Here is a 72,089-nt window from a genome sequence, read left to right as displayed (position 1 = left end):
AGGAGACTTCAGGCAGGCTGAAGCAAAAGAACCTGACACAAAAGAAAAAGAAAAAAGAGCAGAATAATGATCGTGGGCGTCATCCGGTCGCGGGGGGGGGGGGGCAGGGGGGCCCAGGAGCCAAAGAAAAGAGACTCTCTCTCAACGGGCGTCCATAGCCACCTCCCGGAGATACGCCTCAGTGTAAGTGAAATGTTGCCATGGTCTCCAGGTCTCACGGAAGGCCTCCTCCCCATTATGAAGCATCGCTGTGAGGTCTGCCATATCTCTTAATTCGTTCACTTTTGAGAACCATAGAGACTTAGCCGGTGGGTTCTCCGATCTCCAGCACAAAGGGATGCAGGCCTTCGCCGCATTCAGTAATTGAATAGTCGAAGAGTTCCTATACTTTTTAATGGATCGCTCCGACAGGTGCAGCAGACAGGCCACAGGGTTCCCCTCCAGGGAAACACCCATCAGACGACCGATCGTGTTGGTCACCTCGAGCCAGAAGGGGACCAGCTTGGGACAGGCCCAAAAGACATGCAACATGGTTCCCTCCGCCTCCCCACAACGCCAGCAACAATCAGGCACCTGAGGGAATATGCGGTGAAGAACGGATGGGACCCTATACCACCTGGTTGTGATTTTGTAGCACGTCTCCTGGACTCGTGTGGCCATAGAGGATTTCTGCGCAAAATGGAGAGCACTGAGGGTTTTGAGTATAGGGAATGTAATGTTCCTAAAAAGCGGCTACCAAAGCCCCACCGTTCCAGAAGGGCGAATAGATATGGCCATTCGACAGTGTCGAAGGCCTTGTGGATATCCAAGGAGAGTAAGGCGGCGTACACACGGGCAGACTGTTCGCCCAACTTTGTCCGCTGAACAGTGTTTCAGCGGACAGTCCGCTCGTGTGTGGGCTTCAGCGGACAGTTTCAGCGGACTGTCTGACGAACAAAGTCTTACGGAATTTCCGTAAAACTGTCCGCTGAAACTTAGTTTGAGCGGACAGTCCGCCCGTGTGTGTGCCAGTCCGCTGCACTTTCGAAATGAGCGAACTGTTCCCGCCCGGAGGAAAGTCCGCTCATTTCGAGCGTGTCTCCAGGTAGGTGGGGCCCGCGAAGGAGACGTCGTGGGCCCCGCCGCCTGGTATGGACTTAAAGGGGAACCCCAACGCCGAAAAAAATCGGCGTGGGGGTCCCCCCAAAGTCCACAACAGACCCTTGTCCGAGCACGCTACCCGGCCGGCCAGGAAAGGGGGGCGAGCGAGCGCGCCCCACCTCCTGAGCCGTACCAGGCCGCGTGCCCTCAACATGGGGGGTGCCTTGGGGAAGGGGGGCCGCGCGGCCCCCCCACCCCAAGCACCTTGTCCCCATGTTGATGAGGACAAGGGCCTCTTCCCGACAACCCTGGCCTGGCCTGGTCTTATCGGAATCCGGGAGCCCCCTTTAATAAGGGGGCCCCCGGATACCGGCCCCCCACCCTATGTGAATGAGTATGGGGTACAATGTACCCCTACCCATTCACCTGTGAAAAAAAGTACAAAAAAAAACACAACACAGGGTTAAAATATTTTATTGCACAGCTCCGGGGGTCTTCCGTCTTCGGGGTCTTCTCGCCAGACTCCTCCGCTATCTTCTTGTAGCTCTTTTGCTAGCGGAGGAGTCCGGCTTTCTTCCTCCCCGCCGCCGGCCTCTTCTCCCGACTTCGGGGGTCTTGTCCCCCTCTTCGGTTCTTCTGCCGGGCCACCGCGCCTTCTTATAGCTCTTTTAGAGGCGGTGGCCCGGTCTTCTGTCGCCGCCTTCCGTTCTTCTGCCGGGCCACCGCGCCTTCTTATAGCTCTTTTGGCTCTTCCGTTCTTCTTCTTCTTCTCCAGGAGATGTTGACACGACGCTCTCTCCGGCCGGAATGCCAGAGCCGCGCTGCGCTGCCACTTATAAAGTGACAATGGGGCGGTGTCACATGGTATATGTCACATGGGTTGGTCACATGGTGACCCCGCCCCCTTACGATGTCATAGTCCCCATGTGACATCAACCCATGTGACCAACCCATGTGACATATACCATGTGACACCGCCCCATTGTTACTATATAAGTGGCCGCGCAGCGCGGCTCTGGCATTCCGGCCGGAGAGAGCGTCGTGTCAACATCTCCTGGAGAAGAAAAAGAAGAAGAAGAAGAAGAAGAACGGAAGGCGGCGACAGCGACAGCGGCGACAGAAAACCGGGCCACCGCCTCTAAAAGAGCTATAAGAAGGCGCGGTGGCCCGGCAGAAGAACCGAAGAGGGGGACAAGACCCCCGAAGTCGGGAGAAGAGGCCGGCGGCGGGGAGGAAGAAAGCCGGACTCCTCCGCTAGCAAAAGAGCTACAAGAAGATAGCGGAGGAGTCCGGCGAGAAGACCCCCGAAGACGGAAGACCCCCGGAGCTGTGCAATAAAATATTTTAACCCTGTGTTGTGTTTTTTTTTGTACTTTTTTTCACAGGTGAATGGGTAGGGGTACATTGTACCCCATACTCATTCACATAGGGTGGGGGGCCGGTATCAGGGGGCCCCCTTATTAAAGGGGGCTCCCGGATTCCGATAAGCCCCCCGCCCGCACACCCCGACAACCAACGGCTAGGGTTGTCGGGAAGAGGCCCTTGTCGTCATCAACATGGGGACAAGGTGCTTTGGGGTGGGGGGGCCGCGCGGCCCCCCCTTCCCCAAGGCACCCCCCATGTTGAGGGCACGCGGCCTGGTACGGCTCAGGAGGGGGGGGGGCGCTCGCTCGCCCCCCTTTCCTGGCCGGCCGGGTAGCGTGCTCGGACAAGGGTCTGTTGTGGACTTTGGGGGGACCCCCACGCCGATTTTTTTCGGCGTTGGGGTTCCCCTTTAAGTCCATTCCAGGCGGCGGGGCCCGCGACGTCTCCGTCGCGGGCCCCGCCTACCTTGACACGCGCTCGAAATGAGCGGACTTTCCTCCGCGTGTGTGGGCGAGTCCGTTCATTTCAAAAGTTGCGCGGACTTAGTACGACGAACTTAGTCTGCCGTATTAGTCCGCTCAAAAAGTGCCGTGTGTGGGCAAGTTCGTTCATTCAAAAGTTTGAGCGGACTGTCTGACGAACTTAGTTTGGGCAGACAGTCCGCCCGTGTGTACGCCGCCTAACATTCCTTCTTGTCTGGGGCCCCCACCCCAACCAGACTGTAGGAGGGAGACCAGATCAATGGCTCCACTAACCTGGTCCGGTCCCTGCCTGCCTGGGATAAATCCCACTTGGTCCTTGTGAATGTAGCGGTTGATGAAAGAGGACAGTCGGTTGGCCATGATCTTCGTCAGGATCTTAAGATCGTTATTTATGAGGGAGATCGGTCTATAATTTACGATCTCTTCTGGGTTTTTATTCGGTTTGGGGATCACTGTTATATATGCGGTATTCAGATGGTGGTCCAAGGGGGATCCCTGCATCTTTCTGTTAAAAAATGGAGCCATATGGGGTGCTAGCGTATCTGTGAAGGCCTTATAGTAAGGTACGGAACAGACCGCCAGGTCCAGGGGCCGAACCAGGTTTAAGATTTTTAATCACCTCACCTATCTCCCCAATAGATATGCTCGACTCCATGACCTCCTTGTGTTCTTCCACTAAGGTAGAGATCGGAAGATCCTGAATGAATTTATATATTGAAGGGGTTCTAATGTCTGGTGTCTTACTATAGAGTTTGGCATAGAAGCTCCTAAATGCTACCAAAACCTTATTGGGGTCCATCGTGGGGGGGTGGCCTGCTACTCTAATCTTTGGAAAACAATAGTTACGTGGTCGAGGGGAAAGTTTTAGAGGCCAACATCGTCCCGATTTTATCCTTTTGGTGATAGAATTTAGTTCCACTACAGCAGAGACGTTTCTCCGCTTTTACCATGAGGGCTAGATTCAATTCTAGTCTAGTGGTGTCTAGTTGGTATAATAGTGCTTTGGAGGGGTTCCTCTTGTGTTGATGTTTAAGGGAGGCAAACTTCTTTTCAAGATTAAGAATGTCTAATGCCCTTTCTTTCTTTTGTCGTGTGGCTAAGCTGATGATTTTGCCCCTGATGATGGCTTTGTGGGCATCCCAAAGGGACTCTGAAGGAATATTTTCTTTTAAACAACGTAGATTATATTTCCCCAGAGACTTATCTAAATCCATAATATTTGCGGGATCGCACAGAATGGATTCATTTAGACGCCAGTGAGTACTCATTGGTCTGCTGAGGGGGTTTTCCATGTTAAGGAGGACTATAGAATGATCTGACCATGCTGTGTCGAGAATGGACGATTTGCATGTCGATGAGATAAGGGAGGGGGGGACTAAAATGTGGTCTATTCTGGTGTATGACTTATGAGGGGCCGAAAAGTGGGTGTAGTCCCTTTTCGATGGGTTAAGTTCTCTCCAAATGTCGACGAGCCTGTGAGAGTGTAGGAGTTTGGGCATTTCTTTTTCATGAGCTTATAGCATAATTGTTCAGCAGACGCTGCTGAACAAACTGATAGCTATGATCAGTGGCTAATAAGCCACTGATCAGAGCAATTTGACTAAAATATGACCACCCCCCTCCTGCCACCGCTGCTCTGACGCTATGTCTCCCGCCCCTCCACTTGCCTATTCTGACATCTAATGTGCCCCCCACCCTCACTCTAACTCTCCCTTAGGCTGCCTTACCCTTCCTGCTCTAATCCCCTCCCTCTCCCGCACCGATCCCCCCTTGCAAACTCCGATCCCTCTGTGGCTTTCCTGCAGCTGTTAGATTCGCTCCTCTGCCCTCTCGCCAGCTGTTTGTGTTGCAGGGAAGCAACAGAGGGATTGAACTGCAAAAAATACACCCCTTAGTGCGGCTCTGACCGCCCTCCCCTGCCCCCTACTTGTCGACTTGTTGGGTGCCACCAGCCCTGCAGCTGCTAGCTGGCTCTCCCACGTCCCTCTCCAGCCGGCTTTTTGTGCTGCAGGACAGGCTGCCCCCCTCCCCCTCCCAGATGTCCAGGCACCCCCTCCATGCTGCTATCCGGCTCTCCCCTCCTTCCTTCTTGCTGTTTGCAGCCGCTGACAGATTGCGGCCGGCATAGAGTGGGGAGAGGAGGGGGGGGTGTTGTGGGGTGGGGGGTTGGTAAATGTGTTTTATATATAATATATAAAAAAAAGTGAAAAAAAAGTGAGTGCAATCAATAAGAATGTGTGTTAGATAAAATTATCCCAAGAAAAAAAAAATCTAACCATATAGTGGACAATCTATAATCTAGCCAAAACAGCAACCATGTGCAATGTGCTAATTAAAAGGTGCTAAACAACAGGTGGAAAAAAGGGGGGTAAAATCCCTTGATTAGAAACGAATTATTAAAATATTATAAATAAATAAAATAAACAATATAATCTATAAGAAATAAGATATAAATAAAAAAATATAAAACAATTATTTTTGGGGGTCAATCCACATCCAAACCCCAGCATAAATACATATCTAAAAAATTGATAAATACGTGTTTAATTAAATAATTACTGATGTCCCTAATTATAACGGACAATAAGTGAATATATTACACTATAATATGAATCCACTGTGTCATAAAGGAAGAAAATATTAAATATAAAAATGAATAAATAATCCAGAGAATATGTGCAGAGCCACACACCAGTGTCACTACTAAATGATGTAAGGCATATAGTGGTAATTGTTCATTCAGAAAAAACGCAATTCAAATTAGTACAGTTATCAGAGTGAATATATATAGAAATGTACTTATCCACACAGGATCATATAAAGGAGGGGAAGGTTGGCTCGTCCTAGGACTATAGGCAGCTTCAGCCCTGTGAAGATGTCCCAGGAAGGATCACTACACTTATCCCCTTTTGATAGAAGAAGGCTCTAAGGAACAGATTGATCTTTTTTCCTCCAATCCGGTATTCCGTTTTTTTTTTAAAAGAAAAAGAAAAAGAAAAAGGGCAACATCCCTGTATGAGCCTGCAGCCGCTGCACTGCTAGAGACACTCATACACTGTTGGGTCTCCTCTCCCTTCCGCGTATCATAACTGCCACATGACTTTCTCAAAGGGTTGCTAGGGGACCTTAGACTCTTTCTCCTTATAAACGAGAGTGTGTAATTATACACTCCCTGCTGTGCAGCTGTAGTCAAGTATTTTGGGGTTAAAAAAATCAGTAGCACCTTCTTTTTATACTAAAGGTCATGTGCTTTCAGAAAATGGATGGTCTGGGGGGTCTTTTTCAAAATCTGAAAGCTATAAGCGATAAATTAAAACATCCCAAGTTTTAGGGACATTTTTCTGTACTCTTTATTTTCGCCATTTCGCAAAAAGGTCCAATTTAAAATTTACAAATACTTGTTATTTATTAACTCAACACAGGATATGCTTTTATATTTAGCAGGAATTTAGCAGGAATTTTGTAAAATTGTGTGTTTTTATCTTCTAATAATGGTTTAATGTATTTTTTGCAAATATATTGGTTTGACATAAATTTGCGCAAATACCACATGGTCTAAAAAATCATTAGAACCTTATTTTTATTCTAGAGGTCATATCCTTTCAGAAAATATATGGTTTTTTTTTTTTTTTTCACAAGTTATGAAAGCTGTAAGGGAAAAATTAAAACCTTCCGAATTTTAGAGAAATTGGAATATTTACATTTTTGCGTACATTCCATTTTCACCATTTTGCCCAAAAAGCGCACTGTAGAAACTTTTTTTTTTGTTATTTATTAACTCCATACAGGTTAACATTTTAGATTTGGTAGGGATTTAGCAGACATTTTGTAAAATTAGCTGTGTTTTTATCTGCTAATAATGGTTTTAGTGTATTTTTAGCTTATATATTGGTTTGATAAACATTTGTGCGAATACCGCAGGGTCTAAAAAGTCAGAAGTACCTTGTTTTTATTGTAGAGATCAAATGCTTTCAGAAAATGTATGGTTTTGATGGTCTTTCACAAATTCTGAAAGCTGTAAGGGAAAAATGTCAGATGTTTAGAGAAATTTGAATATTTACACCTGTTTAATTTTCACCATTTTGCAAAAAGATGCAATTTAAAAGTTACAAATATTTGTTGTTTATAAACTCAATACAGGTTAAGCTTTTATATTTAGTATGCCATTTTGTTAAATTTTCTGTGTATTTATCTGATAATCATGATTTTAATGGATTTTTAGCAAACATATTGTTTTGATAAACATTTGTGAAATATCGGTGGACATTAGAAATCAGTAGCACCTTATATTTTCTGAAAGCACATGACCAGTAGAATAAAAATATGGTTTGGGGGGTCTTTTACAAACTCTGAAAGCTATAAGTGAAAAAAAATAAAACAAAGGAAAAATTGCAAAAATGGTCTGGCCACCTTAGTGTAAAAAATGGAGCACAGAACCTGGAAGCGAAAGAATTAAACCCAATGACTTTTAGGTTTGCATCTCCTTTGCTTAAGTGAGCTGACTAACCTGGTAGGGTTATAATCACCACCACATATATTATGCAGCCCAGTTTGAATAGAGCAAATGCAATATTGATATTACAACCATATAGCCAAGAGGTATTTTTTGTGGTGTCTCATTTATGGTACTGAGAAGAGATATTTAATCTACTCTAGTATAATTACACCATTTATTGGTAATGTTTTTCAGAATCATATTGTTCCACATATTAGGCTTTAGTTTGAGTATCAAAATAAGATCCTCCATAAATGTGTATAATATTTCCTTATTATACAAATATATGATAAGTTTAAAAACTTAATCCAAGGGTAGGCAGTCTGTGTATATTTTACATTCTCTCTAACCATGCAGGATATTTAAATTCAGAGATTTTTGGCACTGTTGTATTAATTCCTCCATGAGCAATGTATTCTAATATTTGACTGAAGATATAATAGGCAGAATTCAAAATGACTTTCAATGTACAGACACATTTTCCTTTGTGCAATTTAGTAAATGAGGGATTAAGCTACTATGATATTCTTTGCATGGATATTAGACCCCTGGGTTTGTATATTTCAAGGTTCTAAGGATAAAACCCTGCCAGAGATCTTCACTATAACCTTCTTGACTTTTGATCAATGCATTTAAGAAGTGGACTGGATCACCACATACTGTATATGAAAAGTTAATTTCTATAAAAAACAAAAAACTAATTCTAAATCAAATCATCTCTAGCACTTTGTTGGATATTGATGACATATGTGATATGGTTAGCATGCATCCACTTTAAAATTCAACTCTTTCAATTTTGCACTTATTGAAGATGTGTGACACAGTCTTAACATTTTTCCATTAGACAGAAAGGCAGAAAGGTGAGTCCAGGACTATTCAATTAGTACATTTTTGAGTTATATTACTCACTTGTACAGTACCATCTGGGAACGATTTTGTATCCTAACTCTAAGTACTTGTTACTAATGGTGGGCTTGTGGACTGTGTAAGTTTTTTTGAAAGTTCTCCTGGTGTCATTCTACTTTGGAGATCTGTTTACCACCAAACTAGAAAGGGAAGTGTTGTCTGTGCAGTTAGGATACCAACATAGGTAGCAATAGCAGGGGTAACCAAATTAGTATGTTGCATTTAAGGAAGCTGGGACCAGACTGAGTATGATTGAAGTAAGATTTTTTAATAATAAACAAAAACTAATTTGACACCAGCCAACAGTATACAAGCAAAGGTGAAAAATATGTAACAGTGAAGCAAGTGACAGAATACCTAACAATCAACCCACCATCAATTGATACATCCATAAAAGTGTAGGTCATTGCAGATCAGAGCCTTGGCACTCATGCTGAATTGTTTTATACTTTAGCAACACAAAAATGTACACAAAAGAGATTGCTGGCAAAATGACAGCCTCAATACCACCCCTATATCATTTAGTAAGGGGTACATAGTATATCAATCTCATTGTCCAGTGATGTAGATCCATGTCAATCATGATGCTGGCCCAGCCAATAGAAAAAAACACCAAATGACAGATTCAGTAGCAGACAGTTGGGATCTCCTGGGTGGCATCATTGACCATATATGAACACCATAAATGATGTCACTGGGATCCCATGAAAAATCCCACCCAGGCCTTCAGTCATACCACTGTGACAATGCTTTCCTGCGCAGTATATCTGCATAGATTTGTGCACAATATGCATTTAATTAGAAAAAAAAACTTTTTTTACTGCAACAGGTACAAGAAATGGGTTTGGGGAAAATTTGCTTGCAACAATTGATTTGGATCTTACCTAAGTTTTATATGCAACTCAGCTAAAGCGAGCATAAACACCCATAATATATATATGATTCTTACTTATAGGTAAGCAAAAAAATCCTATCACTTAGTGTGATAATAATAGGGTAAAGACAAAAAGAAAATTAAGACACATTAAGACACATTCAGCAGCAATAAAGTAAAGTGAAAAAAATCGTGTAAAATACAGTGAAAATCAGTAAGACAATCACACATAGAAAATTACATTGCTATAGAGTGTACAGAATGCCTTCTGTACCTTCTACCTTCTAAATGACCATCAGGACTGAAATGTGCTTTTTATCATGTATGCAAAAAAATTTTTTATAAAAAAGGTGTTGACAGTGAAAGGGTTAACCAATTGACCTCTGGAAGATTTACCCCTCTTCATGATTAGGCAATTTTTTGCGATATGGCACTGCGTTACTTTAACTGACAATTGTGCGATCATGCGACACTGTACCCAAAAGAAAACATGTATGTCCTTTTTTTCCCACAAATAGAGCTTTCTTTTGGTGGCATTGATCACTAGTGATGGACGAACTTCCGACGGGACGTTTCGCGAACGCGAAACGCGAACGGACACAAACGTTCGCGAAAACGACCGTTCGCCGCGGGCTCCATTGACTTCAATGGGAGGCGAATTTCGCAAACCTTTAGGTCGAATTTGCGGCCACGGGGTAATTATTAGGGGGTAGCACGTAGTCCCACCACCTGGACAATAGCATAATACATGTATGAGGTGAATTTGGGATCGATAACTACAAGCATTTTTTTTTTATTTGGGAAATTGTTCTGACAATTCAGGACTATGGAGCTAATGAAGGCAATGGAGGAGAGGGAAGGTCAGGGACCAGGGTAGGCAAACAAGAGGGTGCAGGAGATACAGAGCACTGACAGCAGCACCGTAATACAGAGCACTGACATCAGCACCGTGACATACAGCGCTGACAGCAGCTCCGTGACATACAGCGCTGACAGCAGCTCCGTGACATACAGCGCTGACAGCAGCTCCGTGACATACAGCGCTGACAGCAGCTCCGTGACATACAGCGCTGACAGCAGCTCCGTGACATACAGCGCTGACAGCAGCACCGTGACATACAGCGCTGACAGCAGCTCCGTGACATACAGCGCTGACAGCAGCTCCGTGACATACAGCGCTGACAGCAGCTCCGTGACATACAGCGCTGACAGCAGCTCCGTGACATACAGCGCTGACAGCAGCTCCGTGACATACAGCGCTGACAGCAGCACCGTGACATACAGCGCTGACAGCAGCTCCGTGACATACAGCGCTGACAGCAGCTCCGTGACATACAGCGCTGACAGCAGCTCCGTGACATACAGCGCTGACAGCAGCTCCGTGACATACAGCGCTGACAGCAGCTCCGTGACATACAGCGCTGACAGCAGCTCCGTGACATACAGCGCTGACAGCAGCTCCGTGACATACAGCGCTGACAGCAGCTCCGTGACATACAGCGCTGACAGCAGCACCGTAAGCAGCCCCAGGAGGAAGTCAGCACAGCACAGGGATGGTGTGATCCCCTCATAATAAGAACCCCCAGGAGGAAGTCAGCACAGCACAGGGATGGTGGGAGCCCCTCATAATAAGAACACCCAGGAGGAAGTCAGCACAGCACAGGGATGGTGGGAACCCCTCATAATAAGCAGCCCCAGTAGAAATATGACACCGCTCAACCTCTTCAAAGAGGAGGGTAGGGGCATATAGTACGGTGTGCTTTTTTGGGTCAGGGAAGTGAGCCAAATGAATTAAGAAGGTCTGTGTGCTTGATTCCAAAAATTGTTTATAGACATATACATGGTCTACTGATCACATGTGTTGAATTCCTCCGAGATCCATGCCTCATTCATTTTTAGAAATGTGAGGTAGTTAACACTGTCGTGAGCTAGGCGAGTACGCTTATCGGTCACAATCCCCCCTGCTGCGCTGAACGTCCTTTCGGACAGGACACTGGATGAGGGGCAAGCCAACAGTTCGATTGCAAATTGGGCAAGCTCTGGCCAGAGGTCAAGCCTGCCCACCCAGTAGTCTAGGGGTTCATCACTCCTCAGAGCGTCCACATCGGCCGTTAACCCAATGTAGTCGGACACCTGACGGTCTAGGCGTTCCCTGATGCTGGATCCGGATGACACCTGTCGATGGGTCGGCTGAAAGAATGACCTCATATCCGAAGTCACCAACACATCTTCAAACCGGCCTCTTCTTGCAGGCGCTGTTGGATTGGTACCCGCAAATCCTTCTCTGGGAGTGGGAATTGCTCCTCTGCCAGCGCACGCAAAAGCAGAATGCAGCATTTCTCGAAGCAAGGCCTGGAAGTGCTGCATTCTGACAGCCCTCTGCGACGGCGGTAACATTTCCGCCATTTTGTGTTTGTACCGGGGATCTAAGTACGTTGCCACCCAGTACTGGTCCTTGACCCTCATGCTTTTTATACGGGGGTCCCTATTAAAACACTGGAGCATGAAGGCCCCCATTTGCACTCAAGCGGAAGGTATGTGGTGGTGGTGGTGTTGTTGGTGGTAGTGTCTTTGGGGGTGCACATAGCAGAGAGTGAAGAAGAGGGTGCAGATCGAGAGGATGAGGAGGGTGCAGAAGAATAAGGCTGAGTGAGCCACTCAACCAAGTCTGGTGCGTCCTTTAAAGTAATTGAACGCACCTTCTGCAACTTCCCACTTTGGCTCAAGGCTGTTGCTCCTGCCCTACCCCTACCACCCCTGCGGAAGGGCCTGCCTCTTCCTCTGCCTGTCATTTTTTAAATCACCCTGTGACAAAACTCTTAGTCCCTATACCGCTGAAGGACTGCTGCAGTATAGGGCAGCGGTCAGCAGTAGTGCACGTCAACCCTATGTATTGTGGACCGATAGCGGTCCTTACAGAACAGCAGACTGTACTGCACTCAGGCCTATGTACCGTAGCACCCTATACCAAGTTACCAGTCCTTATAAAAACTTTTGTGGACCAAGCAGGTTGTGTGTTAGTGTTTAGCAGACTGTGCGTCAGTCCCTATACCGCTGAAGGACTGCTGCAGTATAGGGCAGCGGTCAGCAGTAGTGCACGGCAACCCTATGTATTGTGGACCGATAGCGGTCCTTACAGAACAGCAGACTGTAACGCACTCAGGCCTATGTACCGTAGCACCCTATACCAAGTTACCAGTCCTTATAAGAACTTTTGTGGACCAAGCAGGTTGTGTGTTAGTGATTAGCAGACTGTACGTCAGTCCCTATACCAATGAAGGACTGCTGCAGTATAGGGCAGCGGTCAGCAGTAGTGCACGGCAACCCTATGTATTGTGGACCGATAGCGGTCCTTACAGAACAGCAGACTGTACTGCACTCAGGCCTATGTACCGTAGCACCCTATACCAAGTTACCAGTCCTTATAAAAACTTTTGTGGACCAAGCAGGTTGTGTGTTAGTGTTTAGCAGACTGTGCGTCAGTCCCTATACCGCTGAAGGACTGCTGCAGTATAGGGCAGCGGTCAGCAGTAGTGCACGGCAACCCTATGTATTGTGGACCGATAGCGGTCCTTACAGAACAGCAGACTGTAACGCACTCAGGCCTATGTACCGTAGCACCCTATACCAAGTTACCAGTCCTTATAAGAACTTTTGTGGACCAAGCAGGTTGTGTGTTAGTGATTAGCAGACTGTACGTCAGTCCCTATACCAATGAAGGACTGCTGCAGTATAGGGCAGCGGTCAGCAGTAGTGCACGGCAACCCTATGTATTGTGGACCGATAGCGGTCCTTACAGAACAGCAGACTGTACTGCACTCAGGCCTATGTACCGTAGCACCCTATACCAAGTTACCAGTCCTTATAAAAACTTTTGTGGACCAAGCAGGTTGTGTGTTAGTGTTTAGCAGACTGTGCGTCAGTCCCTATACCGCTGAAGGACTGCTGCAGTATAGGGCAGCGGTCAGCAGTAGTGCACGGCAACCCTATGTATTGTGGACCGATAGCGGTCCTTACAGAACAGCAGACTGTAACGCACTCAGGCCTATGTACCGTAGCACCCTATACCAAGTTACCAGTCCTTATAAGAACTTTTGTGGACCAAGCAGGTTGTGTGTTAGTGATTAGCAGACTGTACGTCAGTCCCTATACCAATGAAGGACTGCTGCAGTATAGGGCAGCGGTCAGCAGTAGTGCACGGCAACCCTATGTATTGTGGACCGATAGCGGTCCTTACAGAACAGCAGACTGTAACGCACTCAGGCCTATGTACCGTAGCACCCTATACCAAGTTACCAGTCCTTATAAGAACTTTTGTGGACCAAGCAGGTTGTGTATTAGTGTTTAGCAGACTGTGCGTCAGTCCCTATACCGCTGAAGGACTGCTGCAGTATAGGGCAGCGGTCAGCAGTAGTGCACGGCAACCCTATGTATTGTGGACCGATAGCGGTCCTTACAGAACAGCAGACTGTACCGCACCCAAGCCTATGTACCGTAGCACCCTAGACAGACCAAGTTACCAGTCCTGATAAAGAGCTTTGTGGAACAAGTGAGTTGTGAATGATTAGCAGACTGCAGCAGAAGGGCAGCAGTCAAGTATAATATTCTTTCTATATTTGGAAGAAAGAATATTATACGTGTACAAGCCTATTACCGTACCACTGATACCAGTCCTGAAAAGAACCTTTGTGGAACTAATAGTAACAGCAAGTCTTTAAAATTATCCTCACTGCCTGACACACTGCTTCCTGCCTGTCCCTATACAAATTGGCAAAAAAGAGTAGGCTGGAACGATTAGCTGGAACAGCTCTTTTGTGGACCTGATAGTAACAGCTAATGATGATGATGATGATGATGATGAAGAAAGACTAATCTGGCTGAGCTGTCCCTAAAATAGCAGCATACAGCGCTCTGTCCCTTTATCTAAACTGACAAAAGAAACTCAGGCTGCTGACCTAACACCTATACCAGTCCTGAAAAGAACTTTTGTGTACCAAATAGCTAGCGTTTTCTCTGTCCCTACTCCACACAGGATCCTTTCCCTACAGTGACAGAAGAAAGAATGTAAAATGGCCACCGGATCGGGTGTATTTATAGGTTAGGGGGAATGTCCAAGTGTCCATGAGCTGTCATGTCTCAATTGGTTGTCCTGTAACACATGATAAACGTGTCACGAAAGGTTAAAGTTCTTGTATACATTAAACACGTAAGTCCGCCGGGGCGAACGACGGAAAAAGGCGTTCGAACCCGCGGACGGCGAAAGTCGGAAATTCGCCGCGAAACGACCGCCGGGCGAAACGTTCGTCCATCACTATTGATCACCTCTGCATTTTTTATTTTTTTTGCACTATAAACAAAAAAAGAACAATTTTGAAAAAAAATATATATTTTTTTTCTTTCTGCTATAAAACATATCCAATAAAAACATAAAAAAAATCAAATTACTTCAGCAGTAATAATTAATTGGGAAAAGGGGAATGAGGAATTTTGGGACATTAAATGAGGCCATGACCTGGTGTAAAAGGGTGGGGGGGACTTTGAGTGAAGCACGGGGTTGAATAGAATACAATGGTGGTTATTAAGAAATTTGATGATCTGTAAAAACATGATTACATACATTTATTCCATATATATATATATATATATATATATATATATATATATATATATATATATATATATAGAAAACACAAAGTATATTTCAAAGACGGCCTATAATATACCACTCAGCGCCAAACTGGGACCCACACACAGATTCCAAAATTATATATATATATATATATATATATATATATATATATATAGTACATATACATATATATAAATCTATATATATGCCTGCACATGTGATAACAATAAAACCAAAAACAAACTAGATAATAACTGCCAGGTATATTAGGACCTAGCAGCGCGAACGGTAATAGCAGCCGTTTAAAAATATAGTAATTATATAAACCAGTAATACAAGCAATTCGTCAATATATATCTGAGAATATCTGTATTAAAACAGCGCTTCATATAAAGTCCATGCTTATTGCACGAATAATAATGTATGAGATATAAAAATAAAGTTCTTAGTGTGCAGATAGGGTGATTGTAGTGCTCTAATCAGCGTTGCAAGGTGATCAAAGTGCTGTCAATATTTCTTCCACCATACACTGGGAATGCTTCACCACATGCGATGCATACCCCATAGGGGGTTAAACTCACCAGACACCGCTGAGAAAACCAGCCTTAAGGAGTAGTCACTTTCTTAGGTATACCACAATTCATACGTGTCCCCTTAGGGGTCCTGTTTCCAGCAATCCTCCAAGTTTGTCATAAAAATAAAACAAAGTGTGCAAATAGCATAATACTGTTTTATTTTTTTTAAAAAGGTTTTGCACAAATCAATGAAATACCCCATTTAAATATCTGCGTACATTATTTAAAAAATCATCAGCATTTCAAATATGTGTACTTCACCGGATTTTCAGATTTCAGAGCCATCCACAAGTGTTCCGCTGTATACACTGTGCATAACTTCCTTGTCTGTGGTCAGCGGTGGAGCGCACACCTCACTTCCGGGAGCGTCGTGTAGGCCACGCCTGACGCGTTTCGTCACTTCCGACTTCAACAGAGGGCGTGGCTACACAACGCCAGCGGCCAACTTATATTTCCCAGTCTCACCCCGTGTCAGCCAATCACGCAACCGCGCGATGTCCAGCCCACATGACGCTGCACATCGTCATGGTAACCGGACACGATCAGCCTTATCCATAATAAAGGGGAGAGATACACATATGAGCATAATCGATCGCCGGACAAATAATCACATCATAGTGATACAAGCACAGCGAGCATTGCGCTAGGAGCACCACATGAAACCAGGCAGAACATACTGCAAAATTAAAATTGCAATTAAAACTAATTAAAAAAAATTATATAAATATGTGTATATTGCAAAGGAAGATGGCCAAACCAGACAATAGATCCTCACATAATCCATGTATGCATATAAAATCTGTGAGTAAGGCCCTATATTAAAGCAAAGCTAGTGTATATTTTATGTGCATATACACAAACAGTGCTCCATGGTATGCATTTTTATACTGTGCATTTTAGTGATGCATGTTTGTGTACCGTATATGCACATAAAATATACACTAGCTTTGCTTTAATATAGGGCCTTACTCGCAGATTTTATATGCATACATGGATTATGATATTAAGTCGGAAGTGACGAAACGCGCCAGGGCGTGGCCTACACGACGCTCCCGGAAGTGAGGTGTGCGCTCCACCGCTGACCACAGACGAGGAAGTTATGCACAGTGTATACAGCGGAGCACTTGTGGATGGCTCTGAAATCTGAAAATCCGGTGAAGTACACATATTTGAAATGCTGATGATTTTTTAAATAATGTACGCAGATATTTAAATGGGGTATTTCATTGATTTGTGCAAAACCTTTTTAAAAAAAATAAAACAGTATTATGCTATGTGCACACTTTGTTTTATTTTTATGACAAACTTGGAGGATTGCTGGAAACAGGACCCCTAAGGGGACACGTATGAATTGTGGTATACCTAAGAAAGTGACTACTCCTTAAGGCTGGTTTTCTCAGCGGTGTCTGGTGAGTTTAACCCCCCTATGGGGTATGCATCGCATGTGGTGAAGCATTCCCAGTGTATGGTGGAAGAAATATTGACAGCACTTTGATCACCTTGCAACACTGATTAGAGCACTACAATCACCCTATCTGTACACTAAGAACTTTCTTTTTATATCTCATACATTATTATTCGTGCAATAAGCATGGACTTTATATGAAGCGCTGCTTTAATACAGATATTCTCAGATATATATTGACGAATTGCTTGTATTACTGGTTTATATATCGAGTCGAGCAATGGTCATTATGGTGTACATATACAGTATAATACAAGGGAACAACTGCATGGCCTATAACCTTCCTCATCCTATCACAAGGTATATTGGTGTAAGTGAATGGCATATAGTGTTGAAACTGAAATGCTGGGATACACGGCATCTGGTATCTCGATTGGTGCGGCTCATCAGGAGCAAGGACGTGGTTTATCTGAAAGTAGAGAATAATATCTAATAAAAAAAAAAACTTGTATCAATAGAGGGGGGGGGGGAGATTTAGGGAAGCCTACCTATAAGATCTCCCCCTCTATTCACTTGCACCTGTTTCACCATTCAGCAATGTCCTCATTGTCATTACAGCCCCCTTCACTTTGTTTTTTTATATAGTCACATACTTATTTGGTCAATCACTAAATTTGCTGTCACATAATCATTTAGGAGTTCTCTGTGTGCCTGAGTCCACCCAGGTTGCTCCCTGTGAGGTGTGTCTCTGCTGGATGTGCCTTCTCAGCTCCCGACCCTGGTGTGTTTTGGGTGGCCAGTGATCTTTGACACCACGCCTATGACTGCATACTCACTTGCAAGTGATTTATAGGTGGGTTTGCCTAAATCCCCCTCCTCTATTGATACAAGGCTTTTAATTAGATATTATTCCCTACTTTCAGGTAAACCATGTGCTTTCTCCTGATGAGCGGCACCAAGCCGCAAAACGCATTGAGCTACCAGATGCTGTGTATCCCTGCATTTCAGTTTCAACAGTATATGCCATTTACTTACACCAATATACCTTGTGACAGGATCAGGAAAGTCTGCAGTACTTGCTGATCAGCTCCTGCTTTGTATAGATGGTATGAATTAGTATAATTACTAGGTACGGGATCCGGTACAGTAGTGCCACCTTGCCGCAGTAAGTTATACAGGCGGAAAGAGGGAGATGTGCCCATATTACCCCGGCTGTTGCTAAAGGTCAAAAACTTCATGGGTCACAGGTGATCCTAAAGATTTTACGTACAAATTGTACGCATTTCTCTTATAGTTGAAAAATGGCATGAACAGTAGTGATACAAATCACTAATTACCTTTTTTATATATGCGTTTACTGTGTATTGTAACAGAAATCTATTTATGCAAGCTAGCTGTAGGAAAAGTAAACATCATAAGAGCCAGTACTCATATATTTAACCTACACAGACCTGAAAATTCATTATTAGATTTAATTATAAAATGTTTGTGATCAGTGTATTCACTGAACTTAATTTATACTGTAAATGAAATTTGCCAGATTTATTGGAATCAAAATGTAATTAAAAAGTATTTTGAAATGGAGCAATAAAATATGTAGATTAGTGTAATGTTTTGTCATTTGGTATTTGTATTTAATTTATAATTTCCTGTAAAGTCAATTTATGGAGTTTACATCTTTTTTGGCCTCTATATATAATGTGTTGCAATAAATAGTTCTAAAACTGCTTGACTTATAATCACAAGCAAACACTTAAATGATTTTACCTACCCTATCAAGGGAAAAATAGTCCACTTCCTTTCTAATTTGGAATGAGGTCTAAAGGCTTCATAATTCTTTACACTATCAAATCTGAAAGTCATTTCTGTTTAATTAGGTAGGCCAGTGCATTTGCAAAACAATTAAGAATGTAATTTAATTTTGGTTTGGTAAATATCTAGGGATTTCTTCATTGTGAACTTCTGACCTACACGTCGAGTTTACTTTGCTGAGTATGATTAAGCCAATCGGTTGGAACTTAATTCAGGCTGGTTGACACATCCAATTTTTTATATTTCATTGCGTTTTGCACAGTGCTATTTTAATTCAACCAAAAGCATCTTCACATACTGTATGTACAATCGATCAGCAATGTGACCACAAATAGGTATATTGTTTTGTTGAATATGCCCACTGTGTAGTTAATGTTTTAATTGGTATTATTACCATCTTACCAAATGTTTTATTTATTTTAAATTATAAACAATAGTTTTAAATAATAACTGTAAACATACAAGAATGTTTTTTGATACTTCGCAATTGCAAAAACAAAAATTGTAAATGAAAATATGTATGTTTGTTGTATGTAAATATACATAATAATTACAATAAATTCAGATAAAATGCCAGTATAGATCCACACTAACAGATTCATTTGCACCAGAGGCAATAACCCGTGTGAATGTAGCCTAATGCCGCGTACACACGGGCGGACTGTATGGCTTACTTAGTCTGTCATACAATCCGACGGACAGTCCGTCATACTTTCGAATTAACGGACTTGACCACACACGGATGCACAAACAGTCCGTCGAAAGCTTGCGCGATGACGTGTACAGCACGTACGACGGGACTAGAAATAGGAAGTCCAATACACAGCAATGCACCCTTCCACCGTGTAAATCCTTTCTGAGCATGCGCCATTCTTAGTCCGTCGAACTAGCCTACTGACGAGCGGATTGTCCGCTGGAACCAAAGTATGACGGACAGAATTTCGAAAAATCCGAAATACTTAGTACGCCAGACTGCACGCTGAAAAAGTCCGCTGAAGCCCACACACGAGCGGACTGTCCGCTGAAATGTGTTTCGACGGACTAAGTAGGCCATACAGTCCGCCCGTGTGTAAGCGGCATTAGGCTGGCCAAAAATTATACAATTTTGTCATATAATTTTCTTTTAGATTTACCAAAACTATATAATATGAGGTGAAACCTAAACACTTTCAATTTGTATGCAATCAGATAAAATAGGGTAATAGAGTAGGCCTTTACACTACATAGTTTAACCACTTGCCGACCATCTGCTGCAGTTGTACTGCGACAGAATGGCACAGCTGGGCGAAACAACGTTATGTAATGTCACTTCGCCCTGTGGCCACTAGGGGATGCATGTGCATGCCCCCTGCTCGCCCATGGAGCCGATGCGAGTGCTCGGTGGTCACGATCACCACGATCACTCGGGGCACTCCGGGAACCGGGATCTGTGTGCAAACACAGTTTTCAGTTATCTGAGGGGAGAACAGACAGATTTTCTGTTCATACAGAGTATGAACAGCAATCTGTCATCTCCCCTGCACAGTCTCCTTCCCCCTTAAGTTAAAACACACAATAGAGAACACATTAACCCCTTGATTGCCCCCTAGTGGTTAACCTCTTCACTGCCAGTGCCATTTTTACAGTAATCAATGCATTTTTATAGCACCGGTTGCTGTAAAAATGTCAATTGTCCCAAAAATGTGTTAAAATTGTCCAACGTGTCCGCCATAATATTGCAGTCCTGATAAAAAATGCAGATCCTCGCCATTACTAATTCAAAAAATAATTATAAAAATGCCATAAAACTATGCCCTTTTTTGTAGATGCTATAACTTTTGTGTAAACCGATGCTTAATGTGATTTTTTTAACAAAAATATGTAGAAGAATACATATCAGCCTAAACTGAGGAAAATATTTTTTTTTAATATATTTATATATGGGTTTGTCCCGGGTAGAGAGGGAAGAGATAACAGCCTTAAAACAATCCTGATGTTAGGGAAACGAAGGATGAGTGGAACTCCATCTCTACTCCTGTCATTAGATGTGGAAAAGGCATTCGACAGGGTAAACTGGGGATTCCTGATGGAAACATTAAGATACCTGCGAATAGGACCAAGGTATATGCAATGGATTAAGAACGTATACAATGGTCCAACTGCTATGGTAAGGGTTAATGGGAGATTGTCTCCTGGGTTTGAGATGGGCAATGGTACACGTCAGGGCTGCCCGCTCTCACCTCTCCTATATGTTCTATCAATGGAACCCTTTTTGGCAACCCTAAGAAACAACCGGGATGTAGGAGGGGTGAGAGTGGGAGAAAAGTTATATAAAATAGTGGCATATGCAGATGATGTGTTGATGTATGTGACAAACCCAAAGGTGACTTTGCCAAATATATTGAAAGAAGTTAAAAAATACGGTGAACTTTCAAATTTTTAAATAAATCAAAACAGAAATATTAAATATAGGAGTGGAGGAAAAGGAGGCCCAGATTCTTCAAAATACACTTCCCTTTACCTGGGTCAAGGAAGAGCTAAAATACCTGGGAATTAAAATAACTCCCACTGTTGAAAAATTTTATGTCGCAAACTATATCCCATTAATCGATGAGGTAAAGTCAGACCTGACGAGAACAAGCCCACGGACACTGTCGTGGATAGGCAGAATAAACTTGTTCAAAATGGTTACTCTTCAAATTAATGTATGTATTTCAGATGCTACCAATAGGGATACCACAGAGCTTTTTCAAGATAAAAAAACTGCTGATTAAATTCATATGGCAGAATCGGAAGCCTAGAATAAACTATGCACTTATCACTAGGAAACGGGAAAGTGGTGAACTGGCAACCCCAGACATACATAGATATTATAAAGCAGTTATACTGACACGGTTGATAGAATGGACGAAAGAAAATAGTGAAAAAACATGGGTCGAGATAGAAGACACATTAAGTAGGAGTACGCTACACAAAAATATCTGGGTATCACAAAAATATAGGACACTGGATCAAGATACACACACTTTGACAAAAAACGTGTTTAAAATTTGGGAAACAATATGTTGGAAAGAGAATTGAGAATACCATTCCCCGTTAATGGCACTCACGGGAACACATTTTTTTGCACCGGGGATCGAGATATTCACTGTACAGAAAACAAAAAACCCACAATTGAAAGAAGTGATCACGATGGGAAAAATCAAAGCACGACAAGAAATAGAAAAAGATACCGGATGGAAATTAAACGAATGGAATTATCTCCAATTAGCACATTTTGTAAAAACACTCCCACAGCCAATAAGAGATGAAGGAGCAAAGAGAAATGCTCTGCTGCACACAACAACCGTTCAGGAAAGAAATATCCAAAATATACAAAATACTTTTAGAGTTAGAAGGACAAGGAAGACCGGCCTACATAGATCAATGGGAAAAGGAATTGGACTTCAAATTTGATGAGGAACAAGTTAAAAGGATCAAAACAAGAAAAAAAATATAAAAAATCTGCGCTTAGTAAAAAATAAATAAATAAATAAATAAATAAATAAATAAAAAATAGCAGCTGAACACTATAACCAAGATACTAGGCACAACAAAACATAAAAGACAAAAGTGCAGCGCTTAACATATGAAAATGAAAATGTGACTTAATACAAGAATTTATAAACTTTGGTAAAAAACCTAAATAATGAAAATCAAAATATTAGTGAATCCAAATAAAGTGAAAATCAATAGTGAAAATCAATAGTGAAAAGTATTTTCAAAAATTTATTATCAAATAAAAAACATTCATCAGTAACTCAAAAGTCCAATACATTTGAAAAAAATTGTGAAAAAATTCAAAAAGTGTATAGTAGGGCTACACAGTATAAATAATGTCCTATGTGAGTGAACAACAAAAAGTGTGGTTGATCATTGTTTGTTCAAACAAAAAATAGTGCTTGACCACGTGGACCCTTCACTGCTATAGGTCAGTAATGAGTGGAGGCTTACCAGATCAACGGTCGATATACGCAAATACGGACATCCAGGCGGTTCGATGCGGAAAGCTGGAAAACAACCCAGTCCCTCAGATGTTCCACAATCACAGAATCAGCTCGAATCCTCTCGTGAGCCGGTCTGCGCGGCTGCGAATGCATAGGAGTTTCGATACCCTTTGTGCTTCAGCATTCGTATATTTAACTTTTTTTGCTAGCAAATTGTTTCTTTTTTAACGATACGTTCATTTTTGTATGGCTCGGTGGAGTCATTTTTTAGCGCTTAAAATTATTCGGTGGAATAAAGATTTACGTGTTTAAACTTTATCACACGATTTGGCGCACTTTTATTTTTGTCTTTATGATGATATGATACTCCGAGACTTTTGAGAGGACCAGAACGGACTTGGTGACTACGAGACATTCGAAGGTGTGGGTTGTCTTCTGGCTTCCTGTATCGAAACTCCTACGCATTCGCAGCCGCGCAGACCGGCATACTGTTTATATTTCTGCAAAACAAGGAATTTGTCATTTAACAATAGGAATATGTCAGGTGTAGGTCAATGAAGTCATCAATAACTTTTTATTGGATACTGTATGTTTTTCTTTATTTCAGAAAAAAAATCACAAACACAGACATTTTTACACAGTTCTCTATTTTAGAGTAATACAAGGTACTTATGTGCCCTGTGCTCATTGCTCTTTGGGGAGAGTCCAGAAATATGGGAACACTCAGCGGTGTTTTCTGAATTTAGTGGACCTGTGTGTAAAATAAATGTCTCCTTTCATTCTCATTTCAATCAATATTTCAGCAGTACATATTACAATATGTAAATATTAACAATATCCAAAAGGGTAATCTTTCTAGATGTGCAAAAAGTTTAAACAGTATGATAAAATGTAAGCATGACTAGGATCATGAAAGTCCTGGGCACCCTGGGATATGGTGAAAACAAGTTTAGCAAATGCTGGGCCTAATGGAGTGCTTAGTGGGAATAAATAAACAGAACTTGTCCCTATTCATTGTATGCATGCACACATATGTCACAGTACTTCTAATTACTGTATCACCAGTGACAGTCTCACAGACATACAGTACATCAATCTCAGGACAAATGATAATTTTATAGAAAATAAACTTTCACTTTATGCTTTTATACATGCAAAAATTATCACTTTTTTCTGAACTTACCCTAAAGAAGTTTAAAACCAGCAACTGTTGAAACAATGAATACTTTGGAGTGCATAAAGTGCAAAGGTCTTATGCAAAGGTATTATTTTACTGAAAGGGTAGCTGATGATTAGAATAAACTACCAACAGAGGTAGTGAGACAGTCAACAGTAAATGGCTTCAAACATGCTTGTGATAAACATAGATTTATAGTCAGACAACAAGGTTAATACAAAAAAACCCACAAAAAATAAAATAAAATGGGCAAACTCGAACAGTCTTTTTCTGTCGTCACTTTTCTATGTTTCTATGTACAGGATCTCACAAAAGTCATTAACGTCTAAACAGCTGGCAACAAAAGTGAGTACACACCTAAGTGAAATGGGAATACTATATAAGGTCCATTCAAGCACCCGGGCTGAGCTTAGTAGAGACTAGTGATGGCCGAACGGTTCGCCCGGCGGTCGTTTCGCGGCGAATTTCCGACTTTCGCCGTCCGCGGGTTCGAACGCCTTTTTCCGTCGTTCGCCCCGGCGGACTTACGTGTTTAATGTATACAAGAACTTTAACCTTTCGTGACACGTTTATCATGTGTTACAGGACAACCAATTGAGACATGACAGCTCATGGACACTTGGACATTCCCCCTAACCTATAAATACACCCGATCCGGTGGCCATTTTACATTCTTTCTTCTGTCACTGTAGGGAAAGGATCCTGTGTGGAGTAGGGACAGAGAAAACGCTAGCTATTTGGTACACAAAAGTTCTTTTCAGGACTGGTATAGGTGTTAGGTCAGCAGCCTGAGTTTCTTTTGTCAGTTTAGATAAAGGGACAGAGCGCTGTATGCTGCTATTTTAGGGACAGCTCAGCCAGATTAGTCTTTCTTCATCATCATCATCATCATCATCATTAGCTGTTACTATCAGGTCCACAAAAGAGCTGTTCCAGCTAATCGTTCCAGCCTACTCTTTTTTGCCAATTTGTATAGGGACAGGCAGGAAGCAGTGTGTCAGGCAGTGAGGATAATTTTAAAGACTTGCTGTTACTATTAGTTCCACAAAGGTTCTTTTCAGGACTGGTATCAGTGGTACGGTAATAGGCTTGTACACGTATAATATTCTTTCTTCCAAATATAGAAAGAATATTATACTTGACTGCTGCCCTTCTGCTGCAGTCTGCTAATCATTCACAACTCACTTGTTCCACAAAGCTCTTTATCAGGACTGGTAACTTGGTCTGTCTAGGGTGCTACGGTACATAGGCTTGGGTGCGGTACAGTCTGCTGTTCTGTAAGGACCGCTATCGGTCCACAATACATAGGGTTGCCGTGCACTACTGCTGACCGCTGCCCTATACTGCAGCAGTCCTTCATTGGTATAGGGACTGACGTACAGTCTGCTAATCACTAACACACAACCTGCTTGGTCCACAAAAGTTCTTATAAGGACTGGTAACTTGGTATAGGGTGCTACGGTACATAGGCCTGAGTGCGTTACAGTCTGCTGTTCTGTAAGGACCGCTATCGGTCCACAATACATAGGGTTGCCGTGCACTACTGCTGACCGCTGCCCTATACTGCAGCAGTCCTTCAGCGGTATAGGGACTGACGCACAGTCTGCTAAACACTAACACACAACCTGCTTGGTCCACAAAAGTTTTTATAAGGACTGGTAACTTGGTATAGGGTGCTACGGTACATAGGCCTGAGTGCAGTACAGTCTGCTGTTCTGTAAGGACCGCTATCGGTCCACAATACATAGGGTTGCCGTGCACTACTGCTGACCGCTGCCCTATACTGCAGCAGTCCTTCATTGGTATAGGGACTGACGTACAGTCTGCTAATCACTAACACACAACCTGCTTGGTCCACAAAAGTTCTTATAAGGACTGGTAACTTGGTATAGGGTGCTACGGTACATAGGCCTGAGTGCGTTACAGTCTGCTGTTCTGTAAGGACCGCTATCGGTCCACAATACATAGGGTTGCCGTGCACTACTGCTGACCGCTGCCCTATACTGCAGCAGTCCTTCATTGGTATAGGGACTGACGTACAGTCTGCTAATCACTAACACACAACCTGCTTGTTCCACAAAAGTTCTTATAAGGACTGGTAACTTGGTATAGGGTGCTACGGTACATAGGCCTGAGTGCGTTACAGTCTGCTGTTCTGTAAGGACCGCTATCGGTCCACAATACATAGGGTTGCCGTGCACTACTGCTGACCGCTGCCCTATACTGCAGCAGTCCTTCATTGGTATAGGGACTGACGTACAGTCTGCTAATCACTAACACACAACCTGCTTGGTCCACAAAAGTTCTTATAAGGACTGGTAACTTGGTATAGGGTGCTACGGTACATAGGCCTGAGTGCGTTACAGTCTGCTGTTCTGTAAGGACCGCTATCGGTCCACAATACATAGGGTTGCCGTGCACTACTGCTGACCGCTGCCCTATACTGCAGCAGTCCTTCAGCGGTATAGGGACTGACGCACAGTCTGCTAAACACTAACACACAACCTGCTTGGTCCACAAAAGTTTTTATAAGGACTGGTAACTTGGTATAGGGTGCTACGGTACATAGGCCTGAGTGCGTTACAGTCTGCTGTTCTGTAAGGACCGCTATCGGTCCACAATACATAGGGTTGCCGTGCACTACTGCTGACCGCTGCCCTATACTGCAGCAGTCCTTCATTGGTATAGGGACTGACGTACAGTCTGCTAATCACTAACACACAACCTGCTTGGTCCACAAAAGTTCTTATAAGGACTGGTAACTTGGTATAGGGTGCTACGGTACATAGGCCTGAGTGCGTTACAGTCTGCTGTTCTGTAAGGACCGCTATCGGTCCACAATACATAGGGTTGCCGTGCACTACTGCTGACCGCTGCCCTATACTGCAGCAGTCCTTCAGCGGTATAGGGACTGACGCACAGTCTGCTAAACACTAACACACAACCTGCTTGGTCCACAAAAGTTCTTATAAGGACTGGTAACTTGGTATAGGGTGCTACGGTACATAGGCCTGAGTGCAGTACAGTCTGCTGTTCTGTAAGGACCGCTATCGGTCCACAATACATAGGGTTGCCGTGCACTACTGCTGACCGCTGCCCTATACTGCAGCAGTCCTTCATTGGTATAGGGACTGACGTACAGTCTGCTAATCACTAACACACAACCTGCTTGGTCCACAAAAGTTCTTATAAGGACTGGTAACTTGGTATAGGGTGCTACGGTACATAGGCCTGAGTGCGTTACAGTCTGCTGTTCTGTAAGGACCGCTATCGGTCCACAATACATAGGGTTGCCGTGCACTACTGCTGACCGCTGCCCTATACTGCAGCAGTCCTTCATTGGTATAGGGACTGACGTACAGTCTGCTAATCACTAACACACAACCTGCTTGGTCCACAAAAGTTCTTATAAGGACTGGTAACTTGGTATAGGGTGCTACGGTACATAGGCCTGAGTGCGTTACAGTCTGCTGTTCTGTAAGGACCGCTATCGGTCCACAATACATAGGGTTGCCGTGCACTACTGCTGACCGCTGCCCTATACTGCAGCAGTCCTTCAGCGGTATAGGGACTGACGCACAGTCTGCTAAACACTAACACACAACCTGCTTGGTCCACAAAAGTTCTTATAAGGACTGGTAACTTGGTATAGGGTGCTACGGTACATAGGCTTGAGTGCGGTACAGTCTGCTGTTCTGTAAGGACCGCTATCGGTCCACAATAGATAGGGTTGACGTGCACCACTGCTGACCGCTGCCCTATACTGCAGCAGTCCTTCAGCGGTATAGGGACTGACGTACAGTCTGCTAAACACTAATACACAACCTGCTTGGTCCACAAAAGTTCTTATAAGGACTGGTAACTTGGTATAGGGTGCTACGGTACATAGGCTTGAGTGCGGTACAGTCTGCTGTTCTGTAAGGACCGCTATAGGTCCACAATAGATAGGGTTGACGTGCACCACTGCTGACCGCTCACCTATACTGCAGCAGTCCTTCAGCGGTATAGGGACTAAGAGTTTTGTCACAGGGTCATTTAAAAAATGACATGCAGAGGAAGAGGCAGGCCCTTCCGCAGGGGTGGTAGGGGTAGGGCAGGAGCAACAGGCTTGAGCCAAAGTGGGAAGTTGCAGAAGGTGCGTTCAATTACTTTAAAGGATGCACCAGACTTGGTTGAGTGGCTCGCTCAGCCTTACTCTTCTGCACCCTCCTCATCCTCTCGATCTGCACCCTCTTCTTCACTCTCTGCTATGTGCACCCCCAAAGACACTACCACCAACAACACGACCACCACCACCACCACCACATACCTTCCGCTTGAGTCACTGGAATTATTTTCCGATCCATATCAAGAGGACATTTCTGATGCGCAGCCACTCTTGGTATTGGATCAGGAAGAGGAGGTAGCAACAAGCGCTACTCAGCAGTCTGACGCCAGTACCCAGATCAGCCCAAGGAGGAGGTTGGTCCCCGGTGTTGCTGCCTACTCTACTTATAGCGGTGGGGAAGGTGACGTTGATGATGACGTGTCTAGTGATGTCACGTGGGTGCCCACAAGAGAGGAAGAGGAGGGGAGTTCAGAGGGAGATATGGACCAGCAGATAGGGAGGAGAAGCAGCAATGACTTACATTGCACAGCAGGGACAAAGCAGACTGCAAATGTATCAGGAGCGAGTCATCGACCATGTACGGTCACATCTGGCGCTCCCAGGACACCGGCACATGGCTCCGCAGTGTGGGCTTTTTTTAACGTGTCCGCTGCTGACAATAGCGTTGCCATCTGCAATCTTTGCAGTCAACGCGTTAGTCGCGGTAAGCCCAATACTCACCTAGGGACGACCGCCTTAAGAAGGCACATGAGCAGCCATCACCGAGCCCAGTGGGAGCAACGGAACACACAAAGCCACACTGCAGGCTCTCACCGTCCAGCCTCGTCTTCTACTTCTCCTTCTCCTCTCTCCTCACAATTGTCCTCCACTCCACCTTCCATCACGCCAAGCTCACATTTTTCTGCAAAAAGGCAGGCTTCCGTGGGCCTAATGTTTGAGCGTAAAAAAATGATGACGCCGGATAACCCTCTTGCCCAACGGTTGGCGGCTGGCTTGTCAGAACTCATAGCCCGCCAACTACTGCCATATAAACTGGTGGACTCGGAGGCCTTTCGCAAATTTGTGGCCATTGGAACACCACAATGGAAGGTCCCAGGAAGGAAGTATTTCTCAGAGAAGGGCATCCCAGAGCTATATGGCCATGTTCAGCGGCAAGTGAATGTATCTCTGGCACACAGTGTCGGTGCCAAGATACATCTGACCACAGACACGTGGTCTAGCAAACACGGGCAGGGAAGGTATATCAGTTTTACTGCCCACTGGGTGAACCTTCTGACGGCCGTCAAGCATGTAACCCGTGGCACCCGTGTAGATTTGGTTTTACCGCCACGGATTGCATGCAGGCCTGACTCTTCTTCTCCTCCTCCTACTCCATCCTCCTCCCTCTCCTCCTCAGCTGCCTCCTCCTTTTCCGCTGCTAGCGTCTCTTCCACTGCACCGCCCAAGCTCCCCAGAACCTATTCCACATGCCAGGTGAGACGTTGCCATGCCGTGCTGCGTCTGTTGTGCCTGGAAGCAAAGAGCCACACTGGCCCGGCACTCCTTTCAGCTTTGCGTTCACAGGCAGATGAGTGGCTAACACCGCTCAATTTGACAGTTGGTAAAGTGGTGTGTGACAACGGTGCCAATCTGCTTAGCGCATTGAAACAGGGCAAAATCACGCACGTGCCGTGCATGGCACACGTCTTAAACTTGGTCGTGCAGCGATTCCTTGTCAAATACCCTGGGGTCCAGGACATCTTGCGGCAGGCAAGGAAAATCTCGGCCCATTTCAGAAGATCTTACACGGCCATGGCTCGCCTTGCTGACATTCAGCGGCGACACCATCTGCCGGTCAGACGTCTTATTTGCGATTGCCCGACGCGATGGAACTCAACCTTCTATATGCTTGATAGGCTGCTCCAGCAGAAACGTGCAGTTAACGTCTACCTGTATGAACTCTGCGAAAGAAACGGTTCTGGGGAGCTGGGTTTTTTTTCACCGCGCCAGTGGCTGCTCATGCGCGACACATGCAGACTTCTGCGGCCATTTGAGGAGATCACCAAACTGGTCAGTCGCAGCCATGGCGCCATCAGTGACATGGTACCTTATGCCTTCTTTCTGGAGCGTGCATTGCGTCGTGTCATTGATCAGGCTGTGGAGGAGCAGGAGCGGGAAGATGAGGAAGTCGCAATGCTGGATGAATTCCCAGGGGGGGCTACTCTATCTGAGACAAGTCAACAACAGGAGTCTGATGAGGAGTCAGAGGAGGATGGTGCCGGGGCGGATGAGCAGGAGCAAGAAGAGCATGCTTTAAACCTTTCTGGGATCCCTGTTGTGCGAGGATGGGGAGAGGAGAATGAAGAGGACGACATTATCCTGGATGATGAGCAGGAGCCAGGCCACCACACCGCTTCCACTTTAGTGCAAATGGGGGCCTTCATGCTCCAGTGTTTTAATAGGGACCCCCGTATAAAAAGCATGAGGGTCAAGGACCAGTACTGGGTGGCAACGTACTTAGACCCCCGGTACAAACACAAAATGGCGGAAATGTTACCGCCGTCGCAGAGGGCTGTCAGAATGCAGCACTTCCAGGCCTTGCTTCGAGAAATGCTGCATTCTGCTTTTGCGTGCGCTGGCAGAGGAGCAATTCCCACTCCCAGAGAAGGATTTGCGGGTACCAATCCAACAGCGCCTGCAAGAAGAGGCCGGTTTGAAGATGTGTTGGTGACTTCGGATATGAGGTCATTCTTTCAGCCGACCCATCGACAGGTGTCATCCGGATCCAGCATCAGGGAACGCCTAGACCGTCAGGTGTCCGACTACATTGGGTTAACGGCCGATGTGGACGCTCTGAGGAGTGATGAACCCCTAGACTACTGGGTGGGCAGGCTTGACCTCTGGCCAGAGCTTGCCCAATTTGCAATCGAACTGTTGGCTTGCCCCTCATCCAGTGTCCTGTCCGAAAGGACGTTCAGCGCAGCAGGGGGGATTGTGACCGATAAGCGTACTCGCCTAGCTCACCACAGTGTTAACTACCTCACATTTCTAAAAATGAATGAGGCATGGATCTCGGAGGAATTCAACACATGTGATCAGTAGACCATGTATATGTCTATAAACAATTTTTGGAATCAAGCACACAGACCTTCTTAATTCATTTGGCTCACTTCCCTGACCCAAAAAAGCACACCGTACTATATGCCCCTACCCTCCTCTTTGAAGAGGTTGAGCGGTGTCATATTTCTACTGGGGCTGCTTATTATGAGGGGTTCCCACCATCCCTGTGCTGTGCTGACTTCCTCCTGGGTGTTCTTATTATGAGGGGCTCCCACCATCCCTGTGCTGTGCTGACTTCCTCCTGGGGGTTCTTATTATGAGGGGATCACACCATCCCTGTGCTGTGCTGACTTCCTCCTGGGGCTGCTTACGGTGCTGCTGTCAGCGCTGTATGTCACGGAGCTGCTGTCAGCGCTGTATGTCACGGAGCTGCTGTCAGCGCTGTATGTCACGGAGCTGCTGTCAGCGCTGTATGTCACGGAGCTGCTGTCAGCGCTGTATGTCACGGAGCTGCTGTCAGCGCTGTATGTCACGGAGCTGCTGTCAGCGCTGTATGTCACGGAGCTGCTGTCAGCGCTGTATGTCACGGAGCTGCTGTCAGCGCTGTATGTCACGGAGCTGCTGTCAGCGCTGTATGTCACGGTGCTGCTGTCAGCGCTGTATGTCACGGAGCTGCTGTCAGCGCTGTATGTCACGGAGCTGCTGTCAGTGCTGTATGTCACGGAGCTGCTGTCAGCGCTGTATGTCACGGAGCTGCTGTCAGCGCTGTATGTCACGGAGCTGCTGTCAGCGCTGTATGTCACGGTGCTGCTGTCAGCGCTGTATGTCACGGAGCTGCTGTCAGCGCTGTATGTCACGGAGCTGCTGTCAGCGCTGTATGTCACGGAGCTGCTGTCAGCGCTGTATGTCACGGAGCTGCTGTCAGCGCTGTATGTCACGGAGCTGCTGTCAGCGCTGTATGTCACGGTGCTGATGTCAGTGCTCTGTATTACGGTGCTGCTGTCAGTGCTCTGTATCTCCTGCACCCTCTTGTTTGCCTACCCTGGTCCCTGACCTTCCCTCTCCTCCATTGCCTTCATTAGCTCCATAGTCCTGAATTGTCAGAACAATTTCCCAAATAAAAAAAAAATGCTTGTAGTTATCGATCCCAAATTCACCTCATACATGTATTATGCTATTGTCCAGGTGGTGGGACTACGTGCTACCCCCTAATAATTACCCCGTGGCCGCAAATTCGACCTAAAGGTTTGCGAAATTCGCCTCCCATTGAAGTCAATGGAGCCCGCGGCGAACGGTCGTTTTCGCGAACGTTTGTGTCCGTTCGCGTTTCGCGTTCGCGAAACGTCCCGTCGGAAGTTCGTCCATCACTAGTAGAGACAGAAGCAGACTCTAGAAGGACATAAAGGAAAATAACAGGTGTCCCTAATGCCTCATATACACGATCAAACAATCTGGTGGAAAAGTCGCACAATCTGCCCGTGTGTGGGCTCCGGCGGACTTTTTTTTGCCCAAAAGTCTAGGACTAAGAAAGTAGTTTTGCACTGCAATCTGTCCGCCGGTCTCGCATTTCGGCGGACAATCCAGCCGTGTGTGTGCCAATCCGCCGTACTTTTGAAATGAACAGACTTTTCCCGCCTGGAGAAAAGTCCGCTCATTTTGAGTGCATCTCCAGGTAGCCGGGGCCAGCGAAGGAGGCATCGCTGGCCCCGTCAGCTGGTATGGACTTAAAGGGAAATCCCTACGCCAAAAAATTGGCGTGGGGGTCCCCCCAGGTCCATATCAGATCCTTATTGGAGACGCTACCCGGCCGGCCAGGAAAAGGGGTGGGGATGAGCGAGCGCCCCCCCCCCCCACCCCAAAGCACCTTGTCCTCATGTTGATGAGGACAAGGGCCTCTTCCCGACAACCCTGGCCGTTGGTTGTCGGGGTCTGCGGGCGGGGGGCTTATCGGAATCCGAGAGCCCCCTTTAATAAGGGGGCCCCCGGATCCCGGCCCCCACCCTATGTGAATGAATATGGGGTACAATGTACCCCTACTCATTCACCTGTGAAAAAAAGTAAAAAAAAACACCACACACAAGGGTTAAAATAGTTTATTGCACAGCTTCGGGGGTCTTCTCACCGGACTCCTCCGCTATCTTCTGCTCTTTTGCTAGCTCTTTCTGTAGCGGAGGAGCCCGGCTTTCTTCTTCTCCGCCGCCCTCTTCTTCCGACTTCGGGGGTCTTGTCCCCCTCTTCGGGGGTCTTGTCCCCCTCTTCGGTTCTTCTTTCCGGGCCACCGCGCCTTCTTCTAGCTCTTTTACAAGCGGTGGCCCGGTCTTCTGACGCTGCTGTTGCTGTCGCCGTCTTCTGTTCTTCTGTCCTTCTCTTCTGGAGATGTTGCCTCGTCGCTGTCTCTGGACACAATGACAGGCACGAGGCAACATCTCCTGAAGAGAAGAGGAGAAGAACAGAAGGCAGCGGCAGCGGCAACAGAAGACCGGACCCCGGACAAGACCCCCGAAGTCTTAAGAAGAGGGCAGCAGCGAAGAAGAAAGCCGGGCTCCTGAAAGAGCTAGCAAAAGAGAAGAAGATAGCTTAGGAGTCCGGCGAGAAGACCCCCGAAGACGGAAGAAGACCCCAGAGCTGTGCAATAAACGATTTTAACCCTTGTGTGTGGTGTTTTTTTTAACTTTTTTTCACAGGTGAATAGGTAGGGGTACATTATACCCCATACTCATTCACATAGGGTGGGGGGCCGGGATCCGGGGGCCCCCTTATTAAAGGGGGCTCCCGGATTCCAATAAGCCCCCGCCCGCAGACCCCCACAACCAACAGTCAGGGTTGTCGGGAAGAGGCCCTTGTCCTCATCAACATGGGGACAAGGTGCTTTGGGGTGGGGGGCCATGCGGCCCCCCCTTCCCCAAGGCACCCCCCATGTTGAGGGCACGCGGCCTGGTACGGCTCAGGAGGGGGGGCTCGCTTGTCCCCACCCCCTTTCCTGGCTGGCCGGGTAGCGTGCTCGGATAAGGGTCTGATATGGACCTCGGGGGGACCCCCACGCCGTTTTTTTGGCGTAGGGATTCCCCTTTAAGTCCATACCAGGTGACGGGCCAGCGACGCCTCTTTCGCTGGCCCCGGCTACCTGGAGACGCGCTCAAAATGAGCGGACTTTCCTCTGCGTGTGTGGGCGAGTCCGTTCATTTCAAAAGTACGGCGGATAGTCCGGCAAACTTAGTACGCCATATTAGTCCGCCGCAAAAGTGCCGTGTGTGGGCAGGTCCGCCAGACTAAGTCCGCCGGATAGTCTGCTACGTGTGTACGAGGCATAAGTGCAGCAGGACTAGTTTAATAATAAGACTAAGGATAAAAATAGTAAAAAGAAAACTGCGCTATTACAATAATTAATTGATAATCTTGAAGTGATTTGACTATATATTGATAGTGATTTAATGTTTGTTTTTAAAAAAAAAGTTTTTTTTTTTTTTTTTTTATCTATCTTGCCCCTCCCTCTTCTCTCTCCCCCTTCCCCCTCTCCGCCATTAATTATGACGGGCTTTTGTGGAGAAGCATGGGAAGGATTAATGAGTAAAATCCATGAATCTCAAAAAACTAGTGAGATAACGGATAAAGAATTGGAACATGCCTTCCACCTTCTACAATGTTTATTAGAATGTAAAGTACGAATTTTTTGGAATAAATTTTTTTTTTTTAAATATATAGAAAATCAAATAGCACCCTAGGGACTTAGGGTCCAAATTTTCCCAAATTTAAATAAAATTGATGATTTGATAAAAAATAAATGGGAAGAAAACCTACAAAACTGTTCATTTCAAATGATGACACTGCTTAACATGCAATTTGAACATGACCTCACACAACTGGACAGAGCTATTGATCAGTGGTGCGAGGATTACACGGCTGTTACCTCTATGTCTAGATTTAAGAAAAAGGAGCAGGAGATTCAAAAACATATTGAATCTTATACGTTGGACATTATTCGATCTAAGGAAAATAAATATTTAAGGGATTATAATGCATATAGTAATGGATATGCTTATAAATGGCCTACAAATGAACGGAATAGAAATTATAGAAATCAACAACCTTATAGAACTAGAAATGATAGAACGGAGAATAATATGTCTAACCTATCTCCTTCTTCCTCATCTCCCTCTGCTTCGTCTAGCCAATCTACTATCTACAGAGACCTAACTAGAGATCGTTTACCTAAAAGGAGAAAGGGGAACATAGATACAGCACCTGCGGAACCTTCTCACCCTCACCTAAGTACTCCCCTACCATCTTCAGCACATTTAATTCCTTCTAAACAGGCACCAACACGCTCACTTACTATGTTTCAACCATCACAGGCACCATCTCTTCGTAGAGCATCTATCTCTACTATTTCCACCGCTACTTCTACTCTAATTAATAACACTTCCACTATTAATTCTTGCACGGTAAGTAATCCTAGTCAGAATATTATTATTTCTCCCTCGGGCACCTCTCTTCCGCTGATCTTCGTGTAGCACCGATTTTTTTGGGGAAGGAATCACCCCCAAGTGTAATGAAATAAATGGTACCCTGGATAGATTAGAGACAACTGCCTGCCCAGAACTTTCCATTATTAATTTGTCCTCCTATGTACTAACTGAATACGAAAAAGAGGTCTTGAAATTTGGCCTTACGTTCTGCCCAAATAATAATGTCGATATATTTGAATTAATAAAGGATGTGCATTTATTTTCTCGCAAACTACTTTACAAAACTATGTTTGACAAAAGTGAGACTGTATTTACTCAGAGTACATATGAGGATAAATTGGAGGATAACATAATTGAATATCAGGCGATTCAAGATTTGATGGATCTCTGGGAGGAGGGACAGACCATCTCTGACGACCCGGGAACATTAGAGCCTGTTGGTCTGACGATTGAGGGTCTGTCGTTAAATCTAATAATTTCCCTCAATTAAACACTAATCCAAATATTTGGGCATTTACCCAACAAGTTTGCCAAAAAATAGAAAATAGTTCGTTTAGGACTACTGAGAATTCCAATCTTAATGAACATCAGTTGCAGGCATTATATTCTTTGCAATCTAACCCCAATTTGATAATTAAACCAGCAGATAAAGGGGGTAACTTAGTTGTTATGGACAAAGAGCAATATATCCATATGTGTCACAAAATATTAAAAAAAAAAGATTGGTATCGTCCTATTTCAACTACGATAATTGCTAATTACGAGATACAATTTCGTAATATTATATTCAAAGCATACAGATCAGGAACTATGGATAAAAATACCTGGGAATTTTTGAATACAAAAGATCCAAAGATACCTACCTTTTATGCGCTCCCAAAGGTTCATAAATCTATATTTGAACCTCCAGGAAGACCAATAATATCTAGTTGCCAATGTTTAACGGAGAATAGTAGCTCATTAATTGATAACTATTTACGTCCACACGTTACATCATTATTTTCTTATATTAAGGATACGATAGACTTACTTAAGACGATTGAGGGAATGTCCCTACCTCCAGACTGTTGGCTTGTTACTATCGATGTGGAATGTCTCTACAACGCCATTCCCCATGATAGGGGGGTGGAGGTTGTACAGACATTCCTGAATGAAAGAGGTCCTCGAAGTGCTAGATATACGGATTTTGTAATTGAATTGTTGAATTTTGTGCTTAGACACAATATTTTCCAGTTTGATCAGACCCACTACCTTCAGGTGCAGGGGGTTGCGATGGGGACTAAATGTGCCCCATCGTATGCCAACCTGTACCTGGGGGGGTGGGAAAAAGAATTGTTTTCGCGAGATGATGTGACACCTATGATTGAGAAAGTCCTTGCCTGGTACAGGTATTTGGACGATATCCTTATTTTCTGGTCTGGAACTGAAATTGAATTAAACCAATTTTTCCAACTAATCTTGATTAATAATTATAATCTTTATTTTACCCTTAAATATGATAGAAGGGAGGTTGAATTTTTGGACCTAAAGATTCATGTTGACTCTGATGGCTTATTGACTTCCTCTATTTTTAGGAAGCCGACGGCTGGAAATACTATTCTACATGCTAATAGCTCACACCCACCGTCCCTGATAAGATCTATACCATATAGTCAATATCTCAGACTCAAACGAAATTGTAGCCAGGAATCAGACTATAAACAAGCAGCTAGAGCCCTTTATGATAGATTAAAAGTACGTGGATATAGCCACAAGTGCCTGAAAAAAGCATATAATCTAGTTCAGCAAAAAGATAGAAACACCCTTATTTTCTCTAAAAAGCCCGTTAAAAAAGCTAATACAGTAAGATTAGTTACTAGACATTCTAATCAAAATAAGAAATTCAGAGATATAATACAGACATTTTGGCCTCTACTATTGGCCGATCCTGTGGTGAAAAAATACGTCAATGAATACCCTAAGATTACTTATAAACGTGCCCCTTCTTTGAAGGACCGTTTGGTACATAGCCATTTTATTGATTGTGATAATGAACCCAAAATAGGGAAATATGGTTCCTACCCATGCGGACATTGTGACATGTGCAGATATATGGCTAGCTGCAGTAGATTTAAATTACCAAATGGAAATTGGCATCAATTGAAATCCTATGTGACTTGCTCCACACTTGGCATAGTGTATTTAGCACAGTGCCGGTGTGGAGGGTTTTACATAGGTAAAACAAAAAGAGCTTTCTCGACACGTATGCGAGATCACATAAAACCAATTTTAAATAAAAAAATGACCACAGCAATTGGTAGACACATAGGCCTACATCATGACTTCAATCCAGACTATATTAAATTCCAGGCATTAGATCATGTTCCACTCTCTTCGAGAGGAGGAAGTGTTGATAAAAAACTCCTACAGATAGAAGCAAGATGGATATACAATTTAAAAGCAATAGCATTTCCTGGGTTTAATGAAAATTTTAGTTATCGATCATTTCTTTAAAATGCTATTGCTGCCTTAACTACTAGTGTGGGGGGGGGGGGGGGATTATAGTTTTGTTTTGTTTTGTTTATATTATTTTATTTTTATTTAGTTTTGTTTTGTTCCTTATTAATTATATTTTTTTTTTATATAACCATTAATTATATTGGTACATTGGATGTATTTGTATTTCGCTGTGATACTGTATTATATTGATATATACAATTACTGATTTGTATGTGTACTTTGTTTTTTTAAGGCATGAGATGGGCTTTGAATAGTTATACGGAGTTTGCGACTAATTTGGTCCATTATCGCGATCGGACCGACTGACATATGGGGGTATATCTTCTTTTTTCCCCCTTTATCTCTCTCCTCCCCCCCTGTTTTTGCTTATACCCCCTTTTCGTTTCCCATATTTATTTTACCATGCGACTTATATTTTCTGAGTATCGCATGTTACTTATATGCATGGCTCCCAATCGGCGACCTATAGCATTTTGGCATTGAGGAGGAGCATATGGACGCCCAAGGGCATCTTAGCTGGATTGGATTTTATCCGACCTAGCAGGCTGCCCGTTGGTTAGCGATGGTGCCTGCGTGCGAGACAGGGGAATCTTACATCTTGGGGCAATGCGAGTGTGCTGGCTGGAGCATTGCTTTAGCCGTGCTCTCGCTGTCCCCCTTCAACGTTTCCCTGGATGCCGGTATCCATACCGATGCATTATGGGAAACGTAGTCTCCTGATTCCCCTAAGGTTCTCTTGCGCATGCGCACTACCGCTCTATACGTCCCCATCGAGCGGTGACGTCAGACGCCGGCTCGATGGACGGAGGCGTTATATATTGGGACATTATGATACCCGGCTCAGTCGTGGGGGAGCCGTGCTAGGAGGAAGTTCACGTCCAAAGACTGGTCAGTAATCGTAATAATGGATTGCTAAAAATGATTCTCCTTCTCCTTTCCATATTTAAATCAATGCCAAATATATTTTTTCTTCTCAGACACCCTGTAAACAGGCTGTAAAGCCTGCCTGGGTGAGCTATCCCTCTGGGCTTGTCCTAATCCGAAGGGAGTTTTTACATATTCTGGTGGCTGTAACATTAAACCTTGGACTAAGAAAAACCTAAGGAACTTCTACCCTATCGTCAGTGAATGTAAGTGGATGATCTTAAAGTAATAATAACTTTGCTCTACTAAATAAAATATATTTATCTAAAGCAAAATGCATAATTTAAAATGATTGTTATACATGACAAAACAAATTAAAATGGCTATAGGATCTACCTATATTTAGATTACAGTATAATTGAAATAATAAAATAGCTCTTGTTTATAAATAGTATGCTGAAATATTGTATAATCTTTCTGTCCCGATTAGCCGCCGTCTATGCCCTCCCCAGCTATATTGCCTGGCTGCTGTATTTGTTGCCCTGCATTCTTCAATCCATCTGGCAGTTATATATTTCTTTTTGGGTGACGAATGGGTCGGTAAAGTGGGAGTGAGCATATTTCCATCTTTTGAGCCTTACTCGTGTCTTTTAAACACTAGATATGTTGATTATATATATTGATGGTGTAAAAAGAAATGTATTTTGTGAAATTAATTTATGTTTTCTCTTTTATCTTTGAACCTGTTATGTTGGTAGTTGGCTTATCCTCTGATGAAGCATTAAGCGAAACATGTCGGGATAAATCAATCGCAACTACCTCAACTTTACCTTTCGTTGGACCACAAAGCTGTATACAACTTTAGTATGACTATACAGATTACTGCTTTGTTTTTATGAAACTTGTATAAATAAATTTTGTATGGAAAAATCTTTTTTAGAATTCTGATTTTCTGCACCGTTAATGTCCCATTTCCTAGGTTTGGTTTACCTAAAAAAACCTTGTTTGATGCGCTATTATCTCAAAATGACCAAGCTGCAACTCAAGGCGTTATACGATGCCAAACAGAAATGTAAAAAAGAAGAAGCTGAGCTAAAGATTAACATGTGAGACGCAAACCATTGTAAATATATAGGTGCTTCACACTGGCAAACGGTAATGTGAAAAAAAATATATATATGAGTGCAAAAGGCACAAATGAAATAGATACAAAAAAATGTATATAAATGCAAGAATCACTGAGTGTCTATATAAATAAGTTAATGAAACCCAATTGTGTGATAATAAAAAGTAAAAGCAGATAATAATCATAAACATATGTGACAATACTAAAGAAGATAATCAAAAAATGATTAATGAGTATATATAAAAGCAAACAGTGAGACCATATAACATGTGATAACTGATGAAAAGATCAAATAAAGTCCATTCACAATATGTGGGTAACTTGTTCAAGGTGACATAAATCTAAACACTCCAGAAAATTGTGAAGAGAATAAAGAAGTGCCTCCACCTAGAGACACACTGCCACTTACTGGAACAATAATCAACATCCCAATGCCCAACGTCCCCATCAACATGGAGACAGGGTGCTTTGGGGTGGGGACAGGCAGAGCCCCACCCTGCCCCAAAGTACCCACCCCCCATGTGGAGGGCATGTTGCTTGGTATGGTAACATCAAAAGATCAGCACAAGCAGGAATGGCACAAAAAAAAGAAGGGTGCATGGAAGTGACTCTGGGAGTGGCAGGAAAAATGGACAAAGTGAGGGAAAAAGACTAAAGCATAAGGAGCACAAGAATTTGTTTGACTCCCCAGAAATGTGGACTTAGCAAAACATGGATAAAAAGACTGGTTTATCATAATCAGAAATAACATCTGTTTGAAAAATTAGAAAACAAAAGATGCATGTAAAGCGTATATTGGATGTGTGTCGGTCGAAAAAGAAAGGAGGAGGGGGGAACAGAAATAACAAATGATATGCAAACGGCCGACTTACTAAAAGGGAGAGTTATTTTGATGGTAAATAAAACTGCCTGTAAAAGAAGCCTGCATCAAAAACCAGTAGAACGCAGCAGAGTGATAAACGGTGAGCATAGTCAGGGCCTTAGATGGGAGACCATTGATCAGCAAATGTAGGTCATTAACTGTATCATCTGTATATAAAAGAAAAAAGGCAGAAAAGGCCAATATCAAACAAAAAATTGTAAAAAGAGCCTGAAACAACCAAATACCAAAGATGACCTAACCAATAAGATATATATAGTCAGCAAGATATACAAACTCCCCTATATGTATGGCCAGAGCAAAAACCCCAGAAATCTGTAGGGACAATTCGAACAGTAGCAATGGCGACACCTAACAAACAAAGCCAGGGTGGGGGCTGTTTATGTATGCAGGCAGATGACTCCGCTCTGCCTATTGTCCCCTACGTATGGTGCATAGTGATAGATGAACTTCTGACGGGACGTTTCGCGAACACGAACCGCGAACGTGGCCAAAAGTTTGCAAACCGCAAAGTTCGCAGCGGACCCCATTGACTTTAATGGCAGGTGAACCTTAAAAACTCCAGGTCATATTTTCAGCCACAAAATACTTACTAGCTGTGCACACATAGTCCCACAACATGGACACTGACATAACAAAAGTATTAATGCTTGTCGTTGTCGATCCCAGATTCACTTATTTTTTTATCTGTGAAATTTTGACAATTCAGGAGCGCATGAAGGCCACAGAGGAGAGGCAAGGTCAGGGCAGGCTATGAAGGGGGTGCAGGAGATGACCAGTGCCACAGTCAGGGCAGCGCAGTCCTGTGCCAGTGTCCCAGTGTGCCAACCTGTGCTTGAGCCCCTCCCTCTGCCCGGCCCTTACCCCAACCTATGCAGGGCTCCACTGCGGTGGTCCGGAGGTGCCAGTCCAGTGCTGATCCTCAGCCATGGTGCCGGCACTGTCTGCTGATTGGCTTCTCTGCTGCTATCTCCCTCACTGTCTAGAGAGCACTGACACCAGCACCGTGATAGAGAGCGCTGACACCAGCACCGTGATAGAGAGCACTGACACCAGCACCGAGATAGAGAGCAATGACACTAGCACCGAGATAGAGAGCACTGACACCAGTGCTCTCTATCTTGGTGCTGGTGTCAGTGCTCTCTATCACGGTGCTGGTGTCAGTGCTCTCTATCTCGGTGCTGGTGTCAGTGCTCTCTATCACGGTGCTGGTGTCAGTGCGCTCTGACACCAGCACCGAGATGTAGAGCACTGACACCGCACCTGCACCGAGATAGAGAGAGAGCACTGACATCATATAGTACGGTGTGCTTTTTTTATACAAGGAAGTGAGCCAAAAGGTAGAAAAAAGGTCCGTGTGCTCGATTAAATAAATAGTTTTTACAGTTATGCATATACATGGTCTACTGGTCACATGTGTTGAATTCCTCTGAGACCCATGCCTCATTCATTTTTATAAATGTGAGATAGTCAACACTGTCATGAGCTAGGCGAGCGCGCTTATCAGTCACAATCCCCCCTGCTGCGCTGAACGTCCTTTCGGACAGGACACTGGATGAGGGGCAAGCCAACAGTTCCATTGCAAATTGGGCAAGCTCTGGCCAGAGGTCAAGCCTGCCCACCCAGTAGTCCAGGGGTTCATCACTCCTCAGAGCGTCCACATCGGCCGTTAGACCGACAGGTGCCCGACTACATCGGGTTAAGCGTTCCCTGATGCTGGAACCCGGATGAGACCTGTCGATGGGTCAACTGAAAGAATGACCTCATATCAGAAGTCACCAACACATCTTCAAACCGCCCTCTTCTTGGAGGCGCTGTTGGATTGGTACCCGCAACTCTTTCTCTGGGAGTGGAAATTCCTCCTCTGCCAGCGCACGCAAAAGCAAAATGGAGCATTTCTCGAAGCAAGGCCTGGAAGTGCTCCATTCTGACAGACCCCCGGTACAAACACAAAATGGCGGAAATGTTACCACCGTCACAGAGGGCTAAGTACATTGCCACCCAGTACTGGTCCTTGACCTTTATGCTTTTTATACGGGGGTCCCTGTTAAAACACTGAAGCATGAAGGCCCCCATTTGCACTAAACTGGAAGCGGTGTGGTGGCCTGGCTCCTGCTCATCATCCAGGATAATGTCATCCTCCTCGTTCTCCTCTCCCCATCCACGCACAACAACAGGGATCCCAGAAAGGTTTAAAGCATGCTCTTCTTGCTCCTCCTCATCCACCTAGCACATCCTCCTCTGACTCCTCTTCAGATTCCTGTTGTTGACTTGTTTCAGATAGAGTAGCCCCCCCGGGAATTCATCCAGCATTGCGACTTCCTCATCTTCCTGCTCCTGCTCCTCCACGGCTTGATCAATGACACGACACAATGCACGCTCCATAAAGAAGGCATAAGGTACCATGTCACTGATGGCGCCATGGCTGCGACTGACCAGTTTGGTGATCTCATCAAATGGCCACAGAAGTGTGCATGTGTCACACATGAGCAGCCACTGGAGCGGTGAAAAAAAAACAAGCTCCCCAGAACCTGTTATGCTGCAGAGTTCGTATAGGTAGTCATTAACTTCACGTTTCTGCTGGAGCAGCCTATCAAGCATATAGAAGGTTGAGATGTCTGACCGGCAGATTGTGTCACCGCTGAATGTCAGCAAGGCGAGCCATGGCCATGTAAGATCTTCTGAAATGGGCCAAGATTTTCCTTGCCTGCCGCAAGATGTCCTGGACCCCAGGGTATTTGACACGAATCGCTGCATGACCAAGTTTAAGACGTGTGCCATGCATGGCATGTGTGTAATTTTGCCCTGTTTTAATGCGCTAAGCATATTGGCACCGTTGTCACACACCACTTTACCAACTGTCAAATTGAGCAATGTTAGCCACTGATCTGCCTGTGAACGCAAAGCTGAAAGGAGTGCAGGGCCAGTGTGGCTCTTGGCTTTCTTGCACAACAGACCTCGTGTCTGTGGTCAGATGTATCTTGGCACCGACACTGTGTGCCAGAGATACATTCACTTGCTGCTGAACATAGCCATATAGCTCTGGGATGCCTTTCTGTGAGCAATACTTCCTTCCTGGGACCTTCCAATGTGGTGTTCCAATGGCCACAAATTTTCGAAAGGCCTCCGAGTCCACCAGTTTATATGGCAGTAGTTGGCGGGCTATCAGTTCTGACAAGCCAGCCGTCAACCGTTGGGCAAGAGGGTTATCCGGTGTCATCATTTTTTTATGCTCGAACATTTGGCCCACGGAAGCCTGCCTTTTTGCAGAAAAACGTGAGGACGGCATGATGGAAGGTGGAATGGAGGACAATTATGAGGAGAGAGGAGAAAGAGAAATAGAAGACGAGGCTGGACAGTGGGAGCCTGGAGTGTGGCTTTGTGGGTTCCGTTGCTCCCACTGGGCTTGGTGATGGCAGCTCATGTGCCTTCTTAAGGCGGCCGTCCCTAGGTGAGTGTTGGGCTTACCGCGACTTTAGTGTTGCCATCTGCAATCTTTGCAGTCAACATATTTCTCAGCAGCGGACACGTTAAAAAAGCCCACACTGCGGAGCCATGTGCCAGCATCCTGGGAGCGCCAGATGTGACCGTACATGGTTGATGCCTGCTTTGTCCCTCCTGTGCAGTGTAAGTTCCGCCTGCTTCTCCTCCCTATCTGCTGGTCCATATCTCCCTCTGAACTCCCCTCCTCTTCCTCTCTTGTGGGCACCCACGTGACATTACTAGACACGTCATCATCGACGTCACCTTCCCCACCGTTATAATTAGAGATCTCGGAGTAGGCAGCAACACCAGGGACCAACCTCCTCCTTGGGCTGATCTGGGTACTGTCGTCAGACTGCTGAGTGGCGGTTGTTGCTACCTCCTCTTCCTGATCCAATGCCAAGAATGGCTGCACATCGGAAATGTCTTGTGATGGATCAGAAAATAATTCCTGTGACTCAAGCGGAAGGTATATGGTGGTAATGGTGTTGGTGGTAGTGTCTTTGGGGGTGCACACAGCAGAGAGTGAAGAGGGTGCAGATCGAGAGCATGAGGAGGGTGCAGACGAGTAAGGCTGAGTGAGCCACTCAACCAAGTCTGGTGCGTCCTTTTCAGAAGGTGCATTCGATTACGTCAATTTGCCACTTTGGCTCAAGCCTGTTGCTCCTGCCCTACCCCTACCACCCCTGCGGAAGGGCCTGCCTCTTCCTCTGCCTGTCATTTTTAACCATTTAACGACCAGCGCATGCCGATGCACGTCCTATTTTTGAAGAGGGATATCTCGGTAACGGCAGCAGCTGTTGCCACAACCGAGATATCCATCTTTTCAGGCGCCGGTCGTCTGTAAGATAACGGTGGCCACCCCCCCTCCCGCACCTTCTGCCGCTTACCGGAGCTGTCGGTAGCGGCGGAGGCGATCGGGTCCTTTTGCTAGCTGGGTATGGAGACGAGTGAGGCTAAGATGGCCCCCACTCCTCTCTATACCATAGGAGGGCGGAAGCGACATCAAAACGTCACTTCCGCCCATACCTCTTAAAGGTATATTTTTTTTAAATGTCATTTTTTTCTTTTTTGCATTTTAGTCCAAATATGAGATCTGAGGACTTTTTGACTCCAGATCTCATATTTAAAAGGACCTGTCATGCTTTTTTCTATTACAAGGGATGTTTACATTCCTTGTAATAGGAATAATCCATTTTTTTTAAAACAGTGTAAAAATAAATAAAATCAATAAAAAAAAAAAGTTTTTAAAAAGACCTCATCACGACGAGCTTGCGCAAAGAAGCGCATACGTGAGTAGCGCCCGCATATGAAAACGGTGGAAAACCACACATGTGAGGTATCGCCGCGATCGGTAGAGCAAGAGCAATAATTCTAGCCCTAGACCTCCTCTGTAACGCAAAAAATGCAACCTGTAGAATTTTTTAAATGTCGCTTATGGAGATTTTTTAGGCTAAAAGTTTGACACCATTCCACGAGCGGGCGCAATTTTGAAGCATTACATGTTGGGTATCAATTTACTCGGTGTACCATTATCTTTCACAATATAAAAAAAATTGGGCTAATTTTACTGTTGTCTTATTTTTTTATTCAAAAAAGTGATTTTTTTATTCAAAAATGATTTTTTTTCAAAAAAAGTGCGCTTGTAAGACCGCTGCGCAAATGCGGTGTGAAAAAAAGTATTTCAATGACCGCCATTTTATTCTCTAGGGTGTTAGAAAAAAAACAATATAAAATGTTTGGGGGTTCTAAGTAATTTTCTAGCAAAAAAAATGTTTTAAACATGTAAACACCAAATCTGAAAAAGAGGCCTGGTCCTTAAGTGGTTAAATGACCCTGTGACAAAAGTCTCTAGAGAAGTGCAGTATGTATGTGGAAGAAGGTATATAACACCCCGCTTCACTCTGTAGTTTTTTGGGGCCACTGGTCTATCACACCAGTTATAATATTTTTTTTAAAATTGTGTTTGTCACTCTTTGTAGTATCGCTGCAGAACCGCTCAGCAGTCACAATGCTGCACAGTGGAAATGCACATATAGAAAGCATAGTATAGTGCAAGTATTTTATACGTGTATTACACCCCTATATACTGCACACCAAATAGTACACCTATACCAGTCCTTAAAAGGACCTTTGTGGACCTAATAGTAGCTAGCTAGTAGCTAGTGAATTGCAGACTGTCCCTGCTCCAAAAACCAAACTGTCCCTCCCTACAGCGAGAAACGACAGCTGCATAATCGGTCAGCAGCACAACAGTGCAGTGCACTATATATGCTTTCTATATTTGAAAGAAAGTATATTATATGTGTACAACCCTATATACTGTACACCTATAAAAGGACCTTTGTAGACCTAGTAGCTAGTGATTTGCAGACTGTCCCTGCTCCAAACACCAAACTGTCCCTCAGTCCCTACACTGATAAAAGACTGCTGAGCTGAGTGCTGACCGATACTGCAGCTGTCTTTTATCAGTGTAGGGACTGAGGGACAGTCTGCAAATCACTAGCTAGTAGGTCCACAAAGGTCCTTTTAAGGACTGGTATAGGTGTACAGTATATAGGGTTGTACATGTATAATATACTTTCTTTCAAATATAGAAAGCCTATTATACTTGACTGCTGAGCTGAGTGCTGACCGATTCTGCAGCTGGATCTCATTCACTGAACTGAATACCACCAGACGCCTTCTCTGCTGATATCTCTTGACGCAGAGAAGGCGTTTGATGGGTCCACTGGGGCTATCTGGAAGCTGTGATGAGAAAATTTGGCATAGAGGGTGAGTTTTTCCAGGCCCTCTTAGGTCTCTACTCCTCACCTAGCGCAAGGGTATGGACCTCGGCATGCTCTCTGACTCCTTTACAATCACCAATGGCACACGACAGGGGTGCCCACTCTCACCCCTGATCTTCGTCTTGGTGATGGAGCCCCTAGCACAGATCATCCGCATAAACCCCCTCATGACAGGGATCCTTGTGGGAGACTCTCATCACAAAATAGGTCTCTATCCAGATGATGTTATCATTGTAAAAGGATGGGAAGCGAATTTAGGGGGTCAGTGAGTGCAAATACTTGATAACTTTAGTGAGATTTCAATGTATAAACTAAACCACTCCAAATCATCCATGCTTGGTATTTCCATATCACCCTCACTTAAAACAGAGATTTCCAAGGTTGCTCCCTTCTCCTGGGCCCGCGGCTCCTCAATGACTTACCTGGGCATTCAAATTGTATCCCTTCTTCCACAACATGGAAAGCTGTGGGCCGCACCTATCAAGGAATACACATTGACACCTTGAAACTACTGACAATTCTTGCTTTACAACTCCTATCTCTGAACCTAAGCATTCAACATTGGCATCAGGCTGGAATTAAGACCATTGGAGACCTATACCTTCAATCGAACCTCAAAAGCTACGAGCAAATAACCACAGACTTTGGTATCTACAATAAAGATTTCTACATTTATCTCAGAATCCGACATATACTTTCAAAACTACATACCTCTACGGAAAGACCTCCAAGGGCCTGCTGGCCTACTTTACTCAACTCACTAATAAAGTCAAAGGCATCTCTTATATTTACGCTCTTCTCTCTTGACTTACAACCACCCATAAGCCAACAAACATGGTATATTGGGAGTCCAAACTAAAATCTTCCTTCTCTACAGAAGAATGGTATAGAACTCTTCACCTACCAACTATCTTCTCCAAAAACGTATCCCATTGGGAAACCCTCATGAAGATTTACCACACATGGTACTATACACCTGCCAGACTAGCATCTCATCCCCTAAATGCTGGAGGAGCTGTGATGAAATAGGGGACATGTTTCACATATGGTGGGACTGCCCAATCATAGTCCCATTCTGGACACGAGTATCTGCATTAATTTCTGACATAACTACCCTGTTTCCGCTAAAATAAGACCTAGCGTGATTGTCGACGTTGGCTGCAATATAAGCCCTACCCCCCCCAAATAAGCCCTAGTTAAAGTCCTTCTATGTCTTATTCTCAGGGTAGGGCTTATTTTTGGGGAAAGAGGGTGGGGTTTATTTGGGGGGTAGGGCTTATATTGCCGCCATCACCGACACTCATGCTAGGTCTTATTTTAGGGGAAACAGGGTAACACTCGCCAACAATTGACACCGCAGATGTCTCTTTTCGGTCTGGATCCTCATCCCTGGCCTAAAGCTAACATCCCACTGGTGCATCACATTCTCACAGTAGCACGCGCAGTATTAGCACGCTCCTGGAAAAATCCACTACCTCCAACCATCACTTCTCTCACAAGCACACTTAATGAGCATTGTCACATGGAAGACCTCTTCTCCAAGTCTAACTTGACAGGGGACACGTTCCACAGACACTGGTCTCCTTGGTTGGCACACCCTAGCAGAATAAAACTTACGTGAGCGATACACAGATACCCGTGGATCTGCTACATCCATATCAACTGCCCCCCACTTCAATCTAGACCAGAGAGAGCCCGAAGTGTCAGGTCAGTGGTATATCTAAGATTGCAAAGTTGTATAGAGAACACAGGGAGACTATGTGTTATACCTATACTTAGATACTTAATTCCCCAGCAACTGCTTCAGCCATTTGCATACCTCTCTCTAACCCATCTTTCTAATGAGATCTCAATGCTTCCCGCACCTGGGAAAAGTAGATGTGGATCTGTGGTACTTCCTGATTTTCCTCAGTCGGATATCCTATTGGTGCACTGTAAAATATATTATATTACCTTATCAATCAGGGGTCTGTGTGGGTGCGGGGCATGCAATGCTGCTCTCCCCATAGCACAGTTAGCTCCCAGTGGGGTGCCCAGGGAGGTTTGAGCGGTGCAGCTGTTAGAATATTAAAATGTATAAATGGTTTGGGTCTTTTGAGAATGATTGACTTGTTTATGTATATCATTATATATTCTAGATATGGATAAAGTGAAATATATATATATATATATATATATATATATATATATATATATATATATATATATTTGTACATATATTTATGTAAAAGTCTCTTTGAAGCTTCATATGCATTTCATGGGAAGCAGTTCTATGTACATTTCCCATATGGCTGTAATTTAGAGTGAGTTTACCATTCACCTCCCCCATTGTAAGAGATAAGGTTACATTATTGTCCAAAGACACAGAGTTTCAGTATGATACAAGTTATTTATTTGTATTACAGTATTTTCTGATTAGAATTATCATTATGTACATTGCATTTTAAACGTATATAATCTATTTACTGATATATGTAGTATTTGGTTTAGAAGATAGGAAACTTGTATTGTATAAGTTAAATGGTTTAATACATGGCAGTTTTGCCATCCCAATGGAATGTTTTGATTAGAGACGGTTTTGTATTTCAACATCCTGTTGGATGAGGTGGGAGGGAATTTGCTCATTCAGAATTCACTGGCTTTTCCTTTGGTACAACTTAGCTCAGAGAAACTGTTAAACCATTCTTAATTGGGAAAAGGTTGTGTTTTACTACTCCTACAACTAAACCCCCAGACAGGCTGTTTCTAGAGGGCAGACTTGCACTCCTGCAGTCACGAGCAGACTTGCACTCCGGCAGACATGAGGAGAAGCTGACAAACCTTCTCACACACACACACACAAAGATACATTTATACAATCTTCATTTTAAGAATAAGAAACTTATCAATGCTATTTTATATTCTACATTTTGACACTGTTTTTGTAATATTTTGCTATTTTTATTATTAAATCAATTTTGGTATTTTTACACGAGAACTGAACGGATTTTCTTGGAACTTTCCTCATCAATATGAATTATTGAAATATAGTTATTAATATAGTAATAACTCAATTTCTACAGCAGCACACCCGGCACCCAGCAAAAGGCTCCTACACAAGGATGAACTGGTACTCTTACCCCTGACTTATGCATTCTTCATGTAATCTTACTTTCTAGTCTGATTGTAATTACCAGTCTGTAAGTTCTTGTCCTATGTTACCTTATAGCTGACAATGTCTACGTCTGTAAGTTCCATTGATAAACCCTAATAAAAAAGTTTAAAATAAAAAAAAGATTAAAAACTTTGCAGTGTGATGAATGTGCTATCTCCATGACAAACGTTAGTTTTACCAGATCAAGCTCTTTTGTCTAGTAATTGATTCAGAGCATGCATGGAATATTGTGCGTCGGAATTGTCTACATGTGCTCGGAATTTCCGACGACAGATTTTGTTTTCCGGAATTTTGAGATCCAGCTCTCAAATTTTTGTTTACGTAACCGAGGGATGTCCCCGTGTGTCAGAGGGGGGCAGGGTCACCTGGTGACATCATCACGTGGCCCCACCCTCAGCTAAAAAAGAACTGTCACCTGAGAGGCCGGTCATTAAGGTGGGTGCCTCCCATTGAGGCAGATCGATGGCGGCATGCGGCTTTTTTTTTTCTTTTTCGGTCCATCAGAGCTAGAGAAGAAGCTGAATGGACTTCGTGGAACACTTTTATTTTTTTATTTTTTAATAAAGGAATTGTCTCAAGCTGTGTCTTGTATTTTTTTTACCATTTTTTGTGAAATGGTAGGGGTACATTTGTACCCCGTTACCATTTCACAGAAGGGGAGGCTGGTCTTAAGGGGCTTCTAGGGGGATTCCAGATTCTGATAAGCCCCCCCACCCACATCAACATGGGGACAAGGTGCTTTGAGGGGTACCCCAAAGCACCCTCCCCATGTTGAGGGCATGTGGCCTGGTACGGTTCAGGAGGGGGGGGGGCGCTCTCTCGTCCCCCCTCTTTTCCTTTGGCCTGCCAGGTTGCATGCTTGGATAAGGGTCTGGTATGGATTTTGAGGGGGGCCGCATGCCATTTTTTTTATTTTGGCATGGCGTTCCCCTTAATAACATACCAGACCTGAAGGGCCTGGTATGGAATTTGGGGGGACCACCACGCTTTTTCTTTAAATTTTGGTTTGTGGTTCTCCTGCGGGGGAATCCCATGCCATTTTTTTTCAATGACTTTTATGTGTATTTCCAGGACCGACAATTCATTATAGCCGCGAGTACTTTTATATTACTTTTTTTTCCTTTAGAAATGTAATTTTGCTCTCGGACTGTTGTAAACATGGGAAGCATGTGCCAATTTACAAGCATACTATAGACACCCCCCAGGTATGAAATGTAAAAGGATATTTCACTTTTATTGTTTCACTTTAAGCATTATTAAAATCACTGCTCCTGAAAAAACTGCCATTTTAAAACTTTTTTTGCATTGATACATGTCCCCTGGGGCAGGACCCAAGTCCCTAAACACTTTTTATGACAATACCATGCATATAAACATTTAAGATTAGCACTTTTGATTTCTCCCATAGACTTTAAAAGGGTGTTCCGTGGCTTTCGAATTTGCCACGAACACCCCAAATTGTTCGCTATTCAGTAAACACCCAATGTTTGAGTTGAACTTAGGTTCAACTCAAACATCAGGCTCATTCCTAGTCACATCTATGGATGTGCTTGCTTTTACCATCTACCATGTGAGTGTGTTTTATCCTTAGTCTTATGAATAAACTACGTTAAATAACACACTGAAATATACGGCATTAAACTTGCAGTAATTCACTGAACTAAACTGCATTAAAAGGAAGGTAACACACTAAAATATACTGCATTAAATGTGCACTAATGCACTGAAATATATGGCGTTAAACCTACAGTATTACACTGAAATAAACTGCATTAAACGGCATGTAATGCGCTGAAATATACTGTGTTAAACTTGCAGTAATGCACTGAAATATACTGTGCTAAATGTGCACTAAGACACAAAATGTTATCACTTTAAATGGCATGTAACACACTGCAATATACAGCATTAAACTTGCAGTAACACACTGAAATATATGGAGTTAAGCTTTCAGTAACGCACTGAAATATACTGCATTAAACATGCACTAATGCACATAAATATACTGTGTTAAATGGCATGTAACGCACTGAAATATTTGCAGTTAAACTTGCAGTAACACGCAAAAATATAATGTGTTAAATGGCATGCAACAGACTGAAATATATGGTGTTAAACTTGCAGTAACACACTGAAATACACTGCGTTAAATGGCACATAACACACTGAAATATATGGCATTACACTGTCACAACACTACACTCACACTGACTGAACTATCACTAGATTCTCACTAATGTAAAGATGAACGGTGGTTATTACACTCACACTGACTGAACAACACTAGATTCACTGTAAACTGATATTCTACACGGACAATAGAATGAGAATAGCACACTATAGCACACTACCTAGTAGCACTGAACAGAGCCCTGTTCTATTTCTCTCCACACCGATATCACTCTAAAAATGTCCACTATTGAAAGAAGATTTTTATAGTCTGGGGAGGGACTAAGCCTATGTACACATGATCGGACATGTTGGCTCAAACTTGTCTTGAATACACACGGTCACACAAATGTCAGAAATTCTAATCAGCAAGAACACGCTACATACAATCGCACTAGAAAAAGAAAGTTCAATATCAAGTGCGGCACCCTTTGGGCTCCTTCTGCTAATCTCGTGTTAGTAGAAGTTTGTCAGAGACGATTCACGCTTTTCAGCCTTGTGCTTTTCAGTTTGTTACTGCTCTTCAGTTTGTGTTTGTGGGTTTGTATCTCTTTTTCAGTGCGTGTTGTCAGTTCATATCTGTTTTTCAGTGTGTTCTTGACAGTTCGCTTCTGATTTTCAGAACGTTCTTCTCAGGTTCTTTCTGATTAGCCAACCATTTTCTAGCCACATACTCATTGTAGAGTTCATGCTGTGTAGAGGCTTGGTGTTGGGATTCTTACTTTGACCCAAGCCCAGTCAATGACCAGGACAAGGAGTAGTTCATGGACGAAGAATTGGTTGCTCCACGTGACCAATTCTCGCACATGCTTTTGTTTGCAGGAGATCGGTGAGAATAATCCTGATGGACCCCATTTTTCCCCATCTGTTGGCTTGGCTGTCCCCTTATATTACCAAGCAGGACACTGGCATGCAGCAAGCCATCACTCCCAAGCAAAACTCATTTGGAACCCTCCCTCCCCCCCAACCGCTAAGTCAGCTGATAGCAATCCTCTATTTGCTGACTTTGCCAAACCCATACACACTATACCTACCTCTTTTGTGGCCATATTTATGGATGAATTCACCAAAACATGTAGTGCAAGGGCATGGCTGAATACTTTCAAATGTTACTGTTGACAGTTTTGTTCTCCTATTATCTTGGTAGGTAATTACAGAATGTAAAAATGTGCTTCGATTTGGACTGTGTGTATTCATATTTTTGGATTATGACACTTCTTATAGCGCGTACACATGACCAGACTTTCCAGCAGAATAGGTCAGACAGAATCATTCCGTCGGATATTCCAATCATGTGTGGGATAATCCGATCATTTTTCTTAAAAAAATTCCGATGGACCTAGAAATAGAACATGTTTCAAATCTGTCCGATGGACTCAATTCCTATCAGGAAAAACGTTTGTCTGTATGCTGGTCCGACGGACCAAATACAACGCAAGGGCAGCTATTGGCTATTGAACTTACTTTTCTAGCCCCGTGGTAAATTATCATGTTCAAATGTGTGCAAGTCCGTTCATACGGAAGTCCGTCTAAAGTCGGGAAGACTGTCAGACCTTTTCTGCCAGAAATTCCAGTCGTGTGTACGTGGAATTACCTGTCCAGTGGGCTGACAATAGTTTAAGTAAGGAGAGGCTGGCCAAAGTAAAACACATTATTTATGCATTCAGCTCTCAATGAAGTGGAGAGGGTTACCTGTCCAAAACATTTCAAGGAATCTGATAAGTGGACCTTAGTACTTTTGCACATAAACATTGCAAGCAGATGAGACACAAACATTCTTGGCCAACATAAGTATAACATTTATTGAAATTAGTATATGCTGACAAAAGTATAATTTGCTTCAAACCCACAGGAATGGCAGACTGTGGCATCCCAGTTTGCTCAGCAGTAGGACTTCCCAAACTAGGAAGGGCAATTGATGGGAAACACGTCCACATCATCCCACCTCCCCAAATTGGGGTCATACTATTATAATTATAAGGGGTTTAATAGTATTGAGTTGTTGGCAGTTTTTGTATGTGGAAGCGGGGAAGAATGGCCAGAAGTCGGATGGTGGAGTCATTGCCCAGAGTTTTACAGACATCTCCAGAATGGTGGCTTGGGCTTGCCACCTGCGGAAGACAACGTGGCTGGTCGTCTGTTTGTGTTCATCGCTGATGAAGTGTTTGGGCTAGGTGACCATCTCATGAGGCCATTTCCAATGAGGACTCTCACCCCGGAACATAGCGTTTTTAACTACTGGCTAGCCAGAGCCAGAAGAGTGGTGGAGAATGCCACCAATCCACATGGCGGAATATAAACGGAACCATATTGTGCTTGCCTGCTGAATTCTACACAATTATCTCTGCAAAAATGCTACAAACTATGTGGCCTCAATTGGGGCTGAGGCCGGATTACCAACTAGTAATTTGACGGCACTTGAAGCTGGCCGTCCTGGCTTGCCCCTCCAAAGCGCAGATGAAGTGAGACAAAATTATCTGGAGTACTTTGCGGGTAGGGGGGCCATTGATATGCTAGCAAATGTGTGAGACATTTTTTAAATAAAGTTTTATTTTAAACTGAACTAAAATTTCATTTGACTTACTGCTTGTGTTTCTTTTAGCTGTCTCCTAGGTTCTGCATTGGACTTTTCTTTTTGGCCATTTACTTCAATAGTGCAAACGTAATTCATTTGATACATGAGGTGACAATCTCTTCTTCAGTGTACTATTATGTTGTGGGTCTGCTACACACACACACACACACATTGTTTTTGTTGTTAATGTAGGTAATGCATTAAAGATAAAAAATAATCATCCTTTTCAGCACCATTTTGCTAAAGGCAAATCCCCTTTGCACTACAAGTGCACTGCAAGAGCACTTGAAAGTGCACTGAGACTGCACTAACAGTGCACGTGTAGTGTAAAATCAATTTGCCATTAGTAAATAACACCAATTTACTCCAAAACCTGGTATTGAGCATTGAAAGAAGAAGTCACACATTGTTGAGTATAACATTTTTTACTCAGTGCACATTCACATGTGTTTTAGAAAAGGATTTTTGAACAAACCAACATCTTTTAGGTTTGTCAGTAGGGATGAGCTTCATGTTCGAGTCGAGCATACGTTCGACTCGAGCATCGGCTGTTCGCCCGTTCGGCGAAGTCTGAAAGTTTTGGTCCGTTCGCGCCAAATTCGTGTGGCGCTCACGGCCCACTTTGCACTGCGATGGCGCAGTGCATTGCTGGCTCATGATTGGCCAAGCATGCACTGTGACCCCGCATGCTTGGCCAATCGCAGTGCCAGCAGCGAGGAGAGCCATGATTGGCCACAGGCAGGATGCCTGTGGCCAATCATAGCTCAGGCTGTGTAGTGCACGCCCCACACTATATAAGACCGCCAGCGCGGCGGCCTTGTGTAGTGTGTTGGCATCTGAAGCAGTGGGTGTTCTGTGTACCTTCAACACAGTACACACCGATCGTTTTCAGCCGATTTTCAATCTTGCTGTTGTGTAGTGGTTGTTGTCTGCGTGCCCTGACCGCAGTATACACCGCTATATTCACCTCACCTATATAGCTAGTGATCTATCTTTTATAATAGAGCTTGCAGTCAGTAGTGTTAGGAGGTTGTGTGTGCTGTCTGCGTGCTCTGTACCCAGTACATACCGCTATATCCACCTACATAGCTCTTCTCTATTTGAGCCCACTTGCCATCTGCAGGAGTTATTGGAAGTTGTTTGTGCCTCCAGCACAGCACAGTATACATCTGTATATACCCCTTTATCTCTGGTGTTCTATAATAAAGGCATCTGCAGGAGTTAGTGGGTGTTCTGTGTACCTTCAACACAGTACACACCGATCGTTTTCGGACGATTTTCGATCTTGCTGTTGTGTAGTGGTTGTTGTCTGCGTGCCCTGACCGCAGTATACACCGCTATATTCACCTCACCTATATAGCTAGTGATCTATCTTTTATAATAGAGCTTGCAGTCAGTAGTGTTAGGAGCTTGTGCGTGCTGTCTGCGTGCTCTGTACCCAGTACATACCGCTATATCCACCTACATAGCTCTTCTCTATTTGAGCCCACTTGCCATCTGCAGGAGTTATTGGAAGTTGTGTGTGCCTCCAGCACAGCACAGTATACATCTGTATATACCCCTTTATCTCTGGTGTTCTATAATAAAGGCATCTGCAGGAGTTAGTGGGTGTTGTGTGCCTCTAGCACAATATACACTACCCAACTGCTTTTTTACCCAACTCCCTTCAGGCCATTACCATGTCTGGAAGGCCGGCAAGGAGAGGCAGACAGGCGCGAGCCGATAAAAGAGGATAAGCAGGCTCTGTGTCTAGAGACAACAGTGCTGGTCGTGGACGCGGTGCATTGTCATCAGCACGTGGCCATGGGACACGCTTGTCCTTCTTTTCGGCAGCTGGACATGTTGAGCCGCAACATGCCAACGAGTTGGTAGAGGGGATGACCAAGCCCTCTTCATCCTCCTCATCCTCTCTCACCCAGTCTCAGGGTACTAGCAAAGCAGCTGCCAACGCATCGTCTTCCCTCCTCTCAATGTCATCATCAGTGACTCCTTTCCTAGACCCACCACGTCCTCCTGAGGAGTCTCCTGAACTCTTTGAGCACAGTGTTGGGTACATGCTCCAGGAGGATGCCCAGTGTTTTGTAGCCTCTGATGATGACACTCAGCTAGAGGAAGGCAGTAGCGTGAATGCAGAGAGAGGGGATGCTCAAGAAGGACAGCAATCTGGCAGTCATGTTCCAAAAGCTGCAGCATACTGCCAGGTTTGCTACAGCGATGAAGAGGGAGAGGATGATGAGGGCACTGACTCCACATGGGTGCCTGGTAGGAGAGAGGAGGAGGAGGAGGAGGAGGCACATGTCCAACAAGGCAGGATGCCCTCCGGGGGCCAGCTTAGGGGCAGCACACCGACTGAATCACACCACAGAGCTCCGCCTGTGCAGGGTGCTGCTTCTGCACGTTATTCTAAAAGTTCTTTGGTGTGGGCCTCTTTTGAGACGAGTGCATCAGATCTATTTGCAACATATGTCTCAAGCGTATCTAGCGTGGCCAAAACATCAGCCGCTTGGGCACCACATGCTTGACCAGACATATGTTGACCTGCCATGCAGCTCGTTGGCAAGCGTACCTCAAAGACCCACACCAAAGAACAAAGCGGCCCTCTCCTTGCTCCTCATCAGCTGGCATCTCCAACCCCACTAGACCTTCAGTCCTCTCTGAAACCTGCTCTGAGAGGAATGAAGGTGTAGAATTAGGTTTATCACAGCCAAGTGTTTCCAGGCACTCTGCTAGCAGTACACCCACATCCGATTATAGCAGGCAAATGTCCCTGCCCCAGCTGCTGGACCGGCAAAAGAAATTCACTCCCAGCCATCCACATGCCCAGCGGTTGAATGCTAGCTTGGCTAAATTGCTAGCACTTCAACTGCTGCCTTTTCAGTTGGTAGACTCAGCCCCCTTCCGTGAGTTTGGGGACCTGCCACTGAGGAACCGCACATTGTACAAACGCCACTTTTTCTCACGGAAGGCGATTCCGGCTCTCTACCGCATGTGGAAGGCAATGTCCTTGCCTCGCTGGACAGGGCAGTCAGCGGTAAGGTGCATATTACCGCTGACTCATGGTCCAGCAGGCATGGACAGGGACGTTACCTGTCTTTCACGGCCCATTGGGTCACTCTTCTGGCAGCTGGAAAGGATGCAGGACAAGGTGCAGTAGTGTTGGAGGTTGTTCCACCACCACGCCTCCAAAATGCTACTATTGGTTGTGACACACCTCTCTCCTCCACCCCTCCTCTTCTTCTTCCTCCATGGCCTCTTCCAGTGCTCTGTCCTCAGAACCAGCGGTGCTCCGTAGGCATTCCAGGGGCTACGCAAGTACGCAGGCAAAACGATGCCATGCCGTGCTTGCGCTGGTTTGTTTGGGGGACAGGAGCCACACTGGGGCGGATGTTTTGTCAGCTCTGCAGGGGCAGGCCGAGAGGTGGTTGACACCACGCCAGCTTAAGCCAGGAATGGTGGTTGCGACAATGGCACCAACCTCCTCTCCGCCCTCTGACAGGGACAACTGACCCATGTGCCCTGTGTAGCTCACGTCCTTAACCTGGTGGTGCAGCGGTTCTTGGGCAGGTACCCCGGCTTACAGGATGTCCTGAAGCAGACCAGGAAAGTCTGTGTGCATTTCCGCCGATCATTTAATGCCTGTGCTCGGCTGGCTGAGCTCCAAAAGGAGTTGAACCTGCCCAAGAACCGCCTTATATGTGACATGCCCACCAGGTGGATCTCAACGTTGGCCATGCTGCAGCGGCTGCACACGCAGCAGAGGGCCATCAATGAGTACCTGTGCGACTACGGCACCAGGACAGGGTCAGGGGAGCTCGTTTTTTTCTCACCACGCCGTTCTCACCGTTTGACGAGGCCACAAGGATGGTGAGCAGTGACAGTGCATGCATCAGTGACACTGTACCTCTTGTCCACCTCTTGGAGCATACGCTGCGTGTAATAATGGGCAGGGCACTTGAGGCAGAACAGAGGCAGGAAGAGGAGGACTTCCTTGCCTCTCAAGGCCCCCTTTATCCAGACAGTGTTCCTGCTGTGCCACCCATCACACAGGAAGAGGATAAGGAGGAGGAAGAGGAGGAGGAAGATGATTGTGTCAGCATGGAGGTGGAGGCTTGCACTCAGCATCAGCAGCAGCAGCAGCAGCAGCAGTCTTGTAGGGATGATTTACAGTCCCAAGAAACACGTGGACTTGTATGTGGCTGGGAGGAGGTAGCTGCGGATCATGTTGTCCTTAGTGACCCAGAGGACTCCGGACCGAATGCCTCAGCTAACCTACGCTGCATGGCCTCCCTGATCCTGCAAAGCATGCGGAAGGATCCTCGTATTCTTCTGATCAAGGAGAGGGACCATTACTGGCTGGCCACTCTCCTTGATCCACGGTACAAGGGTAAGGTTGCCGACCTTATCTTGCCATCGCAGAGGGAGCAGAGGATGAGACATCTCCGGGAGGCCTTGCAAAAAGGTCTGTGCAACGCGTTCCCAGAGACTGGGAGGTTACAAACTCCTGGTCCTGGACAACGTGTTGCTGAGGCATCGGTCAGAAGGAGTGGTGGAGAAGGTGGCCGTCTGACTGATGCTTTCAGACAATTTTTTAGTCCGCAGCCCCAAGGTATGATCGGTTCCAGCAACCATCGCCAGCGTCTGATTTACATGGTGCAGGAATACCTAGGGGCAAGGTCAGACTTGGACACCTTTCCCACCGAAAATCCTCTGGCTTACTGGGTCTTGAGGATGGATCACTGGCCAGAGCTTGCACAGTATGCAATTGAGCTACTGGCCTGTCCTGCATCCAGCGTTCTTTCGGAACGCACCTTCAGTGCTGCTGGTGGCTTTGTTACCGATCTCAAGGTGCGGCTGTCTACCGAATCAGTTGATCGACTGACCTTCATCAAGATGAATCAGTCTTGGATCACCCACAGCTACCAAGCACCTGAAGCTGATGTAACCGAATAATTGTTTTTGAAATATCACATCCCTTCAAGACTGCCTATGCTGATGCTGAGTGACTGTCCTGTTATGTTGATTGTCTATCCTCTTCCTCCTCCGATGATATGTTGGAAGAACATTTCTGTTTCTGGGGGATGCCATCAGCCCAATTTTTCTGCCCCTGTTTAACAGGGGCGTTTAAGTACAATTTTTGATGCAATGCTTTGCAGCAGGGCTAATTCCTGCAATAAAACAAGAGTATATGGGAGAGGTTGTAGTGTCGTGGCACCAGCACCAGTGCCTAAGGCCCAATTTTTCTGCCCCTGTTTAACAGGGGCGTTTAATTACAATTTTTGATGCAATGCTTTGCATCAGGGCTAATTCCTGCAATAAAACTAGAGTATATGGGAGAGGTTGCAGTGTCGTGGCGCCAGCACCAGTGCCTAAAGCCCAATTTTTCTGCCCCTGTTTAACAGGGGCGTTTAATTACAATTTTTGATATAATATTTCACAGGAGGGCCCGTTCCTGTTCCCACCCAGAGTAACTGTGAGGACTTATAGTGTTGTGGCACCAGCACCACAACCACCAAAGGTCAATTTTTCTACCACTGTTCAACAATGGCATGTAATTACAATTCTTGATATAATCGTTCACAGCAGGGCGCTCCAGCGCCCACCAAGAGTCACTTTTAGGGCTTGAGTTGCAAGGAAGGGGTTGCACCTACAAAACACATACATTGATATCCAGTGATGGCAGATAGTAAATGTTGACACACTGTGTGCATCTTCAAAATGTGGCTTTAAAATTACTTTAAAACTTGATTTAAAAGAACAAATTCCATAACAAAAACTGTACAATTTTTGTGTGTTTTAGATTCTGCCTAAAATATCATTGATGTTTTTCATTTTTTGTTGAACATCATTGATGTTTTCATTTATCTTCTCTAAATCCTGATTGCACACCATGATCTCCCAGATGAGAACATGTGCACTTGCACTGGTGAAATGAGTTTCTTCTTCTACAACATCCACATCACCTAAAATAAAATAAAACACCATGTATTATAAATATGCAGGCATACATCTATTACCTGAAGCTGTGGTCTTAGACACTCACCTGTGGTGGTCACTATTTCACCCAATTTATGTACCTTGGGTTCCACATCCTCAGGTTGTGGTGTGGGGGGTGTGGTGCTCTTGGTGTCCTTAGATGTTCCGAGTCTTTTCTCCCCTGTGTGACTATAAAAAAACTGTATACTTAGCACACAAATATTTGAGGCAAGAAATAGGAATATGAAACATTGCTTGGAAGTATCGTACAATTGCCTGTTTTGGCAGAGTTCCGAGCTGAAGACATGATTTTCTCCCTTTCTTAAAGCTGAAATACTTACCTTTTTTGGTAATGTTTCACACATGGAAACACCCCTAGTATCCACTGGAGCACCTGTGTGGGACAACATAAAATGGATGTTCTGGTGTCTCACACTAGTGCTCCTGCGTCCAAATGTGTAAACAGCTGCTGAGTGTCCTCTCCTTACACTGAATGTTTGTATTAAAAAGGTTTATTACATTGTTGTCTGGGTTTGTAACTAGAATGGAATGCAAATAGGCCTGAACAAATGTAGTTAACTTGCATCTGTCAAAAACAGATGGGCGAACGAACAATGTTTACTACAAATGATTACTGTGCCCATAAACCTGAAACTTGCCATTTTAAACATCATTTTAAACTGTACAACAGTAAAGAAAAGCACATGGAGCAGCATGTAAGTAATAATAATAAAAATAGGAACACATGACAAATACTTATTTGCAGCACTCTTTTGATCCTTCTGTACTGATCCTGCTCCCTCAATTTGAGGTATGACCAGTGTTTCCTCAATTGCTTCTTGGATTGTCGTACCCCAAAATCCTTCTGCAGACTTTTCACAACTTTAGTCATAATTTTGGCCTTTCTCACATTTGGGTTGCTGTACGGTCCATATTTCCCGTCATAGTCGGCCCTCTTCAAGATGTCCACCATCTCCACCATCTCAACAAAGGCCATATTTGAGGTCTTAAATCTCCTCCTGGATCAAGACGTTTCTAGCTTCGGGCTTTCGTCGTTGCTGCTCTCCTCTGCAGGCACCTGTTGTCTCTCCGCTATGTGCTCTCCCACTGCACCGAAAGAGAAGGGGCGGGAAATATACTAGAAAGAAGGTCAGGAGCGGGTGAAGTTTCACAAATGCCCAGTGTATATAAACCATAACAAGCGTGCACGGTACATATGATCTGTGAGCAGAGGACGGAGTAGCGTGAGCGCCGATCGCGCAAAGGTACCATTTTAACTTGGGGCATCAGTGGCCTATACTGCTTATAGATTGAGGCCTATATTGGGAAAAAAATAGGAGAGTTTAGCCTGACATTAGGGTTTGTCTTGTGTTGTGTCTTGCAGAGAATATGGATAAATTCAATGATCGTGACTTCCTCCCCAACTTCATTGATAAGTACAGAGAGCTGCTTTGTCTGTGGCAAGTGAAACACCCATTTTATAATAACAAACTAAAGAGGAAGGCAGCTCTGGATCAACTGTTGGAATTGGTGAAGCTAGTGATTCCCAAGGCAAACATCAACTATTTGAAGTGCAAAATTGGTGGTCTGAGGAGCACATATAATAGGGAGCACAAAAAGATTCAGGATTCCATGAGATCAGGAGCAGCAGCAGATGACGTTTATGTACCCAGGCTGTGGTACTACAACAGACTGCTGCTATTATTGAGCACTAATTTTCAGATTTAACAAAGTGGCTTAGATATCAATAGACAGTAGTAGCCAAAAATTATTGGGACAAGAATGAAAAATGCTGGGGTCAGAAGGATAGTCTTTTCTAGTTGTTAACATTCAATTCGTAACAGTCATGAGCTTTAAATTGTGTGTGATTGATGACCAAAAACTAAAACGATGTCCCATTTTCATACACAGGATAGTCTCAGCCAAGAGGAGGCCATGGAAAGTCCCAGCCAGGAGGTGGTGGGTGAAAGTGGCAACCAGAAGGTGGCCAGGAAAAGTATCAGCCAGGAGGTGGCCATGGAAAGTGGCAGCCAGGAGGTGGCCGTGCCCAGCAGCCTGACCAAATCGCAGGTTCCTCCCCTCCACCTTCCAACAAAAAGGCCCAGGAAGAGGAGGAACGTGGAGGAGTCAGTGCTTGGTTTGATTAAGCAGGATACTGCAGTCCTCACAAACACCCCTAATGTCCAGGAGGCCTGTGCGTGTATGACGGCCAGTAAGATGCAGGAAATGGAGGTGGGCCAATGCCTCTTCAGTGAGGAGCTCATATTTTGGTTCTAAATAAGGGAGCGAGGGGTGAACTCACCAAGAATAGTCATGTATGTGAGTTGGACCATACTCCTCCATCTCCTGCCACAACTCCAATACCACAGTCACAGCCTGGAAGGAAGTGTGGAAGGAAGTCAAGAGAGTGATGGTCTGGGTTCTGTCTCGTTTGGCAAAAGACGCAGCCTGGGGACATATATGTCATCTGCTGCTGCTCCCGATCCCTCTGGGTCCTATTAAATGGACTCCTCGGGTTACCAACGTGGCCTGTCAATTAATTGATTTGTGCCCTGGGGTACAAAGGCTTAGCCAATTTCAACAGTTTATCCAGCATTGCCTTCCTCTTTATTTTGTTATGACCCCTAATATATATATATATATATATATATTTTTTTACAAATCCTGGGCTATGTGTTTTACTTCAAACCCTACAGTTTTTGAGTAGGCAGGTACATTTCAAAAATGTAATTCCAAATTAACAAGGGACACCAATACCAACCAACCTCTTTGAAGTTAAAAAAATACAAGATAATAATGGTATGCAAAAGGAGAGAACAGAATTGGGACTTTGAATGAAGCACACATTACTAAGAGAATAAGTCAAGTGAATATAATATTTATTTTGTATAGTCCATGATATGTTATAAAAACATTTTGGGCATCAACCTCTAAAATGCTCTGGGCATACAGCCTCCACACAATAAATCATGGACTAATATTTCATAATAGTTTACAATCCAATAAACATTCACAAAAAGCACAAAAGACAGTAAATGCATGTATATATGTTTCTTGCTGTGGTTGAACCCAAAATGGCCAAGATAACCATGGTAACTAAATAATACATTTAAAAAATTGATTAAAATTTGCCTAAATAATAAATTATGAATCGGAAAGGATCATATGAATCTTGATATTCCATGATTGAGATAAAAGATAATGGCTAAAGGCTCTGCGCGTTTCGCGGCATTCCAACCGCTCATCAGTTTTTGTCAGCGTGGTTTGCAGTCCTGTCATAGCGGTTCTCTCACAGTGGTTTCATCATAACTTTTCTGTCACACCATTTTCCTGTCACAGCGTTATTCTGTCATAGCGTTTCTTCTGTCATAGCGTTTTCTGGCATAGCGTTTCTTCCGTCAGCATTTTCTGGCATAGCGTTTTCTGTCCAGCATGTGTTTCTTTTCGTAGGTTTTTGTTTGTAGCATTTCTGTCGTACCATAAGCAGCAGTGCTCGGAGTAAACTACTGTATGACAGATGTTAATTATAGATCTGCTCAGTGCTCTTACTGGAATTCTCATTTTCAATCTGTCAGCATCAGTCATTGTTCGCAGCATCTCTTTCGTAGCTTTCGAGGGTAGCATTCCTGTCACAGTTCTTCAGTCAAAGTTTTTCATTCATAGCTTTTCATTCGTAGCTTTTGATTCATAGCATTTCTGTTGTAGCTTTTCATTCATAACATTTCTGTCGTAGCTTTCGAGGGTAGTATTCCTGTCGCAGCTTTTCATTCGTAGCTTTTTATTTGTAGCTTTTCATTCATAGTATTTCTGTTGTAGCTTTTCTTTTGTAGCATTCCTGATGCAGATTTTCATTTGTAGTTTTTCAATTGCAGCTTTTCATTTCTAGTTTTTCTTTTCTAGCTTTTCATTTGTAGCATTTCCTGTGGTAGCATTTCTGTCAGCTAGTATGCACATTCAAGGTTTGTCATGTCTATTGTTGTCCCACAATCTTCTCACCCGTATACCATATGTCACACATGCATGTTCACCATTACACCTTTAATACTACCCACCATGGTCTGTGGGTACCTCAGCCCTGAGTGTTCATTTTTAATTACCTGTCTTGGCGCTGCAGGTTGCTCAGGCTTGTTTACTGCATACACTAGGGTGGTGTCATTAGGTTTACATTCACATGCTGTTGGACTTGTAATTTCTGCACCTACATCCTCACACTTATCAGGTACATAGGGGTGTTGTTTTTCATGGGTTGGTTGTCTGTTCTCATTTTTCTAGTTTGTGTTTCCTTAGATCAGGGCATGACGCATGTTCTGGAAGAGACAAATTCACATTCTTCTCTCCTATGCCGCATGGGGGTTCGCTGTGTGGTAGGACCCCATCAGGTAGGGGTGGGATCATACCAAACTCATTGCTGAGTTTTACCACTGGTGTACCCCTTCCCTGGCCTCAGCTGGGGGGGGGGGGGCAGTACTTTTTAGATTGTTATTCCAAACTCCAACCCAACCTCTTCCATCCATCAGCACAGAACATGTTTCTATGCATGATTCTTAACCCAGATTCATGCGGTACTTAATGCGCTCTTAACATCCGTGCTACAATTGTTAGGCCGCGTACACACGGGCGGATCGTCTGCCGAACTAAGTTCGTCAGACAATCCGACAGACAGTCCGTTCAAAATTGGCATGAACGGACTTGACCACACACGATGAACAGACAGTCCGCTGAAAGCGTGCGCGATGACGTACGGCACGTACGACGGGACTAGAAATAGGAAGTCCAAGACACAGCAAAGCACCCTTTGGGCTCCTTCTGCTGACTTTGCGTTAGTAGAAGTTTGGTTAGAGACGATTCGCGCTTTTCAGACTTCAGCTTAATTTGTCCGTTCACTGCGGCGCAGTCTACCTGTGAGGTTTGTATCTGTCTTTCAGTACGCGTGGATCAGTTGTACCTGTTATTAGGCGCTTCTGGTCCGCTCGTTTCTGGGTTTCAGGTCGTTCTTCATAGGTCTGGCTGTTCTTCAGTGCGTTCAGTAGAGCTTGTTTGTCCAGACGACCGTTTCAAAGCCATGGAGAGTGGACGTACTCGGGAACGAGTTCGTGCTATATTGGGGCTTGGTGTTGGGGTTAATACTTTGACCCGAGCCCAGTCTGTGAACAGGGTGAGGAGGAGTTCATGGACAAAGAATTGGTTGCGCCAGCGTGACCAATTCTCGCATATGCCTTTACTCCGTGAGATCCGTGAGAATAATCCTGATGATTTCAGGAATTATCTCAGGATGACGGACCCCGTTTTTCACCGTCTGCTGGCTTTGCTGACCCCTTATATCAGCAGGCAGGATACCTGCATGCGGCAAGCCATCACTCCGGAGCAGAGGCTCGTTGCCACGTTGCGCTACTTGGCGACAGGGAGAAGCCTTCAGGACCTCAAGTTCTCGACAGGCATCTCCCCCCAGGCTCTGGGGATCATTATTCCAGAGACCTGTTCTGCCATTATTCGGGTCCTGCAGAAGGAATATATGAAGGTAAGTTTGTTCTTTTAATATTGCATTAAATGTGTTATATGCATTGTATGTTTGTATTCATTTCATCATGACTTTTAATATCCATGACAGGAATATGATGTGAATGTCCCCTTTATATGAATGCATGCTTTTTTTTTTCTTTTTTTTTTATGTTTTTTTTTTTGTGTCATTTTTTTGAGCTTTTTACCTTTTTGTGTCCCACGTGCATATTTGCTTTCACTAACGTCCTCAGCATTCAATCCTGGGCCCCTATACACCCACAGGCGAGACTGTTTTTCTCTATAATTCATATTGTCAGCTCCATTGTACTATTTTACTGGCCCCCCACCCTTTGTATACTCTTTGTATACACCCTTTGTGTGTGTGTGTGTGTGTGTGTGTGTATATAGATATAGATAGATATATAGATATACATATATCTATCTATATATCTAGATCTATATATGTATGTGTGTATATATATATATATATATATATATATATATATATATATATATATATATATATGGATTGTCAACTCATTAATTAGTCCCCCCACTCAAATTGGTTGCAGGTATTGGATACTCATTAATTAGTCCCCCCACCCCACTCAAATTGGTTGCAGGTATTGGATACTCATTAATTAGTCCCCCCACCCCACTCAAATTGGTTGCAGGTATTGGATACTCATTAATTAGTCCCCCCACCCCACTCAAATTGGTTGCAGGTATTGGATACTCATTAATTAGTCCCCCCACCCCACTCAAATTGGTTGCAGGTATTGGATACTCATTAATTAGTCCCCCCACCCCACTCAAATTGGTTGCAGGTATTGGATACTCATTAATTAGTCCCCCCCACGCCACTCAAATTGGTTGCAGGTATTGGATACTCATTAATTAGTCCCCCCACCCCACTCAAATTGGTTGCAGGTATTGGATACTCATTAATTAGTAACCCCCACCCCACTCAAATTGGTTGCAGGTATTGGATACTCATTAATTAGTCCCCCCACCCCACTCAAATTGGTTGCAGGTATTGGATACTCATTAATTAGTCCCCCCACCCCACTCACCCACCTAACTTATGTCCCCTGGTCCATCAGAGGGCTGATTAATCTGTGAATTGGTCCGCCTATTTTTTGGGGTTTTTTGCAGAAAAAAAAATGTAATATTTCTGTTTAACTGTTGTTCCAAAATGTTTTTGAGTTGTATTTGTTATGAATTGTTTTTATTTAATGACTAATTTTTTTTCCTGTGTTTGACTCCCCAGTGTCCTTCCACGCCACAGGAATGGCAGACTGTGGCTTCCCAATTCGCTGCCCGTTGGGACTTTCCCAACTGCGGAGGGGCGATCGACGGGAAACATGTGAGGATTGTGCCCCCACCCCATTCGGGGTCCTACTATTGGAATTATAAAGGGTTCCATAGTGTGGTGCTAATGGCGGTGGTGTCAGCACAATGTGACTTTCTTTATGTGGATGTGGGGAAGAACGGCCGGATGTCTGACGGAGGAGTCTTTAGGCAGACCGAGTTCTGCCACCGTCTTATCACTGGTGGCCTGGACTTGCCACCAGATGCAGAGAATGTGGAGGGTCTACCGTTTGTGTTTCTAGCTGATGAAGCGTTCGGTCTGAGTGACCATCTTATGAAACCCTTCCCCCAAAGGACCCTCACCCCGGAGAGGAGGGTTTTTAATTACCGGCTGGCCAGAGCAAGAAGGGTTGTGGAGAGTGCCTTTGGCATTATGGCCAGCCGGTTCCGTCTGTTACTGACAGCGATCAACCTTGCAGAATATAAACTGAACTATGTGATTCTGTGCTGCTGCATTCTGCACAATTTTCTACGTAAATTTTCAGGGAACCAGTACCTGCAGCCTATTGGGCCTGAGGCCGGACTAATATTCCGAGAACTCACAGGGCTGGATCATGCTCTTCCTGGCTTAGCCCCCCAAACAGCACGTGAGGTGCGTGACCGCTATGTCAGCTATTTTAATGGTAAGGGGGCTATTCCAATGCCAGCTGAGCAATAAAAATTTATTTTTCTTGAAATATGTATTGTCTGTTCAAATTTTTAAGTTTGGTTCTTGTTTGCTTTTCACGGTGCTTGTCTCCTACATTGTCCTAATTCAGGGATATGCAATTGGCCAACCTCCAGCTGGTGCAAAACTACAAGTCAATCATGCCTCTGGGTCTCATGCTTGTGGCTGTCAGTCTTGCTATGCTTCATGGGACTTGTAGTTCTGCAACAGCTGGATTTCCACTAATTGCATATTCCTGTCCTAGTGCATTTGTATAGCAAAGTGGTTTTTGCCAATAGGAAATAAGGCCCTTTGTGACAGAAAACACAAAATTACTTCCCAAACTGGTATTGAGTATTGAAAGAAGTAGACACACACACACACACATCTTTTTTTTGATTTTTTAATAGTGCACATTCCAACCAGTGCCTCTTTTTTAGATATTTTTCTTTTTTTTTTTTTTTTTTTGTAATTTTCTTTTTTTGGAAACATAGAAATATATAGATATATCTATATATATAAAATACAATTATCAAAAATATACATAAAATCATATTTTTAACTATTTACAGAAAACAAGGGGTAAAGCCAAATTTTGAAGATGCACACCAAAAATTGGTAATGTCAACATGTGCTATGTACCATCATGAGTGATCAATGGACGTGTTTGGTGTGTGCAATACCTTCTTCTCACATACTAGAATGAGGAAGGGTTTGCAAACACCGAATGCGTACATTGCGATCCTCTGATGGCACATAGCACATGTTGACACACCGTGTGCATCTTAAAAATTTGGCCTCTAAAAACAATGTGATACAAACATTAAAAACTTTTTTACAAGGGAATGAAGAACATGATCGATTGGGTTTTAGGGAAAAGGGGCTTAGATTCTCCCTAAAACATCGATCATGTTCTTCATTCCCTGCCTCATAGTGACCAGTTCTTGTTGGATGTTTTGAATTTGGTTCTCCATCTGATCAATCTGGCCATTCCAGGCCATGATGTCACCAATCAATCGCTGGGCACTGTCCGTGGAAAATGGCTCCGCGGCTTGTCCTTCCACAACCAGATCATCACCTAAAAACATGTGTAGATAAAAAATTGGTTAAAATATACAGCCATTAATTGTTTACCTTAAGCTGGGTTGTCAGACACTCACTTTGTGGGGTGTGTATCTCCACCACCTCTTCCTCCTCCACATCTAGCCCTGGGCTGGGCTGATCCAGCTCGGATACGGAGCTTGGCTGCTCCCTCATGGACACAGGGCTTGGCTGCTCCCTCACAGACACGGGGTTTTATTATTATTATTATTATTATACTATTATTATACTATTATTCTGGAGATCTGGCAAAACAAAAAAAAAGATTATTCAGGAGATCACGTGAAACAATAAATAAATCAGTTTGTCAGAACTGTGTGTGAATATCAGCAGCAAAAAAATCTATTATTCTAGCATTATAAAGAAGAAGAGAATGTGCTGCATTGAAATATTTCAAAATTTGCAGCGTGACGAATGTGCTATCTCCTTTACGAACGCTAGTTTTACCAGACCAATCGCTTCCGTCTTGTACTTGATGCTGAGCATGCGTGGAATTTTGTGCATCGGACCTGTGTACACACGCTCTAAATTTCCGACAACAACGTTTTTTGTTTGAAAATTTGAGAACCTGCTCTCAAACAGTTGTTGTTGAAAATTCCGACAGCAAATGTCTGATGGCACATACACATGGTCGTAATTTACGACAATGCTCTCAACTCGAACATTTGCTGTCGGAAAATCCGATTGTGTGTACAGCCCATAAGAGCAATGAGCCATGATTGGATAGAGTCATCGTGGCAGTGTCCAATCATGGCTTTAACAGTGCTCTGTGCCCTGATTGGGCAAAGCTTTTGTTGCTTCTGCCAATCAGGGATTCCAATGCACTGTGTGGCGGTGCAGTGCATTGTGGTCATTTGGCAGGCTGAATAAACGGTCGAACGTCTCCGCATAATTTGGGTGTTCATCGAATGAAAATAGTTTTGTTTTGTTTCCGATAGATATGTTATGTTACTAGTTTTGTTTCTTTGATTTGTTTCAGAATTAATTTCGTTTAATTTCGTTTTGTTTAGTTTTCTTCAATTTATTACTTTTCTAATTCATTCAGAATTTTAAGAACAATTCAAATTTGGATTGATGAAAAAATGATCGACCAAACCAAAAACTGTGTGAAGAATAGCTAGTTGTTAAGGAGCAGGTCAGAAAGCCAGCCTCCTCATCATTAACAAACGTCATGGCGGCCGCTCGCTGGGAATACACAGAAGCAGGAGAAAATGGGGATGTTTTTCTTGCTGCGACACATTGCTTGAATAGATCTCCATTTAAAAAACAGTCAACAACTGCCTGGCAATAGACTGCTAAATAACAAGCAGCTTTATCCGTCTGCATTTCCTTATCCCGGGGAGTCACACTGGATAAGCTTCCCTTGCATAGTATTTGGTCCGTCGGACCAGCACACAGACAAACGGTTTCCTGATTTTAGTCCATCGGAATTTAGTCCGTCAGATAGATTTGAAACATGTTTTATTTCTAGGTCCGTCTGATTTTTTTTTTCAAAAAACGATCGGACAAGCCCACACATGATCGGATTGCCCGACGGACTAATCCCTTCGGACCTAGTCTGCCAGAAAGTCCGGTCGTGTGTACGCGGTATTAGACTAATCATGGCTCATTTCTCATAGCCCCTCCCCACACCATCAAAGGTTCCATCGCAGAGGGCCCTGTTCTATAGTGTGCTATTGTGATTCTATACTGAGTGTAGAGTGTCAGTGTAGTGTGCATATAGTGATAGTGCAGCATCAGTGTTGTGCATTTGTGCAGTTTTACTATAGTATATTGTAGTGCACCAGTGCAGTTTTACTGCAGTATATTGTAGTATGTAAGTGCAGTTTTACTGAAGTATATTGAAGTGCATCAGTGCAGTTTTACTGCAGTATATTAAAGTGTGTTAGTGCAGTTTTACTACAGTATATTGTAGTGTATCAGTGGTGTTGAGTCTATACAGTGCAGTGTTTTACACTGCACTATGCATTACATAACATTAAGTGTTTTATACCCCCCTTTCTATCGATTGCTGCATGTTTGTTTTGTTTTGTTTTTTGTCCTGTGCCTGTCTTTTTTTAAATTGTGAGACACATTTTTTCTGACTACAGTGCTGTTATTTCCCTTTTTTTATAGTTTTGACATTTCTGTAAGTGGTGCACGTTAACTTGAGGACTGCCAAACACCACTTTCTATTGATTAAAGTGCATCCAATTACACATTTCCCAGTCTCTATTACATTTTGGTAAATAAAAAATAAAATAAAAAAAACCCTATCATGTCTGGGAGGCCAACAAAGTGAGGTAGACATTCCCATGCCAATATGAGGGGGCCAGCAGCATCTGTGCCCAGTGTCCCCAGGCAAAGCTGGAAATAGTCTGTCCTCAGGCAGGGCTCCATTTTCTCTGTTTAGTGATAGTGCTCATGCTATCCAGCCATAGCATGCAGAGGAAGTGGTAGACTACTAAACCAACCTCATCCTCCTCATCCTTTATCACCCAAGCAGAGACTAGCATGCAGTCCACTGCAGCTGCCAGAGTGGCTTATTATGCCTCCTTGTCCACAGCTACTCATGCCATAGCCCCAGCATCATGCATGGAGAA

Source organism: Lithobates pipiens, unplaced genomic scaffold (assembly GCF_037356315.1).
Source record: "Lithobates pipiens isolate NorthernLeopardFrog02 unplaced genomic scaffold, aLitPip1_a1.2 Scaffold_18, whole genome shotgun sequence".
In the NCBI taxonomy this organism is placed as follows: Eukaryota; Metazoa; Chordata; class Amphibia; order Anura; family Ranidae; genus Lithobates; species Lithobates pipiens.
The sequence above is the reverse complement of the archived record's forward strand: the minus strand, read 5'-3'. Positions refer to the sequence as shown.